Here is a 68,387-nt window from a genome sequence, read left to right as displayed (position 1 = left end):
GTCGAGTCGTTCTTATCTTGCATTCTTGACTACAATTTCCAAATATAACGGCCGTCAGTTGCCTCCAAATCAATGTTGTGCAAGGTACGATGGCGCAATCAAACCGTGACGTATTAAGGCATATTGACTAGACACAAAACTGTGCTGACTTCAGCAGTCATTCCCACTTAAAAAGCATACCGATAGTTATAAGTGAACTTATTGCATCACATCTGAAGCTTGCTTCAATATATCCAACCGTGGACTGTTCCTCTTAACCTCGTCCATCTCGTCGTCGCAGCAGAGACCGCAGCAGAGATCATTTTCGTTCCACTCGCTGTCATCGCCACGGAGCTTGCCCACGTCCAACTCGTCGGCCTCATCGTCCTCGTCGACTTCTTTCAGGACGGGCCTTGGAGGCATTGCGGCTGCTTGCTCGAAGGCGGTCTCCACGTCGTCCGCACGTGCTGCCGCTCCCACCACGCTTGGATCTTGCATCTGCAACGCAACGAAGCACAGTCATTTATATATATATATATATATATATATATATATATATATATATATATATATTGCATCTTACATTACCTAACAGGGGCGTTAATCGGACCCTATCACATGTCAGCAGCTGCATTACTGGCCTGTCCTGGCGACAGCAAAACGTCTGGGATCCAGACATGCACGTCCTTGTTTTCATAAGCATCTAGATTCGTTTGTGGTCGAGCGTGACTTCATCCGGGCGGGCAAAAGTGACGGTCAACGGCCTACGAGTACTTCGCTGCGTGCATCTTACCGATATCTACCACTTCCCTTTTGCACATGAAATAAATCATATATGGGCTGATCAAAGCCGGTCCTTTGGGGAGGGGGATACAAGCAGTCATACCGAAATATGTTATGGGTATCCACGCAGCATTCCGACATTCTCCGTGTTCTAGGCAGTGAGCCCGTTCTATGGTACCAGTATTTCTAGAATTCATCGTAACTTTTATAATTATCGGAAAACAATGGTAGTACATCCAGCCGATGGTCTGCAACACAACCTGGATCTGGAGGACCTGCAGGCTTTCGTTCGTCGGGTTGTCTGGCTTGCCCAGACACTGGCCTGGGCTGAGAAAGCTGTGTCAGGCTCCGGTCGGACGGCGCGGCTTTGCTTATTGGCAACCATCATCGGAGATGGCGCCACCAACAGCACTCACATCCTCCACCGCGCCTCCAATGCGTCAGGCGCCCTGTCGGTGGCACCAAAAACTCGGATCTACGAGAAAAGGGCGTTTAAGAGAGAGGCACTCGTGTAGGCTGCGCGTGGGCTGATATTTGGGCTCCATTTGGGACCCAGATGGGCTGCCATACGCTACCACACTTGGTACAGGTGCATTAGGTCTGCTACCTTGTGCTCCTACGTTGGATTTTTCCTTATCGTGTACAAGTGAGTATATAACAAAGGAGAACAGCACGAGTTGGGGTTCATATGGGATGCATGTGGGCAAGTCGGGCTCATATCAACATGGGCTGCGGGTGGGCTGATCTTCGGGCTTCATGTCGGACCCAGATGTGCTCGCCGTATGCTGACATCTCTTATAGCGATGCATCAATTTTCGGACTTTGCCCTCCAAAAGTTGGATATTTTCTGATTGCGTGCAAGCTAGGTTGCAACAAGGGTGAGCGGCATAGACTCAGATCCAAACGCGCCGCAGGTGGGTTCGCTGGCCACATGCCAGCATCGGATGTAAGCTGGCTGGTGCCTCAGCCCCATGTGGGACCCAGATTGGCGGCCCATATGCTATTATATTGACTATGTGCGTAATAATTTTCGTACTGTGCGCTTCCCGGTTCGGTTTTACCATGTCACGCACCAATAAGAGGGACTGCTGGCACGGATCTCATCCAGATGGACTGCGCGTGGGCGAAATTAGCCTACGTCAACATTAACCGATTCACTGTCACGTCACTTGAGGCAGTTGGTGTCTTCCGTGCTGGAAGTTTGCATGCTGAGGGCATGGAGTGAGCCCTCTTATTGCGTTTCACCGGTTGGTGGATCATTGCTCGCGTTTGGACCTCCCCGGGTAATTACGGACGTCCCGCTGGCCGGCAGCCCGCTGAGATCTCAGCAGTGGCGAGTGGGAGTTTCGCATGACTGACCCGCTGACCGGCAGCACCGAGCACACCGCTAACCGCTTTCTTCTATAACATTGGTCAGAGTTTTTGGCGGCTGCATGCAACTGATCAGATACAGTTCCTTTAAACCGCTCGGTGATAAAAGAGCACAGACCCAGGGGGTCATGCTTGAGCTTATCGGCAGCTTCAGTGTCAGAAGTCCGACATGGGCGACTCCACGCAATATTTCATTATTTGGAAGCTTATATTTCAGTTACCAACCGTCTGTAAAAACCTTCAGCATGTGGAGAGTTGTACGTTCGTAGCATCGGTGGTTGGATGGTGCGATTGGCTAGTCAGCTCTTGACAGCATTCGATTGGGGGCTGTGTCTCGTCAATGTAATAAGCCTGGAACCAGTGCTCCCTGCTGACAAAGGCTGTCTGATCATTTAATTCTTCACGATTTAGCTGTACCACTAGTTTTTATGAGCTAACCGATATATTTGTGTGCAACGGCATTTGTAAGCCAGGGGAGTATTCGGATGCCGCATCGCATTGCGTCGTTTCACCTTCGCCCCAAATTCGCCGTTTTGCATGACGATGGGGAGCGGTCGATGTGACACCGCGGAAAATCCAGCGGGTTGACCCCAACTCTCCTAACCTCAGCGGATTGATCAATCTCACGATTGGTAGCCAATCTGATTTCTCTTGGTCCACATCTTACCTACTAGGACAGATCAAATGTCAATTTTACCTTAGAACGACGTTCTTCTTTGCATACTCATATCCGCATAACAATGCAGCTTACCAGCATAAAACTTACACAAACGCTGCTTTCCTTTCATTTTGACTGCCATGAAATATATATATATATATATATATATATATATATATATATATATATATATGGATATTCATAAAAACATTGCATGCGTTTTGATCATACGTTTATCGTGCACGGCTCTGCTGACGTAGCAGTGTTGACCGCCGTGCGCCATCGGCGGATCCGTCGGTTGCCACCCGCCGCCCGCACCGGCCGTAGATCATCACACAGTATTCCGACAAAAACTTTGCTTTTCAGAAATCAGACTGATAGTGAAACGTTTTTGGTGTCAAAACACACACATCGAATCGCCCTAGGCTTGATAAGCATTCGGCGCGATTGCACGTTCCAGAGAGATATCCTCAGAATCTTCGGGAGGGGCTAGCGTATGTCACCCTCCCCCTTAGCAGGGGAAGAGTTAAAGCATGTAACTATGAATCCATATGAAACTGAGATCCTACGTACGACATGGACGTGTCAAAAGTGCTTTATGGGTAGTTACTAAGCAGCATGATTCAAAGAAAAGAAAAAGGGATGATAGGCCATGGCTTGAAGCGTTTGCCTCTTAACTGCTGTATGTCGTTCTGAAAAGGTGCTGGTGCATTATTATAGGCTTAGACCTAAACGTTCGACATTGCCTTGCAACTAGAAGCCATTCTTCATCAAAGGGTCCATTGCAGATGGCGCTAAAGCCATTACATTTAAAAAATGACCCGCAAAGTCAGTGTGAAAATATATGGCATCGGTTGCCACCTCCAAACGGTTGCCTGTAGTTCATTTAGCGCATGCTTTCAATTCGTCGCATTCGTCGCATTTACGTACAATCCACTCCCAGCAGGGTGTTTAGTTTATGTTTATACACAATCTCTCTTCACGTAGCACGCCTCTTTTCGCATATATATTACGTTATCTACGCTATGAATATTTGTTGAACATTATTATCCAGCGCAGGTCTGAGAAACGTTGCACATGCATAAGACAGTGTCGATAGCTTTACTCCTCTCAAATGACCATGAGAAAGGAAAGAAGATGCGTGAAAACTTTGTAGCGTATCCATTATTAATAAAGAATGCACTGTGGCTGAAATGCAGGCAAGTACAGACCCTATAACATTTTTAGAACTCAATCATACCCTGAGCACAGGGCCACCCAGAAAGGAAAATTAGTGAGCCCATTCTTAAAAAAATTCGGCGACCAGACCTAAACGTGCAGGGCTCATCATGGCAGATTATGCGAATGTGATAAGTGTTTTAATGTGTAATGCCCGCAAGGTTGAAATTGTTTGAATGTATAACTGGTACATGATACGTGGTACCTGATGTCCGTACTTTGATGAACCAGCCTATGCCCCTGAGGAGCTCAGATGTGTGAATATTTGCTTACAAACACATTACTATCATTTCCACTTACCCCGGAGAGGTTGGCGCGTAGGGAGGACGGCTCCTGGAAGTGTTTTCGCGTGCTGGGCGCACCCGTGGGTGTGCGTTGTACGAAATCATTTCCATGTCGTGCATTTTGCTTCCGTGTGGCAAGATTCCTTTTAATGATTTGGTGTGTTTGATACGCCCGGCACACTCGCAGGGCCGTGCTGTGCGGTGCACCGATGCTGAATAGAAGGCGAAAATCCCTCCAGCGTAGTGCATCTTTTCCCACTCAGTGGCGTGGAAACCCGTTCCCCTAGTTAAATGACGTCGGTTCCCGTCACTGTGTAGAGCATCATGTGAAGTTAATTATGTATGGGCAAGAAATTCCCCCCTCCCCGCTCATTGAAAAAGTCTTAGGCGAGACCCTGGACCTGCATGGCTTCTTACATATGCTGCAATATATTCGCGACATTTCATCACCTATTTCTCCTGATGTGTTTGCTTGCAATATGCGAGCGACGCGCTATTGATCTTTTTCAGATTACGTCCCTTTGCGTGTTTTTCCGGCAGAGCAAGGTTCGCTGTTGCGGATTTCGAGGGAGGAGGGATGGGCATCAGCCCCAGCCCGTGGTTAGATGGAGAAACGCTTCACTGTTGTTCTGCTGAGATATTGCTGAGAACTGCAGCTGCTCTGCTCTGGAACACTGATTGAAGACTGTTCCTGGTCGCCCGGAAGCAGTATGTCTGCCGGCAAGCTGACACAGCAATCAGACACTTCCGTCAAAGACAACTGGTGCTGCTCCAGAATCATCATGCTTGGGAAAGCAGGTATTGCACCATATGAGTTTGTAATGTTCAGCTCGTACTTCACATACAATTCTGCCAAAATTTACAGCGCGGATTTCCTTGCCACGAGTATTGGTTATTCCACAAGATGAATATGGCGAGGACAAACCCATTTTATCTATTTCATTTCTCTCAGCACTTTCACTGGCAACAATTGGCAAACCAAGTTTTGGAATCGTGACATAAAAAAGAAGTGGCAGAATTCCTTTTGAAAGTGGCTGCCTGTGTTTTCCTGGAGTTCGCTATTATATTATCTATTTCAGACATGTTCAACGAAGGCACCTATTAATCATTGCCGACGGCCTTTGTTGCCATCAGCCGCAAGCCATCCATTGTGGGAGCAAAGAGCGAGTGCCTCAAATGACCCAAACTCATCCTGTAATGAGTGAATTGATCGGAAAATAGCCGCTCTAAAAAATGATTATCGAAACAGTACCGTATTCCCGTGTAGACAGCTGACAGCCACTACGCTCCAGTTTCTCTAAAAATGACTGATAAGCTTGGCAGCAGCGTCCTGGCAAAATAAAATGCGACACATCACTTCTTATTCACATAATACGTTTCGCTTGCTTACGCTGATAAATGGCACCATTTAGAGTTTTATGTCGTTATGGTGACCGCAGGAAGACAAGTCAAGTCGGTTTTCATGCGAGTACTCCATGTAAGTGACTTCTCGCTAAGTTTTTCCATACGTGTTCTCCGAGGGAGTGCATGTGTAGTGCATTTCTGCACTGCCGTTCGACATGGATGCTCTCATTATTTCAACCTCGGTAAACGATTTAACAAAGATCAGTTCTTTCAGTACCAACACAGGTGTGCGCGAATAATCACCCACACTCAGGCCGTGGGCAGTGATCTCAGGTACCGAATATCGCCATTTTCAGGTGCCATCCTGCGCAACACACCGCGCTACGGTGTCTCCCGCAACAAAACGGAAATAGGTACCAGGAAAATGGTTTCGGCGGGAGGGACTGTGACGACGGCAGGAAACATCGCGCAGACGACGGCGACAACGACGACACCTAGCATCTGTTGAATGGTTTAGTGATTGTCGCATCGGGCATGATAACAGGGAAGTGTATGTTTTGCATAAGGGTGCTGTTGTCGAGGGATAAACTTTGACCTGGCTTATTATCGATGACATGAAGCAGTCTGCCTGGAATTACGGCGGTCTATCAATCAGATGGAATTCGAAATGGCAGATCGGTGAACCCCAACTGGGGCCCACTGAGATTGTTAAAAAGACCCCATCTGGGTCAGGTACACGGGTCCCTTCTGGGTTGGCTACATGGGTCCCAGCTGGATTGGCCCGTGTGAGTCCCAGCTGAGTTACCCAGGTGGGTCCCACCTTGGCTGCTCGGGTGGGTCCCATGTGTGTCCCAGCTAAGCCCCACAAGGGCCCCACATGGGCTTCCATGTGGAACCCAGTTGGTTGCCCATGACATGCCCGCATGGGCCCGAGGTAGCAAACCCAGGTGGGCCCTATTCGTTTGCCCATCTCGGACCCACATGGGCCCCGGTTGTAAACGTTGGATGGGCCCCATGTGTGCCCCAGTTAGGCCCCACATGAGCCCAAAAAGGGTCACCCATATGGGACCCAGATGTCTGCCCATGACATGCCCACATGGGATCAAAGTTGACAGCCCAGGTGGGCCCCATATGACTGTCCAATTGGGGCCCCTATGGATCCCAGTTGGAAATGCTGGCAGGGTAAGTAGTCTTGTATGATTTTTGTCACCATTACCATCTAAAGGCCCAAAAGGTTGCTGACCTGAAATGAGCATGTGACCTTTTCCTGAGAACAGGTATCTACGTTCTGGGAGCACTTTGGGGACGAGCCTGGAGTTTGAACTTGTTTTACATTATTTGACCAAACATTCATAAACCGGAGAGCGCAAACCTTGACCTAAGGGAGTTTATGTACAGGCCAAATACTCTGGTGAATTTAGTGTCTACTCATCCTAGTTCCTGAGATCTCGGGGTGGGGGGGATCAAATTGACCCTCACCCGAGCGAGGGGCATCAAACTGGCCACCTGGGCGCGGGTGAATATGGTTCGACTGTTTTTGTCCGGAATTTTTTGTTTGAATTCCTTTCATTCAGTTTTTCATTGTTTTTTTAATGCAAAAAATGGATGTAGCACGAGATGACGGACGTCTGAGATATGAGCCGAGCATTCAAAAACAGCGGTGGGCCTCCGAAGGAGTAACTCAATGACGTCATTCAGCGGCACGCGCAGAGCGAAAAAACGTTTCGTGACAACCACATATACAAGAACTTGGCGTGGTGGTCAAAGTTGTCAAAATCGCGTCGGTGCGTGCGTGGGGGAGGTGTAGAGTTTGGTCATGAAGATACAGCGACAGAAAAAGCTGAAGAAGCGTCTTGAATTTTTCAAGAATAATTTTGGATTTAACACTCCTTACAGCTTGATCGTCGATGGAACATTCTGTTTCGCGGCATTGTCGGTAAGCTGCGTGATTGATATGCGTTTTCGGTTTACTGCGTTCACGACCTATGCATTTTTTGCTATTTTCTGACAGTCGTTGATATGGTGCTCTGGAAGGGGTCAGATTAAATGCATAGTTTTAATGTTGTGGTGTGGGATTGGGGGCTGAGTTTTAATAAGTATCATCAAAGTTTTGGTCAACAGGTGTGTTATCAGTGCAGGCATTCTACATCTTTTTATGAGATGCCACCAGTGCCCCTGATATTAGCATTCAGAGATTCCTTTTACAGAAGGGAAAGTAATAGTCCATTGACATGCCAATGGGTTCAATGTGTAAGCACCCCAAGCCATAAATCAATGTCCATTGACAGCCGTGATGGCAGCATACATTCTCCCACAGCACAAGGTCAATATAAGAGAGCAAATCCCAAAGATCCTGGAAGATAATGTCAAGATTCTTACTACCCCATGCATTGTCACTGAAACAGAAAAGATGGGTAAGAAGAGTCAATGCATGTAGTAGAAGTTTGTAGCTTGATGGCATGATTAAGAAGTGCTCAATCAAGTATGTTTTTTGCAATATTTGATAACAGGTTATGATACTACAAGGAATAATTCAGTCCCAAATTCACCAAGAGGAACTGGTCACATTGGGATGTTTGAAACCTGATGTGCCGAAAGGCATCTCTAAAAAGCATTTTGCTATTGTAAGGATATGAGCTATTCAGTACCAAGCTGATGTTTATTAGCCATTCACGTGTAGCCCATAAAAGGTTTACTGTTTATGCCTGCCAATGCATCAATGACAACAGTTTATGGCTGTGATGTATACCATTGTTTCACCTTATGGCAATTACAGATCATGATTGCCTATGTCTTATATTCCAGGTCCTGCACTGTATGGAGCATTCACCATAGTGAAACAGTTTGCCCACCACCAGTGTGGACATGATGTTGCTGTCAATGGAGCAAAGTGTGTTCGCAGCATGGTGAAGGGAGGCAATAAGTCTAAGTAAGTTGGTGTGCACACATTACATGTCTGCAGCAATGTGTACACAATGGTATTGTTTTATGAATTTGGCAAATGGTGCCTGGTTGTGAAATGGTGTTTGAATGGTAAATAGTTTGCATAGAGATGCAGGAAGCTTATATTTATTTTCAGATTATTTTTACCTATATTTTTCTGAACTGGACATGTTAATGAGATTTATCCACGTCTCTGCAACAAATCAGTTTCCCCTTTAAGACCACATTGCCAACCTCACCATTCAAAGCATCAAAATATTGCAGGGTCATTGATGGGATGCTCAGGCAAGGTCAAGGCCCTGGTCAGTGACTTCATGTGCTGACATATACCCAGTCCCCTTCAGATTTCCCCCCAAAAATGTGCTGAAGTTAATCTGTAATGACTATGCTTAACCATGATATACCTATGTTGGATTGGAGGTGCTGCCAGTTAAGCAATTTGGCCAAAGTGACATTTCACTTTTTATAATTCCTTGATACATGGGCGGCTGCAAAGGTGAATGCCACTCTAAAACTTTGATTTTTTTGTGCCTGAGTGAAATCACTTGATTCATGCCCCGACCCATGATGTGTCAGGGCATGGATGGTCCATGATGTAGATATTCATTTGGCACTGTGCTGATCCTTTTTTCTTAAACATGCTGGTGATAATTATTCTGTATAATGAGTATATTCAGGTGGCATGGGTGGTGGTGGTGTCATCATCAGTCTTGGGTATCCCAGCCGTCACTCAGGTGACAGCGTCACCCTGTGTCGGCACAGGTACGCAGTGGCCACACAGGACCAGGCGCTGCGTGCGCAGCTGCGCACCATGCCCGGCGTACCGATCCTCTACCTACACAACTCGGCGCCCACGCTGGAGAAGCCACCGGAGGTCAGCACGGAGCGCGCCGGACGCCGCGAGGCCGACAGGTGAGGCGCGCACGCTGACCCGCCCCGGGCGTGCGCGTGGGGAGGCGGCCGGCGGCGCATCAGGCGACGGACGAGGCAGACCCGCCGCCCTGACTGGCTGCGGATCAGGGGCGTCGGCGAAACGGCCGCCTGGCGCACGCCTCGGCACAGGTGGTTTGCCGCGACGGTCTGCCGGTCAGGGGGCGCCAGCAAGACGGCCGCCTCGCGCACGCCTCGGGCTAGTCGGACGACCCAAGGTCATAAGATGGCTACTGCCATGTACGAGGCATGTGGGTGTATTTTTCCTGCTATGACATCGCGGCTTATGGTTCACGGCCTACTGTCCCTCCCCTTGCTCAAAATCGTCCACTCAATGTCGAACCAAAAGGTAGTCAACCCAGCATCGAATCGCCTCATGCTAGACAAATGGGCTGGGCAGGTCAGATGCTTTGGTTCGGGGTTGAAGGCTAACGGGTTATTGCCAACGAATTGTGTGCGGATGCCCATGGAGTGCCAGGATTCTCGTAGCATGGATGTATGTTTACATCCCGGACACCCTGCTGGATGAATTTCGGAACGCCGGCAGGCGTGCCTTGCCTCATAAGCGGTGGACACGGCGACGCCGCTTGCTGGTGCCGTAGGTGTGAGCCATCTATGTTGTATTGTACGCGGCTCCTGTCCGGTGTTGCAGGGTGGGCCTGTCGGAGGACCAGCGCCAGACCATCGCGTCACTGAAGCGGCGCCTGCTCGGCGAGACGGAGCCGACGCTGCGCCGCAGCCGGAAGACGGCGAAGGGCGCCAATCCGCTGTCCCGGCGCCGGAAGCAGGCCGCACCGGCACCCGAGCCGGCCGAGGAGGCGACGGCCGGCCGCAGCCGGCGCCGCCGGCGGGTCCGGGTCCACGTGGCAGCGCACGTCAAGGAGGAGTTGGCGCGCCGCCGGTCGCCAACAGTCGGCGGCCCGACGTAAGGGGCCGACCGTCGCGCCGAGCCGAGCTCGACCGGCGGGCGGTGTGGCGTTCTGGAACTTGATCGCCGGTGCCGGCGTTGGTGATAACAGCGGGTGTTGTTTGTAGATGGCCCGCATTGTGCGTCACGACAGGCGTGGTCGCTGGTCTCAGCTGCCTTGAGTGGTCAGGCATGGTGGGGAGGCGGCTCGGCCGACCATGTTGTCGTGGACACATGCTTTTGTATGTTTACAGGATGGGGATGTGAGGGTAGGGCTTCCGGCAATAACTTGCCCTTCGTGCCATGCTGCCCTTTGCTACTGCGCCGCCACATTCGACTGCGCAATATATTGCTGCAATCCTCATCAGTGGTCTGTGTATTGGGAGCCGTCGCCGACGTGTGAAAAAGGACCAAGCGTGCTACTATCGCGCCATGATAACGTTCGGTGAAAACAGCTCCACAGCGCGAGACTCGCACCGTCGCTCGCGCGCCGCGCCGAATCCGGATGCGCCACTTCGGCCTGTGACGGGCTGGGCCGTGGCGCAGAGCAAAGCCAAGCCGGGCCGCCAACCACCTGCAATCGCTCACTCAAGTCGAGGCGGTGCGCAACAGACTAAACGGTGTACGTGGGCGCAATAACGTGCCCAGGTACGCGGCGGTCGCGACCGGACGGCGCCGCGGCCGCGCGTCACGTGACTCAGCGTGGCTCATGCGACCTCAGGCGTCCGTGGCGCCGGCGGCCCCTGGCATCAACGCCGTACCACATCAGCTCACGGCTCTTGACACCAGAGCAGGTCATGGCCCCTTGAATGTATATATCTCGACACTCTTGGCACAGTTACAGGGGTGCAGCCAAGGGAGAGGGAGGGGCTGTCCTTGGGTCAGTATTTTGTGTTTTGCACCGTAGATGGCTCCGGGAAATTCGTCAAAAATCTGCGTCGCGCATTCTCACTGGGCTCCGGAGTCTCCATTGAGAAAACTGGCCTGCACCATTACAGCTCAGTTTCTGAGATCAGAACAGACACAGCAATACTTGGTGCCAGTCAGTGATGTATAGCTCCGTAAATTAATTGTGGGAGGGCGAACGGATAAAGATGGCCAACTCTGCCTCAAAATATGCAAACAAACAGGTTTCTCCCCGCATTTTCCCGTTCTCTTTTCAAAGTCGCGGTGTGCGTATGCGTGTGTGTGTGGCTGAATGCCCCAACTGAATAGGAAACTACGCTCCTGATGCCGACTAAGCACCAATGTAAACACTGGTGCACGCATTGGCGCCGCGCTGGCTAGAGCATAATCTGTCAGGATTCAAAACGCTCGCACATTTTGCAATAGAGTCCCTCAGGATCAGTTGCCCGCTTTTGGAACACATGAATAAAATGCCAATCTTCAGAGCTGGCAAATAACCGACGATTAATAATAAATGTTTTTATGAGACAGCGGAGCCGGCACACTTAGCATGTTTTCGGGTGTTCCTACGCGGCGCATATTTGTGTTTTGCCGGGGATCCTGAATATTAGGATATCGATATATATATATATATATATATATATATATATATATATATGACGTCATCAATCAGTTGGTGATAACACAATTTCGGCAATGACAGCTGCATCGTAGCACCCAGCGCGCCACATTCGCTGGCATTCGGCGTTTGGGTTCCGGCTCCTTGCTCCTTGCTGCTGGCTCCCGTGCTGTCAGGTGGACGCCCGAAATAAGTGGGGTGTATGCATTTACTATTGCAGGATTCTAATCGACCTAATAGTGACAGCAAGCAGGTGAGGTCAAGTGCATTTATATAAAGAATTCGTTGCTGTCCTCAGACTTTCTAAATTAGTTCTGTGTTTGAGGTGTCCGGTCATTTGTCCGGTGCTCATATCATTTGGGTTACGTGATTATGGAGGTGGAGCGCGTATTTCCATGCCCAGTATTGCATTGGTATTTGGAAGGGTGAAGTTTGCGATCACAGCAGCCATTATGTGGTATGAATAAGGACTTGGCATTATATTTACTTTGAAGCTGGTAATGTGTTGAAACCTTGTCATTTGTGTTTTAATTACTTATGATATGAGTGCGAAATTGATGTTGAAGTCAGTACCCCCTAGATCACCAACTTAAATAATAGGTACTAATTATATTTTCCCAATCTGTACACTGTCTTGCTCATCGTATGATGCCCTATTTTCCAAAATATGGCAGTGATAAAGTGTAATATTAATTTATACCATGCATCCACTAACCTGGCACCCTGAAGCTGAAATTATAATAACATATGATGTCAGTTACCTAGTAAGGCAAACAACCTAACCCAACCTAACCTACCTGAACCTAACCCAACCCAACCCAACCCAACCCAACCCAACCCAACCCAACCCAACCCAACCCAACCCAACCTAACCTAACCCAACCCTTTTCTTAGGATTAAATCTTATGAAGGCTCCACCCTTTGCTCATCTGGCATATTGACAAATAAAGTATTAGAACTATATTTTGATGCTTTATTATGCTGTGAAGAATACTGACTTAAGATTATGTTGGTTGTATACAGGATATATGATTATACAGTTCATCAGTGATAAAATATTGCAGTTTTTGTTATGATTGATGTTACATAGTGTAAAGACTTCATGTCATGTGGATGAATTTATTCTGAAATGAGTGGGAATTTCCATAATTTATTGTAGAATTGGGGTAAATTACAATACAAATCTTTTGAACCTCCTTTGTCAGACTAGTCATGTCTTATAAACTACATTTTTGTTTTGGCTTCAGAGTCAGCATGCAACAACATGCTGATCACTTTTTCTGGCAAGGCCACAAGGGATGGGGGCATTATCCCAACAGGCATTGTCTGGTTGGACTGATTTCCAAACAGTCATTGTGGCCACTTGTGGGGAATATTGTACCCTGGCATTTTGCATGTATTACATTGTACTTATACTATTTGATATTCATAGTCCAAATAAAATTAGATTTCATGGTTGCTTGCTTGCAACTTTCATAATTGGGGCCTTGAGGTACCAAATTGTCAGTGAGTGGAGGGATAGCAGGGGTGTGATGATAGTCCATTAAAATACAACAGCATTTATGCATTGGCAACTTGATAACTCCATTTGGTTAGCATATTCCATTTGAGACTATGCATGGTATGTTATAGACCAGGCTCATTGTACAGGCAGAAAGCAGCATTCTCATGGAGAACAACAAGGTGCTTTCTAGGTTATTAGTTCAGAAAATATAAATTTGTGGTGCAGTAACCACTTGGATATGCCAGTTTCCCAACACTTAAAGTACAAGCCATGCATTTTCATTATCATGCTTTTTTACAAGCTGCTATTTTGTGCACTTGCTTGTTTTATGTTTTCCAATTGCAGCTCCTTTGATAGTGTCAGGTTTGTATGCTATGATTGATCAATTACATGTGTGATAGCAGCCTTGAAAAGATTGTGACTATCCCCTTATATTTTGTTCCATTGATGTAAATTATCAATATCTTGGGAAGCCAAACATAATGTGTGGTGGCGAGGACAGCTAGTCATGGAAGAAAACATTGCAGATAGCTGTTGCGATACAGCAGGTATGTGTTAATTCCACCATGAATGGTAGGGACCATGGAGCCTACATAAGTACCTACCTGTCAATCAGTCCTCCACCAAGGTTATGACTCAGTACATTGCCTGCAACAAAATATTATGTGATAACATGGATCAACATGCATTTTCTTTCACAAATGTTTTGATAGATCTGGTCCTCAACTGAATTCTCATTGGTTTGTTATTCCACTGATTTGCAGCCAACATGAGCATGGTGGGGCGCAAGGTGGAGCTGGAGAGGAAGAAGGCGCGCCTCTTGGCTCTCCGTGAAGAAAAGGAGAGGCGCAGGCAGGAGAGGGAGCAGGCGGTATGTGATTAGCCTTTGGCATCAGCTTCGTTTTTTGCAAGCTCATCATATAAATGTACTGCCTGCAGTTTTTATACTGAATGAACCATAAGCTGTGATATCACAAGTATGATGCAAAAGAAACAGGCCAACTTCTGGTACGGTCATTTTGGATGACCTATTGTTTACTTGTGATTTTTAAACACAAGTCCAAAAGTTTTGGGGTCATTCCACTGCCAGAAATTTTATAGTTTACAGTGCTTGCCCATGTGCAACACACACACAAGTCCAACAGATTTGCTGGATTTCCTCCACCATGCAGTGGTGGCTGGTATGGTACATGATCTGTTTTCCTGCAGGAGTTCTGAGATTTCTTGATGACAATTTACTTAATTTCTTGTGCAGTGCCATCAGCCACGGTCATTTTTGCACAGTTTGTGTTTAAAGAGGCACATTCAGCATGGCTCTAGTTGAGTATCTGTATGGTTCACAACATGCTACAGTTCATGCTGTACCATTGCTGTTGGTGGCTGCTGGTGGCGAAGCTGTGGCGGCAGTCTGTCACGCGGCGCGGTGCTCTACCCCCAGCTGGCCAGCAGGGTGCGCCTCACTGGACCGGCCAGCGACGCCGACCTGGCCTCCATCGACAACGTGCTGATCGCCGAGGGTGTCGAGCCCATCTCAGGTGAGTGGCGGCGCTCGGGCAGCGCCAGCTCACCTGGCCGCCGGCGCCCAGCTCTTCACAGTCTTACGGGCAAGCTCTGCCCATTCAGGCGGCTACCTGTGGCGTCACAGATACGCTCCAGTATAGGGCGCCTTTTGTCCAAAATGTGGGCGACAAGTACAAGAAGCTGATTCAGGCTATGGAGGTATAGCTCGCAGGCATTACAGACAGGATGAATTGGATGGATGGAACAGGTTTGGATGGAATGGAACAGGCAACTAGCATTGGATGGAACAGGTTTTGGGAGGTTCTGTGGCTAAAAACATCATTGTCGATCGCACTATCCGCATGCGATCGAGAGGTGCCCAATCGTCCGACATGGAAGGCCCTCAGCAGCGCCTTGACCGTTGCTAGGCGCTGCTAAATACACAGCGACAACTTGTAAAAAAACGCTCTTACTCGACCTCTCGGCCAAGTCAGGCGTGGGATTCGGCCGTGACGTCGTAGACAGGTCAGGGATGCCAAATGAGGTTGCTTCAAGGAGAGAGCAGACCTCCAGTCGCCGGTGAAGAGCGGGTCCCTGGCTGTGACGGGCGCTGATCTCAGTGCACCGACCACTAACGCAGCGGCGCAGCCGTGATTGGCGGGTAAGCCACGGTCTGTGGGCGAAAACATCCGATCCCAAATGGTGTTTTTCGTGGATCAAATTGTAAAACATGCGCGTTACGACGAGCATTGGTGGGATGAAAGTGTATCGTACACATTGAAATACACGCTCCTTCAGATTTTGCGTGGTGATATGCATGGTTCTGAGAACGGCGCCACCCGCTTTCAAGGATGGAAAACCGTGGCTGTGAGCCTTTGAGATCTGACGTGGCGCGTGCTCTGCCGCAGGCATCAGTGACAGTCCGGCGAGCTCCCTCCAAGCATCCGAAGCCGGTTCAGTGCCCAGCTCCTGCCAGCCGCAGCCAGGCACCACCCCGGCCACCATCAAGTACGTCTGTCTGTCCGTGGCAGCAGGCTGGCGCGGACCCCGCGTGCGGGCTCGATGGTTCGAGAGAGATCATACAGTGGAGATAAGACTAGCCATCTAACCGTAGAAAGGCGCCGCTGGGGTCTGCGTGTCATCGTGCGGGAGCCGCCTGTGCGAACTGCTGGGCCGGACTGAGCCCAGAGCACGCGCGCACTGCTGCCGGTCCGTGCCGCATGTCCGGCGTCAGTCCCGAGCCCAGAGCACGCGCGCACTGCTGCCGGTCCGGGCCACATGTCCGGTGTCAGTCGAGACCGGCCGGATCGCCGCTGTGACGTCACGCGATGCCGCGTGTGAGGGTGCCACCGGTCGGCTGACCGCGTTTCCCCCCCCCCCCCCCCCTTCCGTCCGCTGCCGCCGCAGGAAGAAGCCGCCCGACCTGTCTGTGGTGCAGGTGCACTCCACCAGCATCCCGCCGCGCGAGAGCGTCACGTACGCCAAGCAGACGCAGACGGCAGCCAGCGGGCCGGAGCAGCACGGTCAGTCGGAGGGCGGAGAGCGCTCCGCCGCCGCCCCGCCTGAGCCTACTGATCCCTCTTTCCGACGGAGGTGCCGCAGCTGCTCAGAAACGACCAGGCTTGAGGAGCCGACGCAGGCCAGCGTCTGCCAAACGAGCTGACACCATTCAGTGTCCAAAAAGCTGGATGCGTGCTGGGAACATTAGGGATTCCGGCACCTTGTGTCTCTAGGACTGAAATTGCAAAGGCTTATGCTGTATGCCACATCTTACTTTTCCGGCAAACTGTTTCCATTTGAACACATCATTTGTTGTTGAACACATCAGTACATTTGTTGAATTGAAATGCTAAATGAAGCACTGTGCCTATTGCTCGCCATATTTTTTTCATCAAACGTCCATCTCCCTGTTTGGCAGTTCTAACCACCCGCCATCTCATTTCAGCTCGCGGCATTGACTACTATGGTAAGTACATTTTCCCCACCCCAGGTCCTGTTGTGCGATAACGTGCACAATAGATGTAGGGCGCTGGGTGAACTAGCACTAACATTCAGCTCTGATAGAATAGTCTGCTGGAGTCTCTCGTTTTTTTTGTGTGCAAATGATGTACTTGCCATGCGCTGCGTGGTGCGTCGCCCTATGTCCCTGTGCTACATGAGGACATGACGTGCAGGAGATGTCTTCATGACTGCTGTTCGTTACCCCACACTTCGTGCAATGTCATTCGATCCAATGTTGAAAATGTCCAGTGACCGGCTGTTCGCCGTTGACACCGTGTTGACGCGGCACTGTAATTGGTCGTCCAGTGCTGACGTACGACGAGCCGCACGGCGAGGAAGAGGAAGCGAGCCTGACGGGCCTGGAGGGGCGCCGGCTGCCGCCAGGCATCCTGCACCACGGCATGCCGACTGTGACGGACGTGAAGCCGGCCAGCGTGCAGCCGGCGCCGGCCGACCGGACGCCGCCGCCGCCCGCCCGACCCGAACGTGAGTCGGCTGACGGCGGCCCCGCCGGCCGGGCCGGGCGGCCCTCCCGCCGCCCCCCCCCCCCCCCGCCCGACCCGAGCGTGAGTCGGCTGACGGTAGCCCCGCCGGCCGGGCCGGGCGGCCTCCCGTCGGCGCCCGCGTGAAGTACAGGCACGGCCGGGCCGACACTGAGCCCCGGACCCCGGCGTGTCATGTGCGGGCTTTGGGAGTCGCACGGCGGCGGCGGCTGGTACAGCGAACTGGACGCCCAGGCTTCGTCAGCATTGATTTCGGGAAATTTCTATTTGAAGACTGCCCCTTTGAACACGCATTCCGTTTGGTGAAACGCGACCTCGTCTTCTGAGACCGGCGTTTGCCGTTAGCTCTGGCTGACACCTGCAGCTGGCGTCCAGGCCGGGATCAGATGCCGTTAGCTCTGGCTGATACCTGCAGCTGGCGCTCAGGCCGAGATCAGATGCCGGTAGCTCTGGCTGACACCTGCAGCTGGCGCTCAGGCCAGGATCAGATGTCGTTAGCTCTGGCTGACACCTGCAGCTGGCGCCCAGGCCGGGATCAGATGCCGTTAGCTCTGGCTGACACCTGCAGCTGGCGCCCAGGCCGGGATCAGATGCCGTTAGCTCTGGCTGACACCTGCAGCTGGCGCTCAGGCCGGAATCAGATGCCGTTAGCTCTGGTTGATACCTGCAGCTGGCGCTCAGGCGGGATCAGATGTCGTTAGCCCTGGCTGACATCTACAGCTGGCGCTCAGGCCGGTATCAGATGTCGTTAGCTCTGGCTGACACCTGCAGCTGGCGCTCAGGCCGGGATCAGATATCGTTAGCTCTGGCTGACACCTGCAGCTGGCGCTCAGGCCGGGATTAGGTGTCGTTAGCTCTGGCTGACACCTGCAGCTGGCGCTCAGGCCGGGATCAGATGTCATTAGCTCTGGCTGACGCCCGCAGCTGGCGCTCAGGCCGGGATCAGAGCTGAAAGACACCGGTGATGGCTCGCGTTACTATCATTGGAGCGCGTCACTATCGCTCCCTGAGCGCGCAGGCAAAAACACGTGCAGTTGTAAGGCATGCACCTTCTTTTAGGGCCGACCATGGGCCGTCCTTAGTTACCAGCGATGGGTATTTGATGCGATGGGTAGGTTATTAGCTTGCATTGTTTGTAACCAAACCGTTAGTTGGGGCTTCATATGATCGGTCACAACCGTAGCAGAGCGTTTGCTTCGCGAGCCCCTGAACAACCCTCCGTTTTCGGGCAGCACGTGAGCTGAGCGAGGAGCAGAAGCAGCTGATGATGATGTCGACGGAGTTCGCCGAGTTCTTCAGCCGACAGTCGCGGGTGATGGAGCGAGTGCTGCACGAAGAAGCCGACGTGTTCACCGACTACAGCCGGGACTTCGACGACGACGGCCTGCTGTGAGAGCCGGACCCGGGGCACGGCCACTGCAGCGAGGACGGGGGACGGGGCTGGAGCTGAGGGCTCGACCATGGCAGCTGGGGCGGGGGGCCGGACCCGGGGGCACGGGCACTGCAGCGAGGACGGGGGACGGGGCTGGAGCTGAGGGCTCGACCATGGCAGCTGGGGCGGGGGGCCGGACCCGGGGGCACGGCCACGGCAGCTGGGTTCCACGTGCCGATTACGCAATCACTAAGTCAGTGTGTATTTTGGGGACAGTTCAGTTCGTCTTCGAGACGAGTATAAGTGTTACGACTATGGGTAGACGCTGAAGCCCCCTCAGTGGCTGATCTGGCATTAGTCTGTCGTCGACGCCCTGGCGGGTCGCTGCCCCACCTCCGGCCGGGAGGCTCCGGTGCCGGTGCCGGTGCCGGTGCCGGTGCCGGTGCCGGTGCCGGAGCTGGTGCCGGTGCCGGTGCCGGAGCCGGTGCCGGTGCCGGAGCCGGTGCCGGAGCCGGAGCCGGCCCAGCACTGACGCCCGGCTGCCGGCCCTTCCTCTGCAGGGACGAGAAGTCTGGCCAGCGTCTGGCGGCGAGCCGGGTGTTCTCGGACGAGCGCTGGTCCCACAACCGGACCGTCACCTCACTCGACTGGTCTCCGCAGTTCCCCGAGCTGCTGGCCGCCAGGTGGGCAGCGCCGGCGGCGCCGGCTGGGAGCGGGACGAGTCCCGTCTGCTGGCTGTGTACTGCAGAACACGCCAGATCAGGGCATACAGCTCAAGGACTGACTGGCGATTCTGTCACACCCGGTACATGACCAGTAAAACAGCCGCTGTCAGTAGGCATAGTCCTGTTTGGTCTTGAGTTCCTTCCAGCGTTCGGAATATGACGGCGCTGTACCTTGAACTGCACACCGCCGACCCCCGCTCGTGCACTGCACTTCGCTGGACTCTCGCACGTGAGCATATGCGGCGCGCGCCAGCCACGGCCCAACGCCTCCGTGCCCCGCCGCAGCTACAACAATAACGAGGCGGCGCCGCACGACCCGGACGGCGTGTGCCTGGTGTGGAACACCAAGTTCAAGAAGACGACGCCCGAGTACGTGTTCCACTGCCAGTCGGCGCTGACCAGCGTCACGTTCGCCCGATTCCACCCGAACCTGCTGCTGGGCGGCACGTACTCGGGCCAGATCGTGCTCTGGGACAACCGCGTGCAGCGACGCACGCCCGTGCAGCGCTCGCCGCTCTCCACGGCTGGGCACACGGTACGCTCGAGGAGCGACGCTGGCGCGGCCGGCACGCAGCTGTGGCCGCAGGTGGCGGCGTTAGAGGTGGACGGAAGGCACGGAACAGGCGATGTATAGCAAGGCGGAAATAGAGACAGAGACGATGCGAATATGTAGTGGCGGGGACGTTTGGCAGGGCTGGGAGTGTGACAGTCGCAGCCGCGGTGAGCGTCTTTTGCTGGGTCGTGGAATTTCCGGGGAGCGAGGCGAGGCCGCGCGTTCGGCGGAACCGCCGTCTGGGTGGGGACCGTGGCAGACGTTTGGGGCCAGGATTTCAGTGATCTAAGCTTAAGCCCAGTGGCGCGCTCACTTGTGACGAGCACAGCGGCCTGACCTCAGCCCCTCCCGCCAATTCGTCATGGCGGCGACCGTACTGTTGTGTCGAGGCCGGCCTGACGTCTCCGTGTTGTCCCTGGGCCGCAGCACCCCGTCTACTGCATGCGCGTGGTGGGCACGCAGAACGCGCACAACCTCATCTCGATCTCGACGGACGGCAAGCTGTGCAGCTGGAGCCTGGACATGCTGTCGCAGCCGCAGGTCAGGCGGCGCCGGCTCCGGTCGGTCGCCGTGTTGGCGGGTCTTGCCGATGGCTCGTGCCTCTGTGCCGAGCGACGCTGTCACGTACCCCGTGATGCGAGAGTGAGGCTCTTCCTCATATCCGTGAAGGTCATCAACATCTCATGGCCTGACGTCATGCGTTCGAATGTGGAATGCGTCTGGATGAACCAATTTGTTCATCCCTTGCCACGCTTTCAAGTGTACCGATATCCAAGATTTTCCAAGTTTTGCCGATTGCTAATGCTCCGTGCTTGAGGTCATTTTACATTGCAGAACCTATTATCACTCATTCGCTTCCATGCATGGATCCTCGATATTTATCAGCATGACATAGATATGCATCGCTATATATATATATATATATATATATATATATATATATATATATATATATATATATATATATAAATGCATATATGTTTGTATTTATGTAGGTATATATATATATATATATATACATGTATTTTCTTACATACATACATACACACATAGATGTACGTATGTACGTATGTATATTGATGGTTGGCGTACGGCGGCGCGCGCTTGACACTGACGTTCGGCGGTCAGGAGAAGCTGGAACTGCAGTTCAAACAGGGCCGGCCCGTGCCCGTCACCGGCCTCACCTTCCCGCAAGGCGAGGTCAACAACTTCGTCATGGGCAGCGAGGACGGCAATCTCTACACGGGTGGGTCCGTCCCGACAGCCGCCCCGCCCCCGTTCCGAGCCGCCGGTGCCGTACACCGGTGGGTCCACCCCGACAGCCGCTCCGCCCCCGTTCCAAGCCGCCGGTGCCGTACACCGGTGGGTCCGCCCCGACAGCCGCTCCGCCCCCGTTCCGAGCCGCCGGCGCCGCGCTTGTAGTCTACACATATCGTATTGTTTCAGCGATGATACGTGTCTTCCCGGAGCGAGCGTACCGCGCCTTGTGTCCGTGAGGTCTGTGACGGGAGAGGGGCAGGGTACGGACGCGGCCCGTGTCGGGACGTCCCGTCTGACCCCGCCGTGGCCGCCGGCGGGCAGGGTGTCGTCACGGCAGCCGGGCCGGCGTGCAGGACGTGTACCAGGGCCACTTCGGCCCGGTGACGGGCGTCAGCGCGCACGCGGCGCCCGGCCCGCTCGACTTCGCCCATCTCTTCGTCAGTTCTTCCATCGACTGGTCCATCAAGCTGTGGAGCGCCAAGGTACGACGCTGAGCGCCGCTCGTCCTGCGGAGAGCACAGAGGCGTCGTGACAGACACGTTCCGGATATGTTCGGTCATGTCATCGAACAATATGTCATCGAACAATAATTTTGCAGTTTCCTGTAAAGTGTCTTCCCCTCGTTCAATCCATGGCATGTCTACGTTTGAATGTTGTGTATCTGCTTAGCATAGGACTGTCCATGTTTGTTTGCTTGACCAAGATCGCTGCATTTCTCATGGCAGCCCGTGCTAATCCATGGCACCGCCCGTCTGGTCTGTCTGCCTCTTTCCCGTGCTCCCACCCTCGGTGCCGGCTAGCCCCCTGGGGCCGCTGAGAGGCGTCTCCGACTCCTCGCCGTCCTCCTATCCGGGGGTTCGGCCTCCCCGCGGCCGCTGACGGCTCGCCCTGCCGCCAGGAGCCGCGACCACTCTACTCGTTCGAGGACAACAGCGACTACGTGTACGACGTGGCCTGGTCGCCGTTGCACCCGGCGCTGTTCGCCGCCGCCGACGGCGCCGGCCGGCTCGACATCTGGCACCTGAACACGGACACCGAGGTGCCGGCCGCCAGTGCGCTGGTGGACGGCGGCGCGGGCCGCACTCAACCGTGTCTCATGGACGCCGTCGGGCCTGCAGCTGGTGGCCGGCGACGAGCGCGGCCGCGTCTGGCTGTACGACGTGGGCGAGCAGCTGGCGCAACCGCGCCCCGACGATTGGAGTCGCCTGGCGCACACGCTGCACGAGATGCGCTCTAACGCCGCCGACCTGGACGGCGACCTGGCGCGGCTGGGCACGCCCACTCACTAGCACGCCGCTCCGGTCAGACGTGCGCCGACTGGCCGGTCGCCGCCGCCGCCGCCGCCGCCGCCGCTGTCCCGCGGCCGTGGGTCGCGCTGGTGCGGCGACGGGCGGGGCCGGACTGCACCACGCTGCCTTGGGTGTACGGCTGGGGCGCGGCTGGTTGGCGTGCCGGGCCTCCAGGCCGACTTCCAGTCCCATTTCGACCCCGACTCGGCCGCTCACGCTGCCGTGGGCTTAGGCCAGCGCTCCTCAGGCCAGTGACTGCGGCCAGGCTGCTGGCCGGCGGCCGGCTGACCCGGTGGTCGTGGTGCAGCCGGCAGCCAGCTCTCCTGTCGCGGCTGGCGGGCGGCGTGTCCGCCGTGTGGTGTGCGGTGCTGGTGGCGCCTCCGCGGCCTCGCGCAGGCGCGAGCAGACCGCAGCAGGCTGTGCGACCGAACCATTCCTGCCGACGGCTGGCGGCCGGCCGCCCTTCCCCCCCCCCCCCCCCGTCACCTCGTCTGAAAGGCGCTCCATTTCACTGGCTAGTGCGTTACGACCGGTGCCTTACTGCGCCTCTGCGACGCGAGTCGCCGCCGCCGCCGGGGTGTGTTTGGCGATGGTGGGTGCTACGTGACGGACCACTGGACCCGTCCGAGGCGCTGCCGTCCCGCTCCAGCGGCTGCCGGCCGCGCGCGCCGCACGTTCTACTGCCGGGGTATTGTGCACAGCACGACGGCGCGAGATCGTTTGGGAACGTATTTTCACCGAGGATTAGGAATAGTGGATGGTCTACCGAGCATGGCTTGTATTATCGGATGGTGTGCGGGGTGATCCGGGCATACGCGTTTGCTTTGTTGTGTTGAGGGCAGTTGAAATACATGATAGCAATTGTGTTGTGCTCGATACCTGGGAGGAGCCTGCAATTTTCAGTCGTCTGCGATACACGCAATCCAGTGAAGCAAAAGGATGGTGGCCGAAACTTATAGGACACATTTTGTGTCGTTTTCTTGTCTGCCGCCTACCGGGTATGCCTGCTATTGGTGCGCTATTTCACCTGGCGGCAGTTAGCCAGACGAACACTTCGGTCTACAAGTTGTTCGTGTATGCTGTTCGATATTAGGGAGCCCGGAATTGGCCATGACGCCAGGCCGTGCCCCAGCGTGTACCCACAGGCTTGGTGTGATCGCGTTCAGGGCCAAACGAACTGATTGACAACCGCGGCCGTGGGGACCCATGATGTGCGTTGGAGACTCGGATGAAGTAAACCAGTGCATGTGCCCTTACGAAGTTACTCAATCTCCTCATATTACCACGGCCGCATTCCGTACGGTCTTGCAGGGCAGGACAGAACAGGACGGATAGACTAAAGGAAATTGTGCCAGATCATTCAGATACGTGTGAACTAGAAGGCGGGTCCAGGACGGGACGGATGGACAAAATGGGATGGCGGCAGGGCAGTCAAACATGCGTGTGATCCAAAGGGCAGGCCCAGGACAGGACGGATAAACGAAGTGAGATAGCGTCAGAACAGTCAAACAGATGCGTGTGAACTGGAGGCAGGCCCGCACACAGGCTGGTGCGCTGGGGGATCACTAGCCATACTCTTGGGTCTGGGGCGTAACACCACTCTCGTCCCTTACGAGCCCTTCATTTTTTTCCTCTGTGGAGCCTTGGGTTACCGGCCTGCGTGGTTTAGTATCTATGTGTGCCAGACTCCGCCAGTTTTAGCACGAATTAGTACTAACCACGGTTCCCCTCTTAGCGGCCTTGCCTCTTAGAACGGATCCGCACCGACTAGGCTGGAGTACGTGTTGTCCGTCCCTTCCTGGAATGACGGCCCTTGCTGGTCATGTTTTCCGTTTTGCCTAGCCTATGAAAGCAAAATTGGTTGCGTGCGGTTTTCCTGTGCTTCTCCTCTGTAAAGTGGCCCCTGACATAGTTAGGACGAGCTGGTTTTTGCGCGGATCATTTACGAAGCCCGGCTTTTCTTTACGGATGAATAACGTAAGCTAAAGCCACTAAAATAAGCGAGCCGCGAGCATGGACATTATGCAATGTGTGTGAGGAAGAGGCGAGTGTCGTATGGCTATTCAAATTGAATTGCATCAAGAGCAACAGGATTAGTGCATAGAGAGGGCATTCGGCTTATGCAAGTGTTGATTGGAAGGTAATCTGTGCTGCGAGGCTGCACATGTGTTCGGTTAGCAGCATTTCCACCATTATTGTAAAATTTGTTTTTGTGTCATTGTGCTAATTGATTGGCCTAGTTCTAAACCGTGTCGGGTTTTGATCGCATCTCTTGGGGCATTTTGTGCACTATGTTGCACCTGCTCACTATCCTGTAATGCATGAACCTCCCCAAGCATCAGCTGTACTAAAGATATTCCCAAGCTGTGGCTGCTACAGCTGCAGTGTCATGATTGTTCCTGCATTTCATTCAGTTGTTGATTAAGGAGCTGAGAAGAAAGGGGATTGAATTGTTGCATTGTGTCATTTCTAATTGTGATGTTTTCTTTCACTTCGAGTTTTTTGTGTGGGTAGTTCACGTTGTTAGTGCAAGGAAGTTCCAAAGTAGGTATGTTCCAAGCATGGGGTTGATATGTCTGTCATGTCCTGCATGCTGGTAATTAGTTTATGTTATATAATCTCTAGTAATTAATTTGCTGCCAAGCTGTGGCTATGCTCTTTGAAAGGTGTTCACAACTTTTTTATCTTGCCTGTAAATAATGATCAAATGATTTGGCCATTTAACATTTACTCATGTGGCTCTACTTCACCAACAATCTATAAGGCATTGGTTTCTGTCTATTTGCCACTTCTGTGAGCTTTAATCTAAGCATGACCTACTTTGGTAAGTTATATTAAGATCTCACATCATGTGTTTTGTAAATGTGGTATTGACACTGTACTATTGCTCTCTGGCATGTCATCCTCATCCTCAAAAATGTTCCCCTAGTATTTTACCCTCTCACATTTATGTTGGCTCATGTCACTGCATTGAATGTTGTGATGCTCCCTAGAGCATTGCTGGATACCCATATGCAGATATTTGTGCCCTCTGTGGATCTCCAATGCACCAGAGATAGCATAAAATTATCCAAGATGTGTACCATACATTTTTGGGTGATTCATGTTGACCATATGATTATTTTGGACTAACTGTATTGCACTGCATCACGGCACCACACATCTTCTCTGCCTGCCACAGACGCTACCATGCGCCTGCTCTTGGCCCCGCTGCGGCTGGCTCGGCTGGCACCGCCACGGCCCTGCCCCAGCACCTCGTCAGCCGTCTGCGGATCCCACCTCTTTGAGACATCACAGTGCTGTCCAGCTGCTTTACCGCTGTCATGTCCGGCTGCGCTGTCGGCGGCCCGGTGCGGCGCGGCTCCACACAGGGCCGCAGCCGACGGCCCCCCTGCGCGACCTGCTGGCGCCGGGCGGCGCCGTGCGCAGCGTGCTGCACTCTCTGGGCGTGCTGAATGTGTCGCGCGCCCGGCTGCGCTTCGCCGGCTACCGGCTGTACGAGTCGGCGGCCGACCACCCCAACTACCAGGAGTTCTTCCAGCTCTGCCAGATGCCCGACACGTTCTTCTCGTGGTGAGTCGGCTGGTGACAGCCGGACTCTCGTGGTGAGTCGGCTGGTGACGGCCGGACTCTCGTGGTGAGTCGGCTGGCGGCGGCTGGACTCTTGTGGTGAGTCGGATGGCGGCGGCCGTTTCTCGTGGTGAGTCGGCTGGCGGCGGCTGGACTCTCGCGGCGGGTCAGTTGGCGGCGGCTGGACTCTCGTAGTGAGTCGGGTGATGGGGTCTGGACTCTCTTGGTAAGTCGGCTAGCGGCGGCTGGACTCCCTTAGTGAGTCGGGTGGCGGCGGCCAGACTCTCGTGGTGAGTCGGTTGGCGGCGGCCGTACTCTCGTGGTGAGTCTGGTGACGGCGGCTGGACTCTCCTGGTGAGTCGGGTAGCGGCTGAACTCTCATGGTAAGTCGGGCAGCAGCGGCTGGACTCCCGTGGTGAGTCGGGTAGCGGCGGCTGGACTGTCTTTGTGAGTCGGGTGGCGGCGGCCGGACTTTCGTGGTGAGTCGGCTGGCGGCGGCCGGACTCTTGTGGTGAGTCGGCTGGCGGTGGCCACGCTCAGTGGTGGTGGCGCCCAGCGAGGTGGGAGATCTGTGTATCCGCAGTAGATCTGTGTATACCGCAGTAGATCTCGTATCGACGTTTAGAAGCTCGGTCACAGCTGATATTACTCCTACAGGCATTACAGTTACAGTTACATACATTCTTTTTAAGGCGCATCCACGTGGTGGTTGTTCTGCGCCTAGTCGTATGAGGAAAAATAACCCACACACAGTACAGAGGTACACACATACGCATAAATACACAGTTTCAGTCAAGGAATCAGTGATTTAAAGCAGTCAAGAACGCCTGACGCGAGCGGGCGTGGGCGGTCACCGCGGGCAGCCGGTTCCACGTGGCGGCGGCGCGGTCCGGAAAATGTCGCTGGGTGGTCATCAGTCGGAAGCATGGCAAATGTAGCGAGCAGACACCGCCCGAAGCAGCCCGAGTTTGGCATTGGGAATACTCGGCGCGCGTTACGATTAGAGCTCGCAATGCACTGGGAGATCCGGGGACGTGCAGTGCCCTGTAAACATTCAGGAAGTCCCGGTGGTGCACGAGTGCCGTGACGCTACGCCAGCCGAGCGCGTCCAGAACGGATGAAACGTGAGCGCTGCGGCGGACACCACTCACCAGCCTGGCTGTGAAGTGCATCACCCTTTGCACCCTGTCTAGGCGACGCTCGGCCGCTCCACCCCAGATGAACAGGTAGTAGAGGATGAGGGGAAATATGTGGATTTGGGTAAGGAGCTTCACAACCTCAGGCGTGAAGTGGTGACGGATTTTGAGCAGGCATACGAGGATTGCATTACAGCGCCGAACGAGAGAGGAGATGTGGGTTCCCAGGTGAGGTGGCCGTTGAGGAGTGCACCCAGTACCTTCACTGAAGATGATGGATGAATGTTTGTGTCGGAGATGGTAATGTGGAAGTTACCGGTGTTTGTGATAGAGGGTTTGGGGCCGATCAGCATGAAGTCTGTCGTTTTGGTATTTTTAAGGCTATTTGACAAACCAGTTTTGAAGGCACCGAATGGACTCATCAGCACGGGCTTTCAGGTTGGACAGGCCGACGACATCGGGGCAGCGGATTCCAGGAGTTGTGTGTCACCATCGTAGGATAGTAGGCGGCCGTGGGGTAGGAAGCTGCAAAGGTTGTCGATGAAGATGAGGGACAGGATTGGGCCGGCAAGGGATCGCTGGGCCACCCCGTGGGATAGAGATGAGGCAGCCGAGCCGCCACTGACCACCTGCTTCCGACCGCTCAGGTAATCCCGAAACCGTTCCGAGGACACCCCGCACCAGTCCAGATTGCTGAGGCGGACGTCGTGATCAACGCCGTCAAAGGCTTTGCTAAGGTCGATGGTCGTTATCGACGCGACATGGCTGTTGACGACAGCCCTTGCCAGCCGCCCGACAGCGTCGATCACGGCGTCCCCTGTCGAGTGACGCAGACGGTAAGCATATTGCGATGGCGTCAGTACATGATTGTCAAGAAAGCTAGAAGTGAGCCGCGAGCGGACGACCTTTTCGGTAATTTTCGACAGTACAGAGGGAAAATAGATGGGCCGAAAGGCGTTCAGGTCTGATCGAGCCCCTTATTTGAACATCTGGGTGAGGTGCGTGATCTTCCAAACAGACGGAAAGGTGCGTGACATGACAGAAAAGTTGATCAGATGTTAAAGATATGCGTCGATTACAGGGAAACACTTTTTCACTGCATAGGGTGGTACACCATCAACACCGACAACCCTCGACGCGTTCATCTTCCTGATGGCTGCAGAAAGCTCCAGTAGAGCGGCTGGATGCGGGGAGAACGCCGAGGCAGACACGGTACGGGCGCGGTCCAGCCGGGACGCACCCGCATTACCACGCACCGCCGCCGCCTCCGCAGCGATGCGGGAGCCAACGGCGGCGAAGTGGGCATTGAGTGCGTCCGCCCGGGTGCCCATATGATCGAGTGTGTCACGCCCTCCCGCTGGATGCAGTCCGAGCTGCTTGAGGCAACTTTCGAAATCTCGCCGCCCAGTCAGAGGGCCGCTGCACATCTGGGAGCGACGCTCACACTTCCACAAACGCGGCCACCGTGCCATTGGCCGCGCCAGCGGCGTAGAGCGGCTCCCAATCTGTGAGCAGCGGACTTAGGTTGAACGCGTCCCAGTCGACGCGTTTCCACGGTCGCACAGTGGTGGTGACGGAACGCCGGCCCTCTCTGGGGACGGGAGCGCGGAGTAGCACCGGTTGGTGGTCCGCCACAGGCTCGGGGAGAACCTCAGCTGAGTCCCGGAGACCGGTCACGTCGGTGACGATCAGGTCTAGCAGTGTTGGTGTGGGGTGAAGGCGGGTGGGCTTGATGACCAGCTGTTCGAAATTTGAGTCTCTCGGGATGGTCTGAAAACCGCGGACACCATAGCTCTCCGGGTTGAGGAGGTTTATGTTGAAGTCTCCCAGTGCAAATGCCGCTTTTTTGTGGCGACGGTGGTCTGTAGTTCGTCCCTAATGCTCTCCAGGCATTGGGACGTTGGTCCTCCCTATGGTCGGTAGATGGCACCGATCACGGTGTGGCGGCCGGGGCCGCTCACCGAGAGCCACACGGATTCCACCACGATATTTCACGAGGCGTATTTCAATCTTCCACGTCCGCGATTTGTATGTGGATGCTCAACGCGGACACCGGGATGCGCATGAGGTGCCACCGTCTGGCCGGCCAGTGACCGGTGCTGGGGCGCCGCCCGGCCCCAGGTACCTGGTGACGGAGCTGCACGTCTGGATGATCTGCGTCCGCCTGGGCGACGACGGCGCCGAGGGCAAGTTCTGCCGCAATCAGCTGATCACGGCCATGTGGGAGGACCTGGAGACGCGCGCCAAGAAGCTGGGCCCCGTGTCGACGACGGTGCGGAGCGAGCAGCTCCAGCAGACCAACCAACACTTCCAGGTGAGCGGCGCGCCCCGTGGCTGTGCCCTGGCTCTTGACCGAGCTGATATGAAGTGTGCAGGCTTGGCTCTTCAAGCGTTCAGTTCCTCTTGCGTCTCTCGTATTCACAGACGCGCTGACAGTGCTACCTCGTTCCCATAGGTACTAGAACGATTATTATAAGTTTCCTGATAGCATCACCAGCTTTAGCATGTGCGTTCAGTATCATTTATCATCCTGTGTTAGCGGAGCCGATGGGGCGCCTACGCACGTCCGCGCCGGGCGCGTGAGGTATGGATGTGGCATACCCCCGCAGTTGTGATGCAACAGCCCGCTGTACGTCACTGACGGCCAGATCGTGTCGGTGGCATGGAGGCCTGAAGCGTACGCGCGCACCCGGCAGGCGGCGTTGCTGGGCTACGACGAGGGCCTGACCGAGGACCGTGTGCTGGCCGGCGCGCTCTGGCGGCGCCTGTTCTCGAGCTCCGGCCGGGACGCCACCGCGCTGGAGCAGACCCTGGCTTACGTGCGGCGTGAGCTGGCCCGGCTCGACCGGCTCAACCGCGACGACCTGCTGCTGCACGGCCGCAACAGCTGGGGCGCGTTCACCGCGCCGCCTGGCGGCTGACGTCACCACTGCCTGCTGGGCGGGCTCCGCTAGATGGTGCGCCAGACGCGTGCAGACACAGATCGGATCACCCCGAATCAGTGCCGCGACGGGACGGCGCCAATCTCAGGGCACCGCCAGTTGGCACGTTGTATTTAGCATGTGTCACGCCAGATTTGTAGATGTTTTTAAATGCAGCCTCCGAGGCTTTTTGAGCGTGTCGTGGAGAGCGTGTTGAGTGCACTCCGTAAAGCGAGGTCGAGAAGGACGCCGGGGAACGTGCGGGGCTCTGCCCCGTCCACCGCCCGGGCTATCGTCAATTACGGAGTTTCATGGTTCTTGGCCGGCCGTTTCAGCGCGCACGTGCCGACAGTCCATCTCATTCGGCTGGTGGTTATACTGATAGCTGCTCGCCTCGAGCCCAGAGATGGAATATATCAGTCGCGAGTAACGGCCGTTTTTCAGCACCGTGACGTCAACGGCGCCAACATGCAGCATCAGCAATGCATCATCAGGGACAAAAAGATATATTGAATGCTTGTTGCGGACATCACCTCAGCGGTCACCGTTTTAGGCCAAGTCATAAATAAAGACACACTAGTGAGCCGGCTCAGTGGTCACAGGACCACGTGTGGGTCATATCCGTGACTCTCAGCGCGAGCGTCGGTGTCCAACAGAGCGCTGTTTGAGGTGTTTATTGGTTTGCCGGCCGAGGCACGGCCGGGCCGGGCAGCGGCGCACGGCTGCCGTCAGGGCCACAGAACACTATTTGTACTGCGCGACAACAGAGCCGGCAGCGGCAGCACACAACACCGCCTCTGAGCACCAGTGCGGGGCCGGACCCGCCCGCCAGCGGCGCCGGCCGGGCCGCACCCAGCCGTCAGTCAGCTGCCTCCAGGCGGCGCGGCGCCGGGCGCCCAGCGCGCCCCCGGCCGGCCGCCAGCGAAAAGAACTATGAAAGTGGCGCGTCGGTCGGCTGGCTACTTCTTCTTATTCTTGTTCACACCGGGGAAGCCGCCGCGCGGAGGGATAGCCGGCCGCGCCGCGTTGACGCCGCCGTACATCTTCTTGCGGTCGGTTGGCTGCGGGGGCGGGGAGCGCCAGGTCAGCGTCCGGCGGCGGCGCAGACCCGCCGCGGTCAACATGTCCGCTACATTCGCCCGGGGCTCCGCCGTAGAATCTGACAGAAGCCTGGCACGCATGGCTGCTGTATCGTATGCCATCGGTGTAGGCTGCTTATTTGCATGCTTTCTCTGACTTGGGAAGTGGTGCCAGATAGCATAGACAGAAAACAAAACGTAAATTAATTCCTATGATGTGGGCCAAACGACGCAAACCGCTTTGTCATACGGCGCACAAATAAATCAATAATAAGCCAATACACAAATGGCAATTAGTACCGATTTCAACATCAGTTCTTATTCCCAGGAATGCGCAAAGTCGATGATGAGACCATTCCACACACCAATTCCCCAAAATGACACCCAACATACATTGTTTTAATAACAAGGAGGAACCGGGGGTATTTCGAAATACCTACTGGAATTCGCAGTCGTAGATCAGTACAGCAAAGCGGAGAGGCTCGTTGCGAAACTTTTCGCTGCGCGGTTGACGGTTCAGTCATGATATTTCATATACTCCACTAGTCGTCATTGACTCCGTCATTGCCACGCGGTGATCACTTGGTGGCTAACATCCCCATGCTAGTAATGGCGAGAAGAACAACTCCACAACTGTTACCTCCACTTCAGTGCTGCTCTCGTCGCCGTACGGCATAGGGACGGTCATCCCGCCTCAGCCAGCCACCCGACCAGACCACGAGCCGGCCACACTTACCTTGAGGATCTGGAACGAGCACATGAGGCTCTCGTCCACCGACATGAGGGCGCCGGCGTTGTCGAACTCGCCGCAATAGTTGGGCGCCGAGAACAGCGTCACCAGCTGCCGCTTGGCGAAGAACTCGTAACCGTCCTCCACCACCTGCCATGAGAGGAGGGATATCACACGCCGACCAACCGCGCCGCGGCCGCGTCCACGGCCGGCACGGAAGCCGCCAGGTGAAATCAGCTCATGACGACGTATCGTGACGTCATGCAAAACACTGTCGTGCAAACCAGGCATGCGAACAATGAACTCGACTGTCGAATTTAGCGGAAGGCTTAAGAACGCATATTGTGCGAGACAGTGACCTGCTCACGACCTATCAGTGAAGCCTTTCCGTTCGAAAAAAAAAAACTCGAAAGGCAACCGACGACGGCGAGAGCGCGCGCGGGCCACGGCGGCCGCCAGGGCACTGCAGGGCAATGGTCGGGTAAGCCCAGCCGCCCGCTGGGTCCGGGCCCCACCGGACTGACCTGGTGAGCGCGGCATATCAAGTCGAAGTCGTGCTTGTGCAGGAACTTGGCCACCACTTCGGCACCGAACGTGAAGGAGACGCCCCGGTCGTTCTCTCCCCAGCCCATGGTGTCCTGCGGGGGGAGCCCGTCAGACGCGGCAGCCGGCTCCACACGGACAGACGTCATACAATATGGCTGGTGGCTAGCACAGGACCTTTCAGACCAAGGACTATGTCTAATACCAGGGTCGAACCAGAGACATCCATCGTGAAAGTCCCCACACGTGAACGCGGTCGTCCATTGGCGTGTGCACGTGCAGATCGGTTGCACTGTTCAGTTTCTTAGTAGTGCCTACTTTCAACACGGTTACAAGCTTATCTCGAGAGCCATAGCGGGCGCAACGAGGTTGACGGTAATCCGTCACCCCGATTACCATGTCCGTGTCAGCCCAAAGTTCGCACCTCGTCTCGAGATCGGGCCATGACGGGCCCCGAGGTCACACGTCGGGCGCAGGTTACCTCGTCGGGGTCGGACCAGAGCGGGCCCCCGTCTCCCGCACCTGGGGCCGTCCGGCGCAGGTTACCTTGTCGGGGTCGGACCAGAGCGGGCCCCCGTCTCCGGCACCTGGGGCCGTCCGGCGCGGGTTACCTTGTCGGGGTCGGACCAGAGCGGGCCCCCGTCTCCGGCACCTAAGGCCGTCGGGCGCAGGTTACCTTGTCGGGGTCGGACCAGAGCGGGCCCCCGTCTCCGGCACCTGAGGCCGTCGGGCGCAGGTTACCTTATCGGGGTCGGACCAGAGCAGGCCCCCGTCTCCGGCACCTGAGGCCGTCCGGCGCAGGTTACCTTGTCGGGGTCGGACCAGAGCAGGCCCCCCGTCTCCGGCACCTGAGGCCGTCCGGCGCAGGTTACCTTGTCGGGGTCGGACCAGAGCGGGCCCCCGTCTCCGGCACCTGAGGCCGTCGGGCGCAGGTTACCTTGTCGGGGTCGGACCAGAGCGGGCCCCCGTCTCCGGCACCTGAGGCCGTCGGGCGCAGGTTACCTTATCGGGGTCGGACCAGAGCAGGCCCCCGTCTCCGGCACCTGAGGCCGTCCGGCGCGGGTTACCTTGTCGGGGTCGGACCACAGTAGGTCGCAGAGCAGGCCCTGGTCGGGCACGTCTGTGGGTCGCGGCACGCGCCGGATCTGCTCCATGCTCTGCAGGTCCGGCGACAGGCCGCCGTGGCAGCAGAAGATCTTCTCGTCCACGATCGCCGCCACCGGCAGGCAGTTGAAGCAGTCGGTGAACGTCTTCCACAGTTTGATGTTGTAGCGCCGCTTGCCTGCCGGACGGAGCACGCGTCACCCGGCAGGGCAGCTGCCCGCCTTCCCTCCACCCCCTGCACCGGCCGCGCCTCCGAAAACAGAACCAACCGCAGAAATCCGACCACGCACAATCCAGCGTCTTAACACGGCTTACACTGCTGTACCAGCCGACTAAGACCGCTATTACGACTAAGACTACGTGCGCAGCGGCGGTCAGTAACGAGGGACGCGTTGCTCAGCCCTCCACCACCACCAGCCAGCCCTCAGCGCGGCGACAAAACCCGACAGCCGGCCATAGCCGCCCGGCCGGGCCCAGGGCGACACACTCACACTCCTCGTAAAAGCCGTAGATGCGGTTGATGCTGGCGCACTCGTGGTTGCCCCGCAGCAGGAAGAAGTTCTCCGGGTACTTGATCTTGTAGGCGAGCAGCAGGCAGATGGTCTCGAGCGACTGCTTGCCCCGGTCCACGTAGTCGCCGAGGAACAGGTAGTTGGACTCGGGAGGGAAGCCGCCGTACTCGAACAGTCGCAGCAGGTCATAGTACTGGCCGTGTATGTCGCCTGCGGGCGCGACCCGCGGTCACGTGACACCAGAGCGCCACAGGTCGAGCGCGACCGCCTGTTGTTCATCGCTTCTGTAGAGCGCGTCGACTACAATGGTCATTTTGCGCCTATGCGCTCGTCACATCCGGCACGGCGTGATGCGGGAAACGCGGTGAACAAGGCGCAGACACCGCACCACCAATGCACTGCCATGGAATAGCCAGCCGTAACTCAATTATGACCATATTCGTCATATCAGGAGTAGGAGAAATTCGCATCAGGAACACGTTTCAAAACACGTCCGCAGAAAAAAAGCGCCCAGTTTAGACACATTCACATACCAATCTTCTTACCTTCTCGCATCCATAAAAAAAGCGGGCAAAACTGTTTTGGCACCTGCTTTTCTGAGGTTTCTAAAAATAGCAATTTAATTACATGGCACATGATAATGAGCCGAGTAGAAATACGAAGAAGTCGACCATGACAAATATGTAAATCTCAGCAGCACAGATGGCAGAAAACAAATGACAAAATCATGTGATGCATCATAACACCTCACCTAGCACACCTTCGTTCTGTCTGACAATCTTATCACGCGATTGGGGTCGTTACACTTCACAGTACAGGTTCTAATCAGTTGCCGACATCTTATCGGCCTAAGCAAAATGGAACTGACGGCTGTGAAGACTGGCAGCAGCAGCGTCACAGCCACAGAGCCGGCATCAGCGGTGCGGCGGCCGCTCCGTACCTCGGCCTGGCGCGGCTCCGCCCAGCCGCCGAGCGACGCGACTCACCGCATATCTTGAGCGGCGCCTCCAGCTCGAGCAGCACTGGCTGCAGCAGGAACAGCTCGCGCGACTTGAGACACAGGCCGCGGATCTCGGTCTCGGTCAGCTGCACATTCTTGCCGGGTCGCGCTCCCCGCACTGGCACGACACGGCTAGCGTCAGTGGCAGGCGCCTCCCTCCGCGCCAGCTCCCACGCGTCACAGGCAGGGGCCTCCCTCTGCCGCCAGCTCACACGTGTCACAGGTGGGGGCCTCCCTCCGCTGCCAGCTCTCACGCGTCACAGGCAGGGGCCTCCCTCTGCCGCCAGCTCACACGCATCACAGGCGGGGGCCTCCCTCTGCTGCCAGCTCTCACGCGTCACAGGCAGGGGCCTCCCTCTGCCGCCAGCTCACACGCATCACAGGCGGGGGCCTCCCTCTGCTGCCAGCTCTCACACGTCACAGGCGGGGGGGGGGGGCCTCCCTCCGCTGCCAGCTCTCACCGCGTCACAGGCGGGGGCCTCCCTCAACTGCCAGCTCTCACACATCACAGGCGGGAGCCTCCCTCCACCGCCAGCTCACATGTGTTACAGGCGGGGCCTCCCTCCGCCGCCAGCTCTCACGCATCACAGGTGGGGGCCTCCCTCTGCTGCCAGCTCCCGCGCGTCACAGGCAGGGGCCTCCCTCCGCCACCAGCTCATACGTGTTACAGGCGGGGGCCTCCCTCTACCAATGGTAAGCAGCGGCAGGGGTCTCTCAGCGCTGCCAGCTCACATAGGTTGCAGGTGGATGCCTCCCCCAGCTCACATAAGTCACAAGGTGGATGCCTCCCCCAGCTCACTTGTCATGGGTGGATGCCTCCCCCAGCTCACATAAGTCACAGTTTGATGCCTCCCCCAGCTCACATGTGTCCCAGTCTGCCATCATCTTACACACGTCATGAACTGGTGCCCCCCTCAGCCACTGGCTCAAATGTCACAGGAATGGGGAGGGGCACCTCCCTCAATCAGAAGCTTGCTGATGCACACAACTTCAACTATATTGTAAGCTGATGTGCATTTGCCAGCAACATTATACATGTAGATAAAATGGCTAAAAAATGAAACTGAACATGTGATAAAACTGGTAAGCAACAAAACAATGACACAACAAATGACAGACAGAAAAATTGAAGAATGATCATGATCTTGTTCTCAGAGGTTTATGAGAAGTTTGGGATCAGACTGAGAATACATTATGTAACTCCCACAATCTTGCAGACTCACTCACCTTCCAGCAACCGAGCAATGATACTGTCAATGTTCAGCTTGTCTGCATCAGCCATCACACCCAGTAATTATTTAAAATCTTCAAAGTGTGCTGAGTGCTGACTTGTCCTTGTCACAGAACTAAAATATCAGAGCACATTACCATTGGTGGCACCAATACCAAATGTTATTAGTTGTCAGCACTTAAATGGACTCTGCCTTCACACCAATATTTCTGAAGTGGATGTTGACAGCAACCCTGCAATAACAAAAAAACCTGTGAACAACCAGTCTTGCTTCAGGGGATGTGCTGGCATCATACTGCCCAGATGCTAGCTAGCATTTAACTTTTGAGGGATCTGCTGTATCTGCCATCAAAACCCTGGCCATTCCAGTCAGTTGATGATTTGCCCATGCATGACTGCTTACTCCTCCTTCAAAAGTCATGTGTATAGCATATCTGACTGCTTAGGCTTAAGCTTAATTATCCTGTTCCAATGCAACATGGTATCTTTGACTTGATTGTATCACTTTCACTCACTTGGACCTCCCTACCTTAAGGACATAAGGTACACAATGATCTCAAAATGTATGTGCAATCTAAGATTTAAAAAAAATTATCAATGAAATTTGAAATGGAGTTTTTGTCATGCAGCCACTCTATACATAATACAACATGTCAACAAAAAAATGTTCTTTGAAGACTTGAAATAACTAAATCTGTCTATTCTGAAGCAGTTAAGCTGACTGATCATTGTAACCTAATGGCTGTAATACACTATAAATAACACCCACAAAATAGTGACCTAAATCTTGGATGCATGTAGGAGCTTACTCAGTCTTTACAGACTGATTGTGGCACCAATGATCCCAAAAGGCTGTTACCCTAATGGAGAACATTAAAAGTCACCTTTGGACTAAATAGTTCTTTAGTCCTGACCTAATGTATGCATTATTACAGAAAATGAAAGGCATGGACAACCTTTCTCCCTAGTGGCCGTAAGTCCTCAAAAAAGCATGCAGGCTCTGAAATATTGAAAATTTCAGTTATATGCATAAAGGACAGCACCAAGATATTCATAACATAAAGAAACCATCTACCTACTTAAGAGGAGTGACACAGGACTAAAACCCCTTTGGCACTAAGCATTCAACTATAAGGTATACTTGTCAGTTTATTATCATACATGGGAAAATACTACATAAGCTATAGGTATGTTGGTGTATTGACCAGGTATATATAAACAGATAAACATGATTTGTTGATTGCACACAAGTATTTGCATTTTATTCAGTGTTATTACTCAACCAACACCCACCCATCCAGCTAATTCCTAACAAATTCCTAACACTTAAAAATCAAGGTCATAGGGGGAAATGAAATAATAATGCTTCCAAAATTGATAGATTTATGCTATTTTTAATGACTTTGGCCTCTAATTTGTGAATTGTAGGTGATGCCAACATACATGCACAACACAATCAACCATAAAACTATGATTCATCACCATTAATTGGAACTTTGCTGGCTCTTATTTAATTTTCCTTTCACTGTTACCTGCTGTTTTATGCTAAAACCCATTGTTTCACTAACTATAAATGCCATAATTTTTTTACAGGCTACCAACTACCAGCACCCTAACTAATTTTCCATGAGTCTCTCTGATATTACTCCTGACTCAAGGGTAATACCAGATGCCCTGACCACAGAGCACATCTGAATGGGCCCTTCAATCCCCAAAAGCTTCATTGGGAACACCAAGGATCCCTTTTAAGCACTGTTTTGCCATGAAATGCACAACACAGAGCTTAATGTCTAAAAGGCAAAAATGCATCTGGTCAAATATGAAAAGGCGCTTGCCCCCCCCCCCCCTATGGGCCATTCCACACTTCAGTCACTGATGCTACCGCTTTCATTGGCATTCCCTGCGCAAAACTGCATTTTACAACAGCAAAAACTGGAATTGTACGGCTTAACACAATCGAAGCTTGGAGGGGCGCCTCCATCAAAGACCAGAACAAAGCACGACACTTTTGAGACGCACTACCAGCACTGGAATGAACGCTTTGCAGGAATGCCCAGAGGAGGGTCACTCAAACTTACCTAAAGCACCCGCCCAACCAACGGCGCCACCCTAACACACATACGCAAACACACACGCACGACGGAGAACGGGAAAGGAAGATGGAGCAGAATCAAGGTATTGAAAATAGGGACGCTGATATACTGCCAAATATTTTCCGATCGTGGAAATGCTTCTTGCATATCTAAATTAACCATAGAGTTGTGTGTGGAAGGAAAAAGTATTCTTAATAGCTTCTGGCAACAGTAATAATCTAAGACGAACTAAATTTCTGGATGCAATGGTTCGCTGAACATAAACCTAAAAGTCGTATGACCTTGTGCTGTTTGACTTTTGAAAATATGACAGCTCATGAGCTCTTGTATTAGTGTGTGCACTGAAACAAGGGGTTGTGAACTCAAACAGCATTTCTCGAGAAATATTAGGCCCTACTTCACACTTTCACGAAAGCCTACATTCTAGCCTTGAAAATAATAACGCACCGTTTATCTTTCCTGTATTGACTGCATTCCAACAAGTATATGAAGCAAGGGCGCCAAAGATGTATTGAAAATGTAGGCATCGTTTGCAGCCGTGGTAGAGCGGGGGTTCTGTTTACTAAACAGGGGACGTCATTGTCTTGGGGGTATAGGAGTCGTAGCGTTTTTTCAACTTAATAGAAGTAACTGACTACAGTTCAATGATGTTGAAAGCTGTTATATTGATTGGCGGCCCTCAAAAAGGTTTGTCACGTTTAGATATGCCCCTGGGCAATAGGCAGTTGTGCGTTATCCAAGATTTGTACCCCATTGAAATTTGAACCAACTGCCTTACCCTCCTTTTATGAAAGATAGTCTTGTTTATCATATAATTCAGCATACGATATGGCATGTGCAGTGGGCACATGCTAGGCTGCAAATATTTACATGTCATGCTTAATGTGTCTGATGTAACAGCTTTGTGACAGCATAACTGAATAATTGGGATTTAACAGTGTGTCAACTGCAATGGTTACTTGTATTGCAGTAGCAACTGTAGCACATGCATGGTATATATTCAAGCAATGCTGGTCCACTGGTACCACTAACTTCAGCATGTACAAGATCAATGTTTTAGGGATTTTTTTGTGTTGCAAAGTTAACTTCATGTGGCTATACACCTGAAGCATTTTTGAAAAGTAACTTTATATGACATGATGTGGCCATGATGTGACATATGTAGATTTATATGATAAGTCAAAGTAGAGATGAATGCAATATCATAACATGTAGTTTTGTTAAAGTGGTAAGGTAGCAGTGCCATGGCCAGATTTAATTTGGCATGTTGCTGCCAGGTTAAATGCAGTGTTACCACTGGTTCAGGTTGGTGTAATGCCAGCTGCCAGGGGTACTGCCCTGCCCCTCTCGCTGGTAATGTGCTCATGGTGGCCACCCGCTGACCCTGGCAGGCACACGATTCCGACCTCTGTCGCTGCGGGTGCCCAAGCCACTGTTCCCGGTTGCCGGCCGGCCGGTGATCCAGCACCACATCGAGGCATGCGCTTCCGTGCCGGGACTGCGCGAGGTACTGCTGCTGGGCGTGTACCCGGCCGCCGAACTGCACCAGTTCCTGGCTGACATGACGCAGCGCTACGGCGTCACGGTGCGCTACCTGCAGGAGTACGCCGCGCTCGGCACCGCCGGCGGCCTCTACCAGTTCCGCGACCAGATCCGCGCTGGCGCGCCGCACGCCTTCTTCGTGCTCAACGGCGACGTGTGCGGCGACTTCCGGCTGGACGGGCTGCTGGCGTTCCACCGGGCGCGGCCGGACGGCACGCTCCTCACCGTCATGGCCACCGAGGCCACGCGCCAGCAGTCCGTCAACTTCGGCTGCATCGCCGAGGACAGCGCCACACACGCCGTGGTGCACTACGTGGAGAAGCCGGAGACGTTCGTCTCGACGCTCATCAACACGGGCATCTACATCTGCAGCAGCGACATCTTCCAGCAGATCGGCGCCGTCTTCAAGCGCAAGCAGGAGGAGCTGTACAGGTGAGCTGGTACGGTGGGGATGCGTCTTGCAGGTGGTCAAGCCCTGCCTGCGGGGATTGCCGAGGCCGTGACAGCACTGACCTGCGGCCGTCGGCCGGACCGCAGGAGCCGGTGGTCCCACCTGCAGTGTCGGGCGGCACGACTTTTACTTTTTACGCATTCTTATAACAACTGAACCATCGCAAGCACGCCTGAAGTCAGGCAGTGTGGACACAAATGACCGCCCTTTTACAGGCACATATAAGTTCAGAATTTTTATGGTAGCATTGATCCATCTGTAATATACTAGAAGCCAGAAGGTACTGGTTAAACAATGTTATCAAACAAACGTTATTTATGTTTTAAGACTTGAGATTTCAGCCTGGGCTCAGGGTCACGAATGCTAGCGACTTGCTACCATGGGTGCCGATGTAAGGTTGAATACCGCCGGCATAAGAATTGTGAACTCAAAAGAAGAAAAAAATCTTCAGACCCTGTTCATATCAAGCGGACACATCTTGGTTCATCTGCGGTCCGTGCCCCATAGTCCCGAATGACCACCACATTATGTGCCGACTTGGAATGTCACTATTGTCCTTTTTAACAAGGGAACGCGTCGCGCCTGATCACGCATTCTTTAATGAAGCACTGTAGAGGACGCGCTCAGGGGCGCGGCGCAAGTGGGGCACGAACCCGGGCTTCCACGTGTGAGCTAAAGATTCCATCCGCTCGGCCATTACGCATCCTGCTATTACTATCCTTGTCTTGAGCTGTGTTTAACTGATGCTGCTTGTTCTCGCCCCTACTTCCATTTGCCTGCGGGCGTTTCTGATTGCCGCCGGCCGCGTGGCTACAGGCCGTATGAGCCGCCTTGGTGCCTGCCCTGTCCGCTGGGGAGCCGGCCCCTGACGCCAGCCGCGCGCCGCCAGCTCCGACTACGTGGAGGGCGGCGCGGCCAGCGGCGAGACCATCAGCCTGGAGCAGGACATTCTGGCGCCGCTGGCCGGCACGGGGCGTGCCTTTGTCTACCAAACCAGCCGCTGGTGGAGCCAGATCAAGACGGCTTCGGCTGCGCTCTACAGCAACCGGCACTATCTCAAGCTGTACCGCGACAACGGGGTGCGCACTGCCGACCGGGACTGGGTCGGATAGGTCTTAGTGGCGGAATGCGTTAGGGACTGCTGAATGTCTGCTGGCCGATCACCAGCCGTGTGTTTGCTATATTGTGTGTAGGAGGGTCGTGTAGATGTGTCAGTCACTTGTTCTTTTTTGCACAGCAGATAAACAGCGTCGTGTTCAGTCACTTGCAAAAATGACTGCACGGTTTGAGCTTGGCGCCAAGCGCCCGCCTGACATGCCTAGCGGAGCATAGAATCAGCTGAAATACTCTCAAAAGCAACTTTCCGACACATTTTCATCGGAGTGACAGGATGGTCAGTTCTGGTTGGCATGTGGCGTTGGAATTTGGCTCACTTCTCTTTGTGATTTTGTCTTTCCTGGGTCGGCCAGCTCCCATAGAGACTGTTTCCGATCCCCCCCCCCCGCCCCTTTAGCGATGTGTGTCTCTTGGTCGATTGGTCGACTATCCTGCCGGAGGCCGTCTCTGACTGGCCAGCTGTCAGATAAAATTGGCTCGGGCATCGTGTAGTTTATCACTGATGTTTGTTTGGAGCTGTTTCTGGCGGAGGTCGCCTCTGAGTGGTTTGTGACCGGTCGGCAGGTGCCCTTGGCCGAGGACGGGAAGCCATGTAAGATCATCGGAGACGTCTGGATCCATCCAACAGCCACTATCCACCCGACAGCCGTGGTACGCGCACGCCACCCGGCCCCTGCGCGACCGACATCCAGCGACTCACTGACCGGCATAGGGACACTTTTCCCATTTAATTCCCCGCTAGTTTTGATCTTATTGTGGCGTGTAAAACTCGTGCCATTGCTGGTGTTGGTGGCATCGGCATCTCCGCTGTCTATGGTCGTTACAAACATGTCTTCAGTCGGGCTGTATGTCATCGTCACGCGTTTCTCGCCTCACAGCCATTGTGATCTTCATCAGACTGCTCTTGCACCTCTCCAGTTCTCTGCCATGTTGTCCGGCTTCGTGCCCTCCTGGGTAAGCGTCTAGTGTTGTCAGAGGTGAACGTCCATGCAGTGTGTTGTACCATATTTCCCGAAGCACCGGTAAGCCGCCAGGCCGACGCCCGCCGACCTGTCGTGACGCGCGCGTCACCGCCTGCCCCGCCGACAGCTGGGGCCCAACGTGAGCGTGGGCCGGAATGCCGAGGTGGGCGAGGGCGTGCGCATCCGCGAGGCCATCGTGCTGGGCGCGGCGCGCGTGCGCGAGCACTCGCTGGTACTGCACGCCGTGCTGGGCTGGGACAGCGTGGTCGGCGCCTGGTCGCGCGTCGAGGGCACGCCCTGCGACCCCGACCCCAACAAGCCGTTCGCCAAGATGGACAACGTGCCGCTCTTCAGCAGCGACGGCAAGCTCAATCCGTCCATCACCATACTGGGTGGGTGGCGCAGCGACGCGGCGCGGGCATGCAGGGGCGGTGTGGGGGATGCATGGGAGCGGTGCGGGGATGCAGGGGAACAGTGTGGAGGACGCAGGGGAGCGGTGTGGGGATGCAAGAGAGCGGTGTTGGGGATGCAGGGGAGCAGTGTGGGGGCGCAGTGGAACGTTGTGGGGTATGCAAGGGAGCGGTATGGGGGATGCAGGGGACGCAGTGGAACAGTGTAGGGGATGCATGGAGCGGTGCGGGGATGCAGGGGAGCTGGGAAGCAGTGTGGGGAATGCAGTGGAGCGGTGTGGGGATATGCAAAGGAGTGGTGTGGGGGGATGAAAGGGAGCAGTGTGGGGGACGCAGGGGAATTGTGTAGGGACCCATCACACCCGCCCTGACGTGGATGCGGTCATAACGCATCGCCCATGGCCGGTGGGTTTTAAGCCCTGCCGGCCGCTCGTGTTCTTGTGCTAAATTATCGCGCACGTGCCACGGGCGGCCCGTCGTCGTTCTCGCCCGCGCTGAAGTCCCTGGAACCGCGTCGGCAGGGAGTAACGTCAGCGTGGCCCGCGAGAAGATCGTGCTCAACTGCATCATCCTGCCGCACAAGGACCTCATGCGCAGCTACAAGAACGAGATTCTCCTATAGCGTCGGCGACAGACGCACCGCTACCGCCGCCGTAGACCAGCGCCGCAGCAGGACAACGCGAAGCCGTCTCTGGCTCGAGCCAAAGCCGCTGAGCTCGGCCCCGGTCTGCGCGGCCCCGGCCGTGGCTGCCCGCTCGGACGGCGTGAGCGAGGACGGCGGTGGCCTCACCCGCTGCACGGCGGCGCGGTAGCTCTCCGCCCTCCAATGAGACACGAGCCCTGTCGGCGAGGTCACGTCCCCCCGCAGACTTTCAGCAGGAACACGCGTCCCGGGGTCCGGTGATCACGTCACGTGCTCTGGCGGCTCGCGAGCGGCGGTCGTGTCACGTGGCTAGCGTCCCGGAGTCCGGTGATCACGTCACGTGCTCTGGCGGCTCGCGAGCGGCGGTCGTGTCACGTGGCTAGCGTCCCGGGGTCCGGTGATCACGTCACGTGCTCTGGCGGCTCGCGAGCGGCGGTCGTGTCACGTGGCTAGCGTCCCGGGGTCCGGTGATCACGTCACGTGCTCTGGCGGCTCGCGAGCGGCGGCCGTGTCACGTGGCTAGCGGCCCGGGAGCCGGTGATCATGTAACGCGTGTGGGGGTCAGGTATTCCGTCCCGCAGAAGCCCCGCTTGTGGCCAGAGTGGGCTATGCCCCAGTCTGGTGGATGTGGGGCTGCGGCAGCTGCTGTTGTAAACGTCCTTCGGTCGCGCGGCGCCTGGTGGACCCCATGTAACGATGTCATGCTTATGGAGGGGCGGTTTCTGAACGTGCCTTGGTGTCAGATCTCTCTGCGGCACTACAGCTTGTGTCACACGTGGTTTTCGGGTGGTGCTTGGCGAGTGACTGTGATGACTTCGACAACAGCTGGGGATGGGATTGTTGCGTCGAAGAAAACAAAGTAGTAAGCTTGCAAACGTCGTGTCATTGCGTCATCACCGCATTAAGACAGCGCACTTGACTCGCCACTTGGTATCACTGCCCGTGGGGCAACATTGCGGACCTGATGAAGCTCTGTAAACCTGACTCCTATTCCCTGCAGGATGATTAACCTGAGCTTCTACCGGCGGAGCAAGATCGACGCGCATCGCGTGAGATCTGAACATGCGTCTAACCAGGTGCAAAAGTCCGTGTCGGCGACGTGAGCGTCGTTGTGTGTAAGGTTTAAAAAAAGGCCCGACCGCTAAAGAACGATGAACCGCTGCCTCCACAGTGCTTTTTACCACACGCAGCACTGCGCTACCGCCACTGCACCACACCAAAGCCGCCGCCGCGCGCTGCGCGCTCTCATAGCAGCCGCCTCGCGTGGCGGCTCCACGGCCGGGCCACAGAGCGCCGCCGGACCCTCTCCGGCGGCGCCTCGGTCGGCCGCGTCGCCTGCTGTAGCAGCCGGGCCAGCTGCTACAGCAGGCCGTCGCAGCCGATGGCGGCGCCGTTGGTGACGGCGTGCCGCACCAGGTGACTCCAGTGCTGGTCGGCCAGCAGCAGGTCCGGGTTGCCCACCACGATCAGCAAGCACTGGGCGCGCGTGACGGCCACGTTGAAGCGGCGCCGGTTCTGTGGGCGCGCGCTGTCACGGTTACGGCGCGCCGACATGGCTGAGCGCGCGAGCACAGGACCGCCCGCTGCCCGGGCGCAGCTCAGCCTCAGGCGGAGTCAGAGAGCACCGCGGCGAATGGCCCTGATTACAGACGTTCCGCAACCGACGCATTACACGGCAGCGGCTCGAGAGCGAACTGAAGAACTAGCCTTATGGGCGATCCACGGAGCCATGATGATGAAAACGAACAATGGCCTGGTTACCGTCCTGCTCCCAGCGCCAGCGCCAGCCCAGCCAGCCAGGCACAGCTGACTGGGCGTCACCTACCTGCATGAAGCCCAGATGGTACATGATGTCATGCTGCAGCGTCGCGGTCGAGGAACGGACCGTGGTCAGGATGATCACCTCCCGCTCCTGGCCCTGAAACTCCTCCACCGACCCCACCTGTGGGCGGGACGGGTCCAGATTAGTACGACGAGCTCCCGCTCATGGTCCTGACACTCCTCCGCCGACCCCACCTGTGGGCGGGACGGGTCCAGATCAGTACGACGAGCTCTCGCTCATGGTCCTGTAACTCCTCCACCGACCCCATCCGTGGGCGGGACGGGCCCAGATTAGTACGACGAGCTCCCGCTCATGGTCCTGAAACTCCTCCACCGACCCCACCTGTGGGCGGGACGGGTCCAGATTAGTACGACGAGCTCCCGCTCATGGTCCTGACACTCCTCCGCCGACCCCACCCGTGGGCGGGACGGGTCCAGATCAGTACGAGCTCTCGCTCATGGTCCTGAAACTCCTCCACCGACCCCACCCGTGGGCGGGACGGGTCCAGATCAGTACGAGCTCTCGCTCATGGTCCTGACACTCCTCCACCGACCCCACCTGTGGGCGGGACGGGTCCAGATTAGTACGACGAGCTCCCGCTCATGGTCCTGACACTCCTCCGCCGACCCCACCCGTGGGCGGGACGGGTCCAGATCAGTACGAGCTCTCGCTCATGGTCCTGACACTCCTCCGCCGACCCCACCCGTGGGCGGGACGGGTCCAGATCAGTACGAGCTCTCGCTCATGGTCCTGACACTCCTCCGCCGACCCCACCCGTGGGCGGGACGGGTCCAGATCAGTACGAGCTCTCGCTCATGGTCCTGACACTCCTCCACCGACCCCACCTGGGGCTGGGTGGACCGGTCCGTATGTGAGCTGCCCTTTGCTGCGACACTACGCCGACACGACATGTGGAGCGAGCGGGCCTATGTCAAGGTAGCAGACCACTCCAGGCACGGTCTGACCCTCAAAGTATTCGACTGCCCAAATGTTAGTGCCAGCATTCGTCTCGCATGTTGCGCTGACTCACTCCACGCCTTGCTTGTCTGGCCCTGAACCATGGGCAGTTCTGCCGCTCCCGCGGGCCAGCCGTCTGCCTGAGCTGCCTACCTTGACCATGGGCAGGCCGAAGGTGCTGATCAGCTCGCGGATCTTCTCGGTCTGCTTGCGGTACGGTGATATAACGCCCACCTGCGACCAGCTGACACCAGCCGATCCGAGCTTCTGCAGGTACCGGATCACCTGGGCCCGGCCACGGCATCACAGGCACAGCACCATCACGGCCGATCCATCGCAACGCAGAAAACAGACTGGAGGCGCGATCACAAATCACATCGTGACCACAGAAGCGCGATCACAAATCACACCATGATCACAAATCACATCGCGATCACAAATCACATCAGATCACTAAAGCACGATCGCAAATCACATCACGATCACAGAAGCACGAGAACAGATCACATCACGATCATAAATTATATCACGATCATAGAAGAACGCTCACAAATTCATCACAAACCCAGCAATGGGATCAGATACGCCTCAACAGCCAACACCGAGCTCATAAGAGGTCATGCGGCCGGCAATGATTCGCGTACACACGAACCTCTGCTCGTTTCGCTGCGACTCATCGCATACTGAGATGAACGATCATACAGAGCACGTGCTGCTAAAGGTTAACAACGCTGGGTACATCACTCGCTTGACAGCGGCCGGGACATCGGCCCTCCAGGCTCGCCCACTCATCCCTCGAGCGTGATTTCAAGCGGCCGACACTCAGCGACCAGCCAGCTGAGCTGCCGCGGACCAGCCCGCACGCCCGGTTGCACGCTGGGGGGGGGGGGGGGGGGGTTGATTCCCGGCCAGCACCGGCTGGGCGGAGCGGCGGGCCGAGGGCTCACCTGGAACGCCTCGGCCGGGTTGAACCACGACGGACTGTCGCCCTCCTGGACGTTCTGGCCGCGCACGCCGTGCAGCAGCATCGGGAAGCCGGCTCGCGGCAGGAACTCCAGCTGGGTCCACCTGCAGGCCGCGGCACCGGCCCGTCACGCAGCCGCCACACGGCCAGGGAGCGGCCGAGCCAGAGCGACGCATGGCCCTGAGGCTACACGCCAGAGCACGTATGGCCCTGAAGCTGCACGCCACAGCGACGCATGGCGCTGAGGCTACACGCCACAGCGACGCATGGCGCTGAGGCTACACGCCAGAGTGACGCATGGCCCTGAGGCTTCACGACAGGGCGACGCATGGCCCTGAGGCTACACGCCAGAGCACGTATGGCCCTGAAGCTGCACGCCACAGCGACGCATGGCGCTGAGGCTACACGCCACAGCGACGCATGGCGCTGAGGCTACACGCCAAAGTGACGCATGGCCCTGAGGCTTCACGCCAGGGCGACGCATGGCCCTGAGGCTACACGCCAGTGACGCATGGCCCTGAGGCTACGCGCCACAGCGACGCATGGCCCTGAGGCTGCACGCCACAGCGACGCATGGCCCTGAGGCTACACACCACAGCGACGCATGGCCTTGAGACTACACGCCAGAGCGGCGCACAACCCAGAGACGGCAGAGCGTAAGCGTCCGCTGAGACGTCATCACAGCATGGGGCCGGCATTTAGATTAAGTGCAGACGCTTCATACGAGCAGCTATCGATGACAGACATTTGAAATCCTGAATCAGACGGTGTCACCATTTTTTTTCAGAACGGCACGGTAAGCCGGGGAAAGCGACACTAAACAGCCAGCACATATGTCGCATTTTTCTCGACATACGGAACCATGTCCCGCCTTTGACGGAAAACGGTGCGTGTCATCAGAGCTTTGCGAAACGTGCAGTAGCTGACGAAGTAGCAGATCTGAAAAACGTACAGCGTCTACAGAAACAGAGCGCACTACGGCAGACTGTCGGTTTAATGTCTTCCCAGCGGACACGCTCCTCGACCCAGTCAGAACCCCTGCACTTGCGTTACTAAACCGTGCCGAAATATCGCCGTGATGCAGTTGTCGGCTGTTATCGCGGTGCGCGTCTGTGCACAAATGCGACACCCGTTACTTGGACGAGCATCGTCCACAAACACGCTCAATGATGTCGTCCGCTGTCCCAACGCACGGTAAACGCGTAAACGTCCGCCCGCCGGGTGCGCTTCGGCAGTGAGTAATCATCATGCCCCTTACAGCTCAAAACAGGTTTCGCTGGCTTCTTCACGCGGAGACGCCTCAAAACCGGCCGGATAAATATCAGCCGCCTTAGCTCAGTGGCAGAGCACTGGTCTCGTAAACCAGGGGTCGTGAGTTCAAATCTCACAGGCGGCAAATATATTATAGACCCAAATGTGCCCCACCAGCGGCCGGATATACTCGCGATGTACACAATCTGCCGCAAACCAGTACAGCATAGGCCCATTTCACCACATCAAAGATAGGACCTTGACGCGAATGGCCGTCAAATGAGCTTCGACCGTCCCTCAACTAATCCACGCAGCACGCTAGATAACCCCTCCCTGGTCACGCTTGCGATATGAGTAACAACCCAAAAAGTAACGTCCGTTTAGGCCATAATTAATCTAGAGAAGCGAAACAAACGGGTGTGCTCCCAGTCACGAGTGGCATCCGACTTCGATGTTTTAATTTCTGTTTTCAATATTCTGGCATTACAAATGCATCTGAGCAAGTCGCACTGGCAAAAAAACTCCTCTCTCCCCTTGGTACACTCCCGCTACGTTCCATTAACAGCGCAAATAACCAATGCAGTTGACTCGTCCATTACTCCCTCCATTACTAACCTAGTAGTCCCTTAACACATTCCCCTACATGTGTATTGTTATTGATGGACGGCTCAAATACATCTCGAGTGATCTGGGCCGGACAGCGCTCAACGTTCGTACGTACACCGGCAACGTACTCAACGTTACGTTGAACACTATACTGGATGCTCTTAAATTACTACAGCTGTACCCGAAAGCAATAACCAGTGTTGAATACTGGTAGCAAAAGGCACAATAACTACCTGAAGTGTTTGACATAACAAGTATAGCTCTTTCGAAGTCCCTCGTAACAGAAAGAATTCACCTCAAGGTAACCACACCTAGGCAGGTTAAGCAGCCACTAGCAGCCGCACCGCGGCTACATATCAAGAGCCTTGCTTCCCGGGGCCGAGCAGGACGCTGGCCGACCAGCTCACCGCTCAGCTGACTCACTTGTTGGCCAGTTCAGGATGCAGGCACGGCACCAGCTCCGAGTGGTAGAAGAGCGCGGACGGCACGGTCAGCAGCTCGCGGTGGGAGCGGTAGTTGTTGACCAGCTTGGTCACCTGCCGAGTAGGGGCGCGGCGTCACGCCCGGAGCCGGAGGGCGGGAGGGGGGGGGGAGGGGGGAGGGGGGAGGGGGGAGGGGGAAGGAGCCGTCTGTCGCTGCCAGTCGGTGGCCCGCGGCGAGGCCGCCACAAGCCCGACCGCGCGGCTCTAGTCGGTGACCACCGGACGCCAGGTCAACACTGGCGTTCTGTGCCGTTCACCGGTGGAGGCAGCCGACCGCCGGACACGGTGCAGCGACCTCTGGACCGGTCACACCTCGGCCCTCCTCCGGCGGCACACGCTCAGCGTACGCCAAGTCAGTGGTGGAGGCAGCCGACCGCCTGGACGCCGGTCCCACACTCTCTGACCGACATGGCCCTCCTCACGGGCCGGACACACGCTCAGCGGAACCGCCAGCGGTGGAGGCAGCTGACCGCTGAACGCGGTCACCACCTCTGACCGACACGGGCCCTCCTCCGGGCGGCACCACGCTCAGCGGACGCCAAGCGGTGGAGGGCAGCCGACCACTGGACGCGGTTCACACCCTCTGACCGACACGGCCCCTCCTCCGGGCATGGCACACGCTCAGCGGACGCCAGCGGTGGAGGGCTAGCCGACCCGCTGGACCGCTGGTCACCCACCTCTGACCGGACACGGCCCTCCTCCGGGCAGCACACGCATCAGCGGACGCCAGCGGTGCGCCCGCTCCGGCCAGCCGCCGTCCGCGCGTGCCCGCCTGGCGCCGCGGCCGGCGGCCACTCACCAGCAGCGGGTTGTTAGCAGCCGTGGTCGGCGAACTTCTCGGCGTCCCGGCCGTACAGCGGCCGCTCCGACAGCCGCTCCAGCATCGACGTCTGCGGCGGCGCGGCGGGGTCAGCTGGACGGCTTACACCGCTCCGGGCCCCGACCGACCGCGCTCGCCCGAGTGTGACAGTGCATACATTCACATTCAAATGTTCTTCACGATCATGCTCATTGTCGCAGGCAGGACCCTTGCCATGACATCTCCCCAACAAAGCTTCGAGTTCAGTGGGAGCTTCGAGTTCGAAAGAGAGCTTCGAGTAAACCATGAGAAAGCTAGGAGCGCCTCGGTTGAACATAGCGCCCGCAGCAAACCTTTATCTTCGCACCTGTTCGTCATGAGTTGCATGCCGTCACCATTGAAGGGTCAAACACCAATCTTGACTCCCGACCCCAGACATCATATCTAGCTCCCTCCCCTCCCCATCCCCTTACCTAATCTCCTGATCTGACCGACGCCCCGGCCGGACCTCCGGAGCCTGACGTCACACTCAGCAGCTGACACCGCCCGCAGAGCCCCACCGCCAGCCGCCGGTGCCGCGCGCCCTCCCTCTCCCCTCACCTAATCTCCTGATCTGACCGACGCCCCCGGCCGGACCTCCGGAGCCTGACGTCACACTTAGCAGCTGACACCGCCCGCAGAGCCCCACCGCCCGCCGCCGGCGCGTTCGCCCTCCCTCTCCCTCACCTAATCTCCTGATCTGACCGACGCCCCCGGCCGGACCTCCGGAACCTGACGTCACACTCAGCAGCTGACACCGCCCGCAGAGCCCCACCGCCGCCGCCGGCCGCGCGCCCCTCCTCTCCCCTCACCTAATCTCCTGATCTGACCGACGCCCCCGGCCGGACCTCCGGAGCCTGACGTCACACTCAGCAGCTGACACCGCCCGCAGAGCCCCGCCGTCCGCCGCCGGCGCCGCGCGCCCTCCCTCTCCCCTCACCTAATCTCCTGATCTGACCGACGCCCCCGGCCGGACCTCCGGAACCTGACGTCACACTCAGCAGCTGACACCGCCCGCAGAGCCCCACCGCCCGCCGCCGGCGCCGCGCCCTCCCTCCCCCTCACCTAATCTCCTGATCTGACCGACGCCCCCGGCCGGACCTCCGGAACCTGACGTCACACTCAGCAGCTGACACCGCCCGCAGAGCCCCACCGTCCGCCGCCGGCGCCGCGCGCCCTCCCCTCCCCTCACCTAATCTCCTGATCTGACCGACCCCCGGCCGGACCTCCGGAGCCTGACGTCACACTCAGCAGCTGACACCGCCCGCAGAGCCCACCGCCCGCCGCCGGCGCGCGCGCCCTCCCTCTCCCCTCACCTAATCTCCTGATCTGACCGACGCCCCCGGCCGGACCTCCGGAGCCTGACGTCACACTCAGCAGCTGACACCGCCCGCAGAGCCCCACCGCCGCCGCCGGGCCGCGCGCCCTCCCTCTCCCCTCACCTAATCTCCTGATCTGACCGACGCCCCGGGCCGGACCTCCGGAACCTGACGTCACACACACAGCAGCTGACACCGCCCGCAGAGCCCCGCCGTCCGCCGCCGGCGCCGCGCGCCCTCCCCTCCCCTCACCTAATCTCCTGATCTGACCGACGCCCCCGGCCGGACCTCCGGAGCCTGACGTCACACTCAGCAGCTGACACCGCCCGCAGAGCCCCGCCGTCCGCCGCCGGCGCCGCGCGCCCCTCCCCTCCCCTCACCTAATCTCCTGATCTGACCGACGCCCCCGGCCGGACCTCCGGAGCCTGACGTCACACTCAGCAGCTGACACCGCCCGCAGAGCCCCGCCGTCCGCCGCCGGCGCCGCGCGCCCCTCCCTCTCCCCTCACCTAATCTCCTGATCTGACCGACGCCCCGGGCCGGACCTCCGGACCCTGACGTCACACACACAGCAGCTGACACCGCCCGCAGAGCCCCGCCGTCCGCCGCCGGCGCCGCGCGCCCTCCCCTCCCCTCCCCTGACCTGGAGTCCCCAAGCGGCGGCGTATCGCGACTGGAGGACGGGCCCCAGCTGCTGTGGGTCGCCGGCCAGCACGGCCTGGCCGTCCAGCGCCGACACGAGGCCCAGCGCCACCAGCGTTTCCGGCTCCGTCATGTGGCCCGCCTCGTCCACGAACGCGTGTGTGAAGTGACTCTGCCGCAGCCCCAGCCGGTACAGGTTGCCTGCCGGGGCGCCGACAGGGGGCACGATCAGCAGCCGCCCACCGCGGCGCTCCCGTGCGCGACCCTCAGTACGGAGAAGCCGGCGTGAGTACCAGCACTAATCTACGGACACACCGATTAGTTTGACACACCACCGAGCGTCAGCAGAGTGAGTATCCAAAATACGCCAGTGTGAGCATTCACTTACATACGATCTAGTCACCAGCCCTTACTGCAAGAAACACGGCCGCGGGCAACACCGACGCTTCCTTTCGTTGCATATAAAATGACTTTAATAGCACAGGCTTCGCATCGAGCATGAGCATCCATGAGACTAGCTCCAGCTGGCCAGCAGCGTCGCTGCGCCCGGCCGGCCGCCGCCGCGCCTACGGACCTAGGGCGCCGGCGGTGCCGACCACGATACGGCGCCGGGAGGCGGCCTCCAGAGAGTCGCCGGACATGACGTACGGCTGCACCGGCTCCGGACAGGCGTCCCCGGACCTGGCGGCACCCCGGCGCACACATCAGCGGCACACGCCGCCGGGCGACACGAGCGCTCCCAACACCACTCCAAGTACGCCACTCTACTGTCCTCGGCTTTCTGGCGTATCAATAACTTAGCATACCCATCCCGCACTGCATTAGAAATAGCTGTTTAGACCATTCTGGCCTCTGTAGAAACGCTCGTTATTAAAATACACGGGACGCTACCTCCGAAAAGCCTTGTCCAGTGCGTCCCCGACGTCTACCCCTGCCAGCCCCGGCGTCGGCCCCTGCCAGCCCCTGCCATCGGCTTCTGCCAGCCCCTGCCATCGGCCTCTCCCAGCCCCTGCCGTCGGCCTCTGCCAGCCCATGCTGTCGGCCTCTGCCAGCCCATGCCTTCGGCCCTGCCAGCCCCCGACGTCGGCCTCGGGTAGTCCCTGTCGTCAGCTTCACCCCTCCCCCCCCCTCCCCCTATCGTCGGAGTTCTGGCCGACGTTCAGCCGTCGGCGGCACGCGCGGCACCCACCGGTTGAAGGAGGTGAGCCGCACCAGGGCCGCGCTGTGCACGGCGCCGCTGGCGTGCAGCCTCTCCGTGATGAGATCGGCGGCGCTGTTGGAGGGCGTGGCCACCAGCAGGCTGACGGCGCCCGGACACGGCAGCCGGTCAGTCACACACACCGGCCCTCCCGGACCACCTCCGGCCCTGGCGCCGCAGCGGGCCAACACGAGCCGCGCACCAGCTGCCGACCGACGCACCGGTCCACCGCCGGCCCGAGCACACCAGCTCCGGCTCACTGACATGACATCACATGACATCGCACGCATGACACTCACTGACAACACGTCTGCGAACACTAACCAGGTGTCCCAGATCACGGGAAGAAAGGCGAAGGACGGACGGCATAGAACACTTGCTGAAACAAATTACGCTGTGCTCCGGCTCGCCATGCGAAGCAAAGAGCCGGCGAGACTGCGTACTTTCGCAGGGAGACGTACCGACTGTTCGGGCACATAGTGTACACCTGGAGGATGCACTCCACCACCGTCACCGTTTTGCCGGAGCCCGGCGGGCCGTAGATGATGTACGGCAGCGGACGGGCCATCCCTATGAGAACACGACCCGGGTCAGCCAGGGTTTCGCTCGTAGCCGCCACATATACCGCCAACGTCCGCCGTGGCATCTGGCCTAATGGGTCAGGCGGGATCACGTACGTGGCATCTGGCCTAATGGGTCACACGGGATCACATACGTGGCATCTGGCCTAATGGGTCACGCGGGATCACATACGTGGCATCTGGCCTAATGGGTCACGCGGGATCACATACGTGGCGTTTGGCCTAATGAGTCACGCGGCATCACATGCGTGGCGTTTGACCTAATGGGTCACGCGGGATCACATACGTGGCACGGCAGTTTCCAAACACACAGCGGGGTCTCCAGCATGGAAGGCACCACCGCACGCCTTCAGCGTTGTCGTTCCGCCGCCGTTCCCCGCCCGACGCACGGCGCTGTCGCCCGTCAGTCAGCCGACCCTGCGCCTGGGCTAGTCAGCGCCGGCCGGCCTCACCTTTGAGCACGCGGCGGACGGCCGACCTCTGGCGGGCATTCAGCGCCCGGTTGAACCAGCGCAGCAGCCGGACGCCAGGTCGCTCGGCGCCGGCGATGCTCAGCAGCCGCGGCACGCAGAAGCTGCCCGCGCCGGCCCCGTCTCCGTCGGCGCCGTCAGCAGCGGCAGCGGCGGCAGGAGGCGACGGCGGCGGCGGCCGGTCGCGGCAGCACGAACGGCGCCCGCCGCGCGCCCGGCACCGCAGACAGCGCGCGCAGCCGGCCGGCGGCCGCCGCGTACGCGCGGGCCGGCGATTTGAGCGGCGACGGCGGCGTCCGAGAGGCGGGCGGCGGCGCCGACGCCGGTCCGTCCGTTTCCGGCGGTGGCGACGGCGGCTCGGACCGAGGCGGGCAGCCCCCGGACAGAGTGGGCCGCTGCTCGGCGGAGAGCGGGGGCGGCAGGGGCGGGGGCGGGAGCGGGGGCGGCGGCTGCTGCGGCGCCGTCCCCTGCCGCCGGGACGGCCCGGGCCCGGGCCCGGGCTCGGTCGCCGGAGTCCGGCACAGCGCCATCTGCGACGGCGACCGACTTGAACAAGCGGTCGACGACGGCCTGGCGGCGGCGGCTGCGGCGGCGGCCGGGCCGTCCCGGCGCCGGCGCCTCGTCCTGAGAGCCGCCCTCGGTCGACGTGAACGACAGGTCCGACTCGGACTGGCCGTCGGTCGCCGGGCCGGAGCTCCGGCCGGCGGCCGGCGCCGCAGCGCCTCCCGCCGTCGTCCGGTGGCCGTTAACGAGGCGGCTCGGGCCCGGCACCGGCCGGCCCGCGGCGCCGACGCACGCCGCCTCCGGTCGTGGCGCGGGCGTGACGCCGTTTACAGCGGGTTGGCCGGCGCCCGGCGGTCTGGTCTCGGGCCGGCTGGACGGGGGCACGTCTGGCGGGCCGTTCACGGCGGGCCCGGCACCCGGCTTCTCCTCCTGTTCTGGCGGCGAGGGCTTCACCTCCGCGGCGGACTGGTCGTTCAGATCGAACGATACCCGCTTGGTGTGAGAGCACACGGGCGGCTCTGACCAGCAGGCCTCCTCCACAAAGCTTACCTGCGCAGAGGGACCGCTTGGGAGCATAAAACTAACACCAGAAAGCAATCACTGAATGTTTCTAAACAAAACTAATTCGGCGGAAAGGTCTTGACGAGTCAAACAAAGAAGTCAATCGAGGGCCCCGCCTTACATACGTGCTGGATATGGACGAAATCGCGAACAATGCATGATCTGTTCGCACCACTGCCTTCTGAGTAAAACTCTGCCATTCTTCATTTTTATGGCATGTAGCCTCGGCTGCCCGCTCGCCAGATTTCCGTTCATTCTGGTTGGACGTCAATTACAGCATGGACACCAAACCTGAGCTAGCAGCATAGACAGTGGTCCATCCACTTTTGGACGCATACAGTTGTCTCACACAATCCAAGAGCAGGAGAACAAAGCGCACCGTGACGGGGTCCCCTCAGCGCGGGCGGTCACCTGCGGGAGCTGGACTGTGACCCGGCTGGGGGGGGGGGGGGGGGGAGCCTCACCCCCTGCGAGGGCAGTCACCTGCAGCGGCTACACGGTGACCCCGCTGGAGGGGGGGGGGGAGTGAGCCCCAAGCCCTGCTGGGCTGGTCACCTGTGGCAGCCGGACGCTGACCCGGCTGGGGAAGAGGACGCCGGCGCCGAGCCGCGCCACGGCCGTCTCCACGGCCCGGTGCAGCTGGCGCAGCTGGCTCCGGCTGAACTCGAACGACGCGTTGTACTCCTGGCCCGTGTAGCGCTGCTGGAAGTCCGGGTGAAACATGAGCTCCACGGCCGAGTGGCGCACCTGGTGGATGTGGCCCTCGTACTTCAGACCTGCCGGCAACAGAGCGGCGCCCGTGAGGTCTCTGTCTGTCTGTCTGCCTGTCTCTGTCTCTGTCTCTGTCTCTGTATGTCTCTCTCTCTCTCGTACTGGAAACCTCCGGAGAACAGAGCGATACGCGAGGGCACGGCGCGCCCCCTTACACTTCAGACAAACCGCAAACAACGGAGCAGCAAAAGGCACGAGGCGGTGGATGACACCGCGCTTACATGAGGTGCTTCCATTTCTCAATCACCCGTGAACCTTCCAGTTGCACATGTTGTACACCAGATATGGCCTCCTAAGCACCCGTGTCGCGCGTTAGCGCTCTTACAGAGGCCCAGAGAACGTGCGGGGCGCATGTTCGTGTACAGCGACCGTGTCGGCGCACAGAGCCCGCGTCCGCGCTGAGTCCAGTTTGAACTCGGCGGTGCAGGCCGTGCCAGCGGGCGAGACAAACAAGGGCGCGCCTACCCTGCACCGTTCCAGCGCCCGGGTCACCGTCCCAGGCGTGGGGCGGCGCACGGAGCGCCGGCCGGCGGGCCAGCTGCGGCCGGGCCACTGACCGGACTCCTCGAAGGGGTGCGAGAGCAGCACCTTGTCGCCCACCACCAGCGACGGCCGACTCTCGGCCAGCCCGGGCACCGTCAACTGGAGGCACTCGCCGGCGCGCGACAGCGCCACGCCCGTCAGGTCGAACTGGCGGATGTGCCGGATCATCTCCACCTGCCGGACGGCGGGCGTCAGGCGCGACGGGTGGCGAGGCGGTCAGTCGCGCACTCTGCCGGGGCCCTAACACCCTCCATCGCTCGGCACCGCCTGGCGCCAAGACACATGGCATGACATCAATCCCAACAGGAACTTATGTCGTCACCCACCGCGCTTGACGTCCAGCTACCGCCTCAACGTCGAGGGCCACTGTGGGGCGGACTGGGGCGGCGCTCGCTCGCCGCGCGGTCTCGCGCCCGTCGGCCCGACGAGCGTCAGACGTCGGGCCGCGGCGGCGCCAGCCCACCTCCTCGAGGAAGAGCAGCAGGCTGAGCCGCTGTCGGTAGTTGTCGGCGGTCAGCGGGTCGGCCAGGCACGGGTAGTGCTGCAGCAGCTGATCGCCGTCCATGGCCAGCAGGCGCGGCGGCAGCGGGTACGGCGCCAGCCGCGCCGACACGAACGGCGCCGGCTTGAAGGCCGGCTGGCCGGGCACCACCACACAGCCCTGGCGGCCGTCCAGCTCGGCGGCGGCGGCGCGCGGCCGACGGCGCACCGCCGCGCCCGGTCGCAGCCGGTGAGCGTCCGGGTCCTCCACGGTCACGCTCAGCCAGCGGCCGATCTGGAAGGCGCCGAACTCGAGCAGGCAGAGGGCACGCGCAGCGCCCAGCAGATGCGCCCGGCAGTGCACGGCCACCGCCGCCTGGCCGCCGGCCGGCACCTCGGCCGGCTGCGGCAGCGCCGCCGAGAACTGGCCACCCGAGTCCGAGAGCAGGCGGACGGCGGCCAGCGTTACCGCGGCGCCGCTGCCGTTGCGCACCACCAGCGCCGCCTGCCGGCTCTCGCCGCACTTCAACTGCCGGAAGTCACCGTCGCCGGCGACCGTCACCCCGTGTTTGTCCTCGAGCAGAGCGGCTGAGAAGGCGGTGGCGGCAGCAGCGGTGGGCGGCGCGGCCGGCGCCGGGCGCAGCCAGGCGCGCGCCTCCAGCGCCGCCACACGGACAGCGCGCCAGTTGAGCGTAACGCCGCGCGGTGTCGTCTGCGAGCTCTCGACGGCCGAGCAGCGCACGCGGTCCCCGCGCCGCGGCAGGTACGGCAGCTGCCAGGCCGACGCGTGGAAGTACACCTGGCAGGGCGGCGCACAGTCGGACCGTGTTAAGAGGCGCGCGGAGCCGGCAGCTGCGGAGAGCCAGCGACGTCTTTCCTCCACGAGACAGTCACACATGAACCGTCCCCGAGAGCTCATCCAATAAAAACCACATGCCGAGCTATATATTTCAAAGAGAGCAAGCACACAGGACCATCAGAAGGTTCAAAATCTGGCATGGTTTGGAGCGACACAACAGCAGCCGTCGCTGAAAAGAACACCAGCGTGCCGCGATCTACTTATGCGGCCGGTGGGCGATACGGCGCCGCCCGCTCGTCACCTGGTTATCGACGAGCCCGAAGACGGGCGGCTCGTGAGCGACGAGCGTCACCTCTCCGTCGAGCTGCCAGCGGCGCAGCGGGCGCACCTGGACGCACGCCTCGGCCGTCACCTCCAGCGGGATCGGCTCGCTGCTCTCCACCTCCAGCCAGTCGCCTGGCGACCAACCGTCAACCAACCGTCATCCAGGCGGAATGACCCACGTAGTGATGACGTTACAACGGCACCTCGCACGATAGCATGCGTGCACCCAGCACCGGAGGCGTTTATCAGCGCAACCTTTACAGCACAGTGAATGCAAAGGTCGCATCGAGCCACCGACTCCCATGTAACTGACGGTGACTGCGCTTAGGAAGGCATAGTTGCGTCATTCATGCACACATGCTCTCCCTAAAGCCAACAACACTGCACATATAACCCCGGCCTCGCATGGGCCGCACCTTCCATAGGCACGAAGTCGATCTCGGCGCAGCCCTGGTGCAGCCGGTACTCCAGGTCGCGGTCGGCCAGCACCAGCACGCCGGCGTCGAAGCAGCGCAGCTGGCCCACCAGCCGGTTCTCGGCCGGCGCATGGCCGGTGTCCCGCTCCCACTCGTCACTGACGGGCTCCACGTGAACGGCGAGCCAGGCGTGGCCGGCGTCCCTGCGCCGCGACTGGCCGCGCACCAGCTCGCCCACCTCGGGCAGCCTGCCGCCGCGCACGGCCGCCGCCTCGAACCACACGTCGCCACTGACGGTGCCGCCCTCGGGCGACACGCTCAGCACGCGGCCCTCGAACCAGCAGCGCTGCTCGTCCGGCCGCGGCTCGTCCGCCGGGAAGAAGAGGTGTAGCGGCGGGGGCGCGGCCGCTGGCTCCGGCCGCGGCCACAGCCAGCCGCGCATGGCCTCCAGCATGGCGGCGGCGGCGGCGGCGGCGGTGGCGGCGGTGGCGGCGGCGGCGGCGCGGCGCCGGCCCCGCCGTGACGCGCGCGGGCCGCCGCGGTAGTCGCTCGCTCGGGACGGTCGCGGCTGCCGAGTCTCCCTACACCGGCAAACACAGCAGACTTCAGAATTCTTGAGAAACGCGAGGTGAGAGAATACAGGCAGAAAATCAGAGGACGCGGCTAAAACGGCTTGGCATTCTCATACTTCCAGTCGGTCTCGCTGATGTAGTCAAGTGCCTTTTTCAGCTTCCTCAGCCGCTTCAGGTGGTCCTCCTGGCGCGAGTCTGCTAAGTTTTTCTCCACCTGCAAAACACGGGTCCTCTTCTGTGACAGAGCAACGTCGTGCCTGATGTACAGAATGGCACCTCACAGTAGACTTGGCACTTCTGTGCCTTATACACAAGCTGGATTAACGCTCCTTAGAAAGGAGTATAACATCAATTCAAGCATAGAGATAAAAATTAAGGGAAAAAACAGCAATATAACACTTTATGAACTATCTGAAACAGAGTAAAGCTATCAAGACTTGTGTGAGCCCTGCTGGTGAACATGCTTAATAAGTCACTTGGCTCTGGAGTCAACACATCTCAGATGTGGCCCACCTCCTGCTCAAACCAGTGCCGGGACTGATCGGCTGACTCGCCACGCTCCTGAGCCTGCTGCTCCGCCTGCTGGCTGGGTGAAGACAAAAGCAGCTTCCTCGGTGCCACACTGTCAGCATCCATTGTCAACACTCATCTGAAATCTGAAAAGAAAACAATGTGGTGTGAGGGTTGACAGTGGCTGGCAACATATGGTATGCTTGTTTAAATGTTGCACTTCAGTGTTCAAAAAGCTTCTGTCCAACTTCACTGATGACCAGCCTCTTTTTTGGGTGCCCTGCAATGAAATGAAATTTTGCTATGCAAGCACAGAGCACTGATCATGAACACACACCCTTTGACCTGTAGGATCCAGGCTTGAAACCACACCACCCTCTGATGGGCATGCAGGGCTCTCTTCACTAAACAATCCAACCATGAGAGGTACATGGTCAGCATTTAAGCACAATCACATTGCCAGTGCGTTCACACTGCCAGTGAGCTCATGTGGGGCTCTACAAATGCCTACAATCACACAATTTTTGGTAGGAAAATTTGTTGTATGTGGCTGGGTGGGAGGATCAGCAAATATGAAACTTAGTGACTGTCTCATTCAAGATGGTGGATATGGAGCACCAGTTAGTTGGCTTAACTGTGCCTGGTGCCCTCAAGGTTGACACAAGGGCAGGGAGTCTGGGGCATTACATGATTACACTGGGCACAGAATGAGCCACAAGAACCAAAACTTAGGGTGTGGCTGTGTGGATTGTGACTGATGCGTGGGCTGCAACTTCTATGTGGGCCACGACTGATTTGTGGACTGTGACTGATCTGTCACATTCTGTGGGATGAGAAGAAAGCATAAAAGGAAGCATTGCAGACAGCAAAGCAACAAGATGTAAGAGAAATGCATAACAACCCACTGGATGAGATGGCAGCATTACATTCTCCAAGTGGTGATACTGACAGGATGTAGTGCCTCTGTAGACACAAGAGTGATAAAGCAGTGAAAAGACCTGGTCCAGGCAGCTGGTCTGGTTCATTGCCAGCTGGACAACAAGGGTGATTCTATTGGTCAATGTCAGCCTTGCTGCTGCACTGGATCAATGGCAAGCTGGCAGAGTGCCATACATCTGATTGAAGTCATAGCACAAAACCAGGGCCAAATACCCCATATGATGAAAAATTTATTTTTCTGCGGGCTAAGGATTTACCAAAAATATCTGAAACATGGAATCAAAGGCTTTGGAACTCAGCCATCATTTTTATTAGTGATTTTCAGACTGTCTTGGTTAGAAGAAAGTGATCATGTGGAGTCAGGTTTATGACTTCTGGTGGCCTGCAGTCAGACCCATTAGAAAACTATAGCTATATGTCAGGAACAGCACTGTTCATGGTCTGGAAGAAATTCTCCCTTTCCAACTTTAAAGCCCTTCCTACATGCCAAATCAACAGGCCTGGTCAAGTCAAAATAGTATAAAAAGATCTTTATTTTGTATTGATGCTTCAGTATTCCATAACATAAAGTTTAAATTGCATGGCAGGTGACTAGTTTTCCATTTCACATCACCGAGTTTCATGTATCAGGGCAGAAGAGCACTTGTATGAAGAGCACTTGTATGTTGTACATAACCAATTTAAAAAATGAATGTCGAAAGCATCGCTCGTCCGCACACCCCCGACACACCGTTCTCTCATTTAACCGTATGACGTACGAATGCATGCCGTTGTTAAAGTGTCTTGTGAATGCCCAAGCCCCGCATTACTGCATTCTGGGTAGCGATACTGTGACGTCATCTTGGGACTAAGTCATATGACGCCAATGCTACAGCCGCGAGAAAACGCCGTTTTTGAGGGCTTGTTTGAACATAAATATTTTAATAAACCGGGCTTTTTAAGACCTAGGACATTCAATGGAGCATTTTCGCCTGCGAATAACTCATTTACCAGTAATTTATCCCGGAGAGTTCTAGCCGGAAGTGCATAGAAAGTCTGTGTAAAAGAGAACAGCATACAACCGTGTAGGTTCGAGATGAGAAACGGCGGTCCAGACGGGCTTGCAGCACCCTGGGACGCACATTGAGAAGTTGGGATGCACTTCCTGTAACCTTAGGAGGGGCGTTGCATGGGTGGATGCAGGGTTGGCTTGACCTAATGGAGGCAGAGAGGTGAGCTCCGGGAGGTATAAATGCAGGGCGTGCCATTTCAGCTCAAGATAGCAAATTGTGTAAAATGGGACATCTGGCAAGCTTTGCAATTTCTGCCAGCCAAAAAGTGGTGGCCCGTTTCTCAACTGGGAAATAGTCTTGGGGATATATAAGGGTAGTCGGGGTTTTATTCGCTGCGTACCGTTTTCACTAAACCCTGTGGGGTCCCAAGAGTTATGGGCCTCTTCTAAACATATCCCTCTATGAATATATATATATATATATATATATATATATATATATATATATATATATATATATATATATATATGAAGAGCGCGGCTGACTATTTCAAACGTTAGCGGCACCTCCCTGCGCACCTCCCCCGCGCCTCCCTCTCTCCCACTGCCGCCGCGCCGGCCGGTTCGGGCGGCAGTCAGCTGACTCAGCAGACAGGGCTGAGGAGACGACCCCACATGTACCGGCCGGCCGGCTCGGCGTACACACAGCACACTCCCCCCCCCCCCCCCCCTGATCTCAGATCACAACACGTCACACATCATACACAGGGTCATACACATAATATAACGCGTCTCACTGGCTCATAGTATGGGCGCGCTGCCGTACAGCACAACTTCTCCCCGGCGGCTGCGGCTCTCGGCTCACATCATGATCGTCAACTGCCAGCTCCTCAATGTTCCCTTCCGCTCCTGGCTCTGCCTCCGGCGCCCCGGCTTCCCTGACCTCGCGTTCTGCGCCCTGATCCACACGCGGAGCCGCTATTTGGAACACGCTCGGTTCGTCTACACCGGAGCCTTCCGCCGCCCCCCTTTCCTCGCTCGCATCATCTCGCTCCGCCCTGGCGACAAGCAGGTCGCGCACGTGCCGAGGCATCCTGTTGACCCCCACGGTCTGCGCGGACAGCACTTTGGTGACGGTGCCGAGCGAGCTCCGTTTACCACATCGGCGGCTCGGGTCCCGCACCCCCACACTGTCGCCAACACCAAACTTACATACCAGTACACTAGGCTCATCCACCACTCTGTCAATTCCGCGCACGCGCAGCTCTTACCGGTGTGCCGCGTTCGCAGGCGCGGTCTCATGTCCCATCCCGTCCCTCGGTGTCACACTGTACGTAAAGACCGCTTCAGCCACGGAACACTGTGACCGAGCCACGACAGATTTGACCGTTGGGTGGCATCGTTCCACCACCCCGCTTCCAGACGGTGCATGAGGTGCACGGAACCGGACCGTGAGCCCCCACCGCCGCGCGAAGTCTCCAAAGCCTGCATTGCCACTGTCGTCGTCGGCCGGGAGCGCCTGCAGAAATACTGAGTGCGCTTAACTCCTGGATGTCCAGAGAGTTCAAGCACTCAGCGGATTTCTGACAGCTCCCCGCCGCCTCGTCACTGGAGACGGCGGCGCAGGTGACGCCGTTGGACGCAGCCGACAGCCACTTCTACGGAACTCGAATCAGAACATCAGCCTTGTTCTCACAGGAGCTCACAAAGCTGACGCTAACTGCCAGCTCGTACTCCTCGATGGTCGGCTTGAAGGTCTGCAGGCGCCGGCGAATCAGCATTTCGCTAGCCGCCTTTGTCCTCAGCCGAGCTTTGCCCGAGAGCACGTCGGAGACCCAGTGGTACACGGACCGAGAGTCAGTCATCACCTCCACAGTCCTGGCTCCCCACACGATGGCCAAATTTGTACCTTTCAGCACAGCGTCCATCTCGGCCATGTTAATGTGCACACGCTCGTCGCGTCGGAACCAGCTCCCGTCTTCCTCTATCTCCCCGTTCACTTCCAGGGCGGCTCCTAGTGCCAACGAACTAGCGTCCACCCACACTCCCGCCACGGCACCGTCCACGTCCCACTGTCCTCCCGCGGGGTCAGCCTCTGCCGCACGGTGCAGCATCTCTTCCACCATCCCGATCATGCGTGCGTCTTTCACTTCCTCATCCCACGATGTTGTCACTGAGTTTATCAGGCGCTTTACGAACGAAGTCACGGGTCGAATCCACCCACAGACCGGCAGATGGGCGATCAGGCGGCCACACAGGGAGAATACACTCCGTTTAGTCAGTGGTCGCGGCGCGTCGATCACTTCGTTATCCCTCCGCCACACGAGCCGTCCTCGCTTCTCCTCGACGCGTAGTCCGAGCACACGGGCGCCGTCGGACAGCCGCACGGCTGGCTTACAGTCGAGACCATACCAGCGGAGGTGGGCTTCCACATACTGCGCGGGGGCGACGTTTTCGTTGACGAAAATATCGTTCACATGCGGGGACGCTGCGCGGTCGACTCTGGAGTCCCAGCTCAGCACTGCAGCCAGGATCCTCTTCAGCACCAGCGGCGCTATGTTGAAACCGAATCCCAGACGCATCAGGCAGTACCGGGTGCCACGGAACACGACCGTCTGATAGGAACAGAGAGATTTGTGAGCATGGATCTGTAGGTATGCCTTAAGGAGATTATCAGTGCAGCATCGCGCCCCAGCTTGCGCCACTCCCGCAGCTTCTCGGCACACACGTCTGCGTCGGAGGCGTGAGCTGTGACGTGGTCATTGAGTTTATTACACATACATAATTTCTTCACTGCTCCGGATGGAGGGTGAAGTTGGGACTAGCAGCGCGGTGATATTAGTAGTCCTTGGAGTGGTTCTTCCCGTTACACACGCCTGAGACCACTTGGGTTACGAACGCCCTGACGGAGATCTCGCCTTCTCTCTCCAGTCGCCTTCGATGTCAACATTAGCTGACTTTAAATGCAATTGTAATTTGTCCATTTCTCCCTTATGCTGAGCTGCCGTTGCTTCCACAACTAGTGCTTACAATTTACAGAATGTCATGCAAATCCACACCTTCGCCTCCCTATCGTCAAGCGCTGCATTCATTCGTCGCATCCCTTATCAATTTCGTTCCAACAAGTTTGCCCTACTAGTGGCCCCACTAGTTTGCCCTACTCCAGTGGCACGCATGGCCGGATACACTGGCAAATTTGAGGTTTTAGGAAACTTGGACATACGTTTGCAATGTAAGTTCCTCCACACCTCGATACGTCAGGCTCTTTTACTCGAAGCATTCGGGTTCATTCGGGTGAAGGGTAAAGGCTTATAACTAAACGCCCTTTCCTCCAGTACAGGAGCATGACGACAGCGCACAGTTAATACGCTGTTGCCCTGTGGCCCTGAGTGGCTCTTCATCCTTAGTATCGCCCAGGTGCGTATCGCTCCCGAGGAGAGCCTGTCCTCCTTCTATGCCAACCACTCAGCGATTTACCGGCTGTCATTGTATGCCGTCCTTGCTGAGTGCGACATCTTTCGCGAACGTCCTTACGAGAAACCTGTGACGCCTTTGCCGACTCGCCCCTTCCATAAAGTCTTATGAGCACTGTTCCTGTACAATGACAGCTCCTCCGACAGACGCACCCTCCCTCTTGAATGAGGTCAGCCTTTCAACGTAATCACTTCAGCTCTGACGGTTCAAGTCCAGTTTTCTTTAGGCACCAAATTACTAATGTCGACAGACAGCATGCGCATAGGAGCCCTGTGTATAAAGTCATCTTTGGGCCCACGCGCCCGCTTGGTTGTTATAAGTGTATCCAGATTATGTCTTTGGCTTATCCCCGATAGTCTGGTAACGTGGAGGGCATATTAATTTCCTTCAAAATTGCCCAGTTTCAAAGGCCGAAATAATCGATCCACCTTAACACTGAGGTTAAATAATTTGTGACATAGTTTGATCACCGTGCTCCCCATTTAACCATGCCATCCCATGTCATCATTGCATTACATTCGAATCCGTGTGACAACATGCCCCATCAACAGGATACATATGTCCGACTCATTGAAACCCAGTTTATAATTTCTGTTATAAGTTACGTGACCCACCCGCCCACTAGCGTGTGTGTCACGCTACGTGTGTCACTAACGTGTGTGTCACGCTATCGTACGTCACGTCATGTTACAAAAGTGCAATGTTTGCATGTGCATGTTTAATGTGCATGTTTAATGTCCCAGCAATTGGAAGTTTATTAGGTTCAGTTTAGTATGCAAGTTATGCCTTTTCTGAATAAGAAGGGAAATAGGGGAGGGAGATATATCTCTAATGAAATGTGGAAAAACCGTTCCGTACCGTTCTAAATATGTGAGGCCACTCAAGGGAGCCAGTGTGCTCTAGTTGCCACTCACTGCATCTTTCGATAAGTGAGTGTTTTGTTTCCCATAGAGTCTATCACCAGCCAATCCTTAATGTTAAATCATCGGCTGATTGCCAATGAATGTGGGTATATCATGTGAACGTAACGGCTGCAGACAGATGCACCGGACATTAGGCCGATTTTTGGGAGCCATTTCATGCTTGGTCTAAATTCACCTGACCGCAATGTTTGTCCGTCCCGGTAGCTCAGTTGGTTAGAGCGCCTGCCTTCCGATCCACCCACCCGTGGCGGGGTGGGTTCGAGTCGCTTTAGGGCGCTCGCTATTTGCTCTTGACAGGTATGGCCTGCGGCCGGTGGCAGCGGTCGCGCTAAAGGTCAGTTGACGTCAGAGGGCAGGACGGACCGTGCCGAGCATTGCGGCACGTTAAGCTTTCGCCACAAAATTCTGCCGTTGACATGGAATTGCGCGATCGGATGGTGAGGTCAGGGCTCGCGCAACAAGCACTGCTTAGCGTGAGCTCTGATCCTTGAAATCCATCCATTCAAAGGGTTCGGATCAAATCTTTAAAAAAAAAATGTCTACGCGAAAACTCAAGACGCTGAATGCTGCAATACAGTGACAGCGTAAATGGGCCGTTAGCAGCCAGTGCAATATAATCTGTAATTGACAGACAAAAACCGATTTCCGGTCCGGCCTGGCTTTCAACACGAGACCATCAATTCAGGGACCCGACGCGCTACCGCCTACGCCACCGAAACCGTATCGGGCGCTGCGTCTGTGCATGAATGTTCACCTGGATTCGACCTTATGGCATAGTGGTCATCGGCAGGGTAAGCCACTTGTAGGCTGAGTACGCTTGTCATGAACTAGTCTCCCATGGTGAAATACTCAGCTCTCCAGATCGTCGGTAGCGCACAAATGTTAGCAAATATGTTTGCATGTTTAATGTCCCAGCAATTGGAAGTTTATTATGTTCAGTTTAGTATGCAAGTTGTGCCTTTTCTGAATAAGAAGGGAAATAGGGGAGGGAGGTATATCTCTAAAGAAATGTGGAAAAACCGTTCCGTACCGTTCTAAATATGCGAGGCCACTCAAGGGAGCCAGTGTGTTCTAGTTGCCACTCACTGCATCTTTCGATAAGTGAGTGTTTTGTTTCCCATAGAGTCTATCACCAGCCAATCCTTAATGTTAAATCATCGGCTGATTGTCAATGAATGTGGGTATATCATGTGAACGTAACGGCTGCAGACAGATGCACCGGACATTAGGCCGATTTTTGGGAGCCATTTCATGCTTGGTCTAAATTCACCTGACCCGATTTTGGTTTGCTACTTCGGTGACCATCAACAGGTAAACCTGCGACGCCTGATCAGTGATGGCTCCCCGTCCCCTCTTATTAATCTGATTGTATGCACGTACACCTGCTCATTATGTCCACAACATTAGATTAGACACGGTGATTACATATGCCATCCTTCAGGATCTACCTGTCATATGCCAAGGTTGTCAGGTCGCAAGACCTACATCGTAATGGTGCTTAATGAAACTTAGTCACTCTCTTGCATGTCTTCCACGCTTCAATCACTGGTGGCACAGTCATCCGACCCTGTGGGCTGGCTGCCTCCCAATCCCGTCTATCTTGTTTGATGCGCACCGTCAACATGCTTCTAAACAAGTAAAGATCTGGTTTCCGTACGGTGTAAGGCGTTTGCTCCATCAATGGTCAGGGGTCCATCATTTTCATTCATCGGTATTGTGACGTTGCATCGGGGTAAGCGTGAATTAATTGCAATTTCT

The 68,387-nt window shown here is 56.6% G+C and overlaps 7 protein-coding genes and 1 non-coding gene across 13 annotated transcripts; 5 read left to right on the top strand and 3 right to left on the bottom strand.

The window, feature by feature from the left end:
* The first annotated feature begins 7,353 nt into the window (after positions 1-7,353).
* Positions 7,354-10,781, top strand: LOC119098589 (rRNA-processing protein UTP23 homolog). Its single transcript, XM_037221556.1, has 5 exons — positions 7,354-7,573; positions 7,955-8,051; positions 8,443-8,566; positions 9,343-9,492; positions 10,163-10,781. The coding sequence occupies exons 1-5, from the start codon at positions 7,454-7,456 to the stop codon at positions 10,437-10,439; spliced, it is 768 nt and encodes a 255-aa protein (XP_037077451.1). The 5' UTR covers positions 7,354-7,453; the 3' UTR covers positions 10,440-10,781.
* A 1,331-nt stretch (positions 10,782-12,112) lies between these two features.
* Positions 12,113-22,666, top strand: LOC119098583 (cytoplasmic dynein 1 intermediate chain-like). Its single transcript, XM_037221549.1, is given in 15 exon segments — positions 12,113-12,195; positions 14,211-14,317; positions 14,885-14,981; positions 15,855-15,954; positions 16,354-16,469; positions 16,892-16,912; positions 17,254-17,433; positions 18,683-18,839; positions 19,383-19,505; positions 19,833-20,082; positions 20,527-20,640; positions 21,229-21,346; positions 21,682-21,842; positions 22,259-22,435; positions 22,437-22,666. Coding segments are annotated over 14 exon segments (1,929 nt in total). The 5' UTR covers positions 12,113-12,195; positions 14,211-14,215; the 3' UTR covers positions 22,650-22,666.
* A 3,533-nt stretch (positions 22,667-26,199) lies between these two features.
* Positions 26,200-30,276, top strand: LOC119098838 (ubiquinol-cytochrome-c reductase complex assembly factor 1). Its single transcript, XM_037221886.1, has 3 exons — positions 26,200-26,222; positions 29,477-29,669; positions 30,052-30,276. The coding sequence occupies exons 1-3, from the start codon at positions 26,200-26,202 to the stop codon at positions 30,274-30,276; spliced, it is 441 nt and encodes a 146-aa protein (XP_037077781.1).
* Positions 30,277-30,766: 490 nt separating this feature from the next.
* LOC119098586 (serine/threonine-protein phosphatase alpha-2 isoform) lies at positions 30,767-38,641 on the bottom strand. The gene is made up of 8 exons (XM_037221552.1): positions 38,554-38,641; positions 36,472-36,708; positions 35,231-35,362; positions 34,224-34,454; positions 33,696-33,910; positions 32,610-32,723; positions 32,092-32,235; positions 30,767-31,337 (listed from the first exon to the last, which is right to left on the bottom strand). The coding sequence occupies exons 2-8, from the start codon at positions 36,524-36,526 to the stop codon at positions 31,236-31,238; spliced, it is 993 nt and encodes a 330-aa protein (XP_037077447.1). The 5' UTR covers positions 36,527-36,708; positions 38,554-38,641; the 3' UTR covers positions 30,767-31,235.
* A 460-nt stretch (positions 38,642-39,101) lies between these two features.
* Positions 39,102-44,020, top strand: Gmppa (GDP-mannose pyrophosphorylase A). Its single transcript, XM_037221551.1, has 6 exons — positions 39,102-39,255; positions 39,960-40,542; positions 41,451-41,640; positions 42,242-42,328; positions 42,767-43,031; positions 43,571-44,020. The coding sequence occupies exons 1-6, from the start codon at positions 39,213-39,215 to the stop codon at positions 43,669-43,671; spliced, it is 1,269 nt and encodes a 422-aa protein (XP_037077446.1). The 5' UTR covers positions 39,102-39,212; the 3' UTR covers positions 43,672-44,020.
* A 1,031-nt stretch (positions 44,021-45,051) lies between these two features.
* On the bottom strand, positions 45,052-59,724 carry armi (probable RNA helicase armitage). Its single transcript, XM_037221884.1, is given in 20 exon segments — positions 45,052-45,207; positions 45,518-45,634; positions 46,625-46,756; positions 47,419-47,539; positions 49,716-49,828; positions 50,574-50,591; positions 50,593-50,664; positions 52,575-52,774; positions 53,148-53,254; positions 53,763-53,873; positions 54,233-54,341; positions 54,805-54,910; positions 55,552-55,875; positions 56,443-56,663; positions 57,216-57,375; positions 57,665-57,751; positions 57,911-58,057; positions 58,175-58,480; positions 58,782-58,936; positions 59,221-59,724. Coding segments are annotated over 20 exon segments (3,216 nt in total). The 5' UTR covers positions 59,675-59,724.
* On the top strand, positions 48,760-48,831 carry TRNAT-CGU (transfer RNA threonine (anticodon CGU)). The gene has a single exon. It is a non-coding gene; the product is annotated as a tRNA-Thr (tRNA).
* A 42-nt stretch (positions 59,725-59,766) lies between the features above and the next one.
* Positions 59,767-62,042, bottom strand: LOC119098592 (uncharacterized). Of its 6 annotated transcripts, none has more exons than XM_037221559.1 (3): positions 62,000-62,042; positions 60,306-60,448; positions 59,767-60,006 (listed from the first exon to the last, which is right to left on the bottom strand). In XM_037221559.1, the coding sequence occupies exons 2-3, from the start codon at positions 60,426-60,428 to the stop codon at positions 59,884-59,886; spliced, it is 246 nt and encodes an 81-aa protein (XP_037077454.1). In that variant the 5' UTR covers positions 60,429-60,448; positions 62,000-62,042; the 3' UTR covers positions 59,767-59,883. The 6 variants fall into 6 exon arrangements, with proteins under 6 accessions (XP_037077454.1, XP_037077457.1, XP_037077455.1 ...); XM_037221562.1 differs by lacking the exon at positions 62,000-62,042 and adding an exon at positions 61,855-61,956; XM_037221560.1 differs by lacking the exon at positions 62,000-62,042 and adding an exon at positions 61,229-61,248.
* Between the last annotated feature and the right edge of the window lie 6,345 nt (positions 62,043-68,387).

This window comes from Pollicipes pollicipes, unplaced genomic scaffold (assembly GCF_011947565.3).
Source record: "Pollicipes pollicipes isolate AB1234 unplaced genomic scaffold, Ppol_2.1 Scaffold_4740;HRSCAF=5597_pilon_pilon_pilon, whole genome shotgun sequence".
NCBI classification, from domain to species: Eukaryota; Metazoa; Arthropoda; class Thecostraca; order Pollicipedomorpha; family Pollicipedidae; genus Pollicipes; species Pollicipes pollicipes.
This window is presented reverse-complemented; position numbering and strand designations above follow the sequence as displayed.

Excerpts from the sequence above, each read along its gene's own strand:
- LOC119098589 (XM_037221556.1), top strand. The coding sequence starts at position 7,454 with ATGAAGATACAGCGACAGAAAAAGCTGAAGAAGCGTCTTGAATTTTTC. Across the intron at positions 7,574-7,954 it reads TCTGTTTCGCGGCATTGTCG|CACAAGGTCAATATAAGAGA; the intron begins GTAAGCTGCGTG and ends ATTCTCCCACAG. Across the intron at positions 9,493-10,162 it reads GGACGCCGCGAGGCCGACAG|GGTGGGCCTGTCGGAGGACC; the intron begins GTGAGGCGCGCA and ends CCGGTGTTGCAG.
- LOC119098838 (XM_037221886.1), top strand. The coding sequence starts at position 26,200 with ATGCCCGACACGTTCTTCTCGTG. Across the intron at positions 26,223-29,476 it reads CCCGACACGTTCTTCTCGTG|GTACCTGGTGACGGAGCTGC; the intron begins GTGAGTCGGCTG and ends GCCCGGCCCCAG. Across the intron at positions 29,670-30,051 it reads AGACCAACCAACACTTCCAG|GCGGCGTTGCTGGGCTACGA; the intron begins GTGAGCGGCGCG and ends CGCACCCGGCAG.
- LOC119098586 (XM_037221552.1), bottom strand. The coding sequence starts at position 36,526 with ATGGCTGATGCAGACAAGCTGAACATTGACAGTATCATTGCTCGGTTG. Across the intron at positions 33,911-34,223 it reads CTACGGCTTTTACGAGGAGT|GCAAGCGGCGCTACAACATC; the intron begins GTGAGTGTGTCG and ends TCCGTCCGGCAG. Across the intron at positions 31,338-32,091 it reads GCTCGTTCCAGATCCTCAAG|CCAACCGACCGCAAGAAGAT; the intron begins GTAAGTGTGGCC and ends CCGCCCCCGCAG.
- Gmppa (XM_037221551.1), top strand. The coding sequence starts at position 39,213 with ATGATGTTGAAAGCTGTTATATTGATTGGCGGCCCTCAAAAAG. Across the intron at positions 39,256-39,959 it reads GATTGGCGGCCCTCAAAAAG|GCACACGATTCCGACCTCTG; the intron begins GTTTGTCACGTT and ends TGACCCTGGCAG. Across the intron at positions 43,032-43,570 it reads TCCGTCCATCACCATACTGG|GGAGTAACGTCAGCGTGGCC; the intron begins GTGGGTGGCGCA and ends CCGCGTCGGCAG.
- LOC119098592 (XM_037221559.1), bottom strand. The coding sequence starts at position 60,428 with ATGGATGCTGACAGTGTGGCACCGAGGAAGCTGCTTTTGTCTTCACCC. Across the intron at positions 60,007-60,305 it reads GGCACTGGTTTGAGCAGGAG|GTGGAGAAAAACTTAGCAGA; the intron begins GTGGGCCACATC and ends CGTGTTTTGCAG.